The following is a 69,930-nucleotide window of genomic DNA, read 5'->3' as shown; positions in this document are numbered from 1 at the left end:
ACAAAGTACAAATCAAAGGTGGAGTCATTAACAAAACTTGTAAAAAGAGGTGATTTGCTTTACAAATCTAATATTAGTGGGTGCATAAAACATTTTGCTGATAAGTTCTTACTCCTAATTGAAGATCTAGTAAACTAATAGAAGAATTATTCTTATTGTTCTTATTATGGTCACTTAAAATGGAAGAATGTGATGGAGGGGTAGACCTTCCCTTTATTGTTCACTGCTAAAGAGAATGTATATATATGTGAATGGAGTAATATACTAATGTTCCATGATAACAGTTGAATAGTAAACCCAAAGATATGTAGATACAAATTTTATTACTCCCTCCCAAGTCTTTCTGGTGTATTACCTTGAGCACACCTATTAGCTGCTTATGCAGAACATATTTAGTTGATGATAGCAGCTATTCTTTTGTGACATCCTAATGATGGATCTCTGATTGATTAATAAGTAAGCTATGCTGGTTCGGGTTGGCCAATAACTTCGCTATTTGGCGGACGTGACAATCATACATCACCTAAAGAGAGCTCAACCAGCAAACCAATTAATGAACCTGTTCAAAGCATGGAACCGAGAATGTCAATGATCCATTTGAGAGAGGTACACAGTATTATTTCCAGCAAATTTAAATTATCAATATCTTTAGTAAGATTTCTAATGTGTCCTACTCTGTCTTTTTAAATTTGTGAAAGCCCCCTAGTGTGTTGAGGTCGTCAGAATTTGACTCAGACGAAAAGGCCATCGAGATTACTGCTACAAAGTTGTTACTGAGGTCTTATTATGATATTGTGCGGAAGAACATTCAGGATTATGTACCAAAAGCCATTATGCATTTTCTGGTAATTGCTTTTCATTTCTGGGGTTTGTTTTCATCTGTTTGGAGAAATACTATCAAACATAGTTGACTATTTCATAGTGTGAAAAAGGCTTACTACTTTTTTAGTATCAGTTATCTATTCCTTTGTTTTCCCCACTCAATTAAATTTATATGCTTTTATGATATCGACCATTTAGGACTTTTGATATGAAGCGGTTACTCTGTTTGGAATGTTAGGAACCAACTTTTGTACTCGTGGCTTATAGCTATTGTTTTAATCCCATATTTTTATTTAGGTTTCCTCTTTGATGCACTGTTTGCTTATCTCTTTATCTCCTAGCAGTCTGAAATTCCGTTGTCCTGGTTGCCATCCCTTAATGAATATGTTTGTTATCCTTTTCTGTTTGAATCTTACAGGTCAACCACACAAAGCGAGAGCTTCATAATGAATTCATAAAAAGATTGTACAGGTATGTTCCGTGTCGTAAATGATCCTTCCTAATGTGATGAATAAGACCCCGGATGTATATGAAGAAGAGTAAAATTTGGACCTCTATGTTGTAAATGAAAGAAAAGACATCTAACTCAACATGTTATAGAAGCTAGGTTGAGTATCCAGGATGATAGTGTTAATGTTATCCATTTTAAATTCACTGGGTAGGCTTTGAGGATTATTTAGTTCTTTGTAAGTTCATAAATTATAATGCTGTGTTTTGTAAATTTGTAAGCAGAGATAACTTGATTGAAGAATTGTTGCGCGAGCCTAATGAGGTTGCCACAAAGAGGAAGCGCATCCATGATACACTGAAGGTCCTTGAGCAAGCTTTCCGGGTTAGTGCTTTTTATCTTTTGAGTTCATGGAAGTTAAGTATTATGCCTTTTAATTGACACTACCTCAACTCAGCTCGTCTTATTTGGACGAATTAATAATTTACTTGAACTTAATTGATTATGCAGACAATTGACGAACTGCCGCTTGAAGTCGAGGCTGCTGAGAGAGGCTACTCCTCGACCTCGAGTAGTGATCCAACTGGCCTGCCAAGAATCAACGGTCTCTTAAGATCATCATTGTTCAGCAATGGTTCAACGGAATCATACAGCCCTTCTTCCAAAAACTCAAGATCACGCAAGTCTGGCGAGCCTCACTCACCAATATACTCTGATACTCATTATGGTGGTTGACATGGTTCTGGAGCCGGCATATATCCAGCCATTGATATAATTTTTCAGTAATGCTTTAGGACATATTCTATCACGAGGCGCATGCGCATCAATACTTTTGCGGATCAAGTGCGGTGGACGGAGTACATGTTAGATTGACTATTGAAGTTAACCATTTTTTGTCCAAATCGTGTAGGATAGAATATATAGTCTGATTCCCTTGGTATAGATGGGTTTCTTATAAGAGAGGTAAGAGAGGCAGACAAATAGAGAAAGAAGTTATTACTATTTGATATACTAGAAAATAATGTTTGCAGATTTTTTTTATCTATCATTTCTCAGTATAGCTCAACTGCTAGGCTAATGCATATTCTGTTAGAATATGCTCCTTGGTTCATTTTTGTCATTTTAGTTTGTCCACCAAAAATAGTCATTATAATTGTACTATTATCCTTTCTTTTTTGTGACTCGCAATATATTTTTTAGACCAAAGTCTATTTTTAACTCTCAGAAAATCTCAAACATTTGGGTAAAAGAGAATTTTCGTTCAACACATTATATGTGGTACTTACATACATCTCTACCATTTACACTAAACTCAAATCCATTTTTTATGTACGTTCCAAATTACAGTACTAGTGTATAATATATGAAGGAACACTAAATAACTTGACTGCCCATTGCAGGTCCTCTTCTCTTCCATTACCAATTTACCATTCCCCTTCTTTGGTTTCACCAAAAATTTACACATTAATCACCCTAACCAGACACATTTACCGAATCTGATATGAGTTTAATATACTCCATAATTAAGAGTGTCAAACAGTGCATATGTTTTTGTCTGAATTTATTTTGGCACCAAAATGTTGAGATTTGGAAGTGAGGTTCATATTTGTACAAAAAAGGAAAACATTAACGTTGGTCTTCCTGCCAAAACCCACCATGCAACTTATAAATAAATTTGAATCCTTTTGTTTTTTTTGTGTGAAGTTGAATAATACATATATACTAGTAGTACACTAGTACTTACTAGCATGGAGCAAGAGGAGGCTGAGTACGGCGGATGGGGGGCTGGGTCGGTGGTGGCGATGCTGCTTATAGTAATGCTTCTACTACTTGTGCGGTTGTGCCACTAGGGATGGCGCCCGGCCCAGTCCAGCCACCCTCAACATCGCTGCTCTTCGTCTTCCCCCTCTCCATGGCTTTCCTTCTCATTTTCCTCTTCCAAGCCTCCAAGATTGATTAGGCTGGATTTTTCATTTTTCAGTTTATGCTATTTTAGTTTAATTAGTACTCCTATATTTTATATATGTAGACATGATTGTAAGCAAAAAACACACACCAACCTAAATCTTTGAATTCGTTGCCCATTAAATAAGAGGAGTACCGTATTTGTGAATCATCTTCGAACAATCTTTACTTACACCATTCTTATGCATATTGACATTAACATGATCTTGTTCGAAATTGTAAAAAAAAGAATGGAGTTTGCAGCAGCATCCATTTCAATGTGGAATCGTCACATGACTCACTAAAGTCAAGCCGACGAGAGTCGTGTGTCATTTAATTTTATTTTTGGATTGTTCGCGCCGCGGAGGACTTGAACCTGAGACATTTGACTTCAGGCATTATTAACCTCTCTACCGCTTGGCCAACTCACACACACAACAAGAGTCGTGTTTCTAGTAGTAAGGGAAAGCGTATGAACATTCCAATTTTGGAAATTCTCTTCTCGGTGGGACCCATTCTCCACTAACAATACTTAAAATTTTCTCTTTCTATCTCTCTCTCACTTTACCAATAATGTATTAGAACCCGTACCGAACCCAAAGTTCATACTTTTTGGGGACGGAGAGAGTATTATTTTACTAAAATTGTAGTCTATTATTAGCTAAATTATATATTATGACACGTGACATTAATTTAATCGTCAGATCACAATATCCAATAGACTAACAAGTGTTTTGTTTTGAACAATATTTACCATACGAATATGAATGCTATATATATGTATTCATCTAATCCAAGATTTACATACTTATTCGGAAGAAGCGAGATACTAATAATTAACATTCTTTCCTAAAATACATTAAGACATATAAAGTCATAATAACGTTGCAAACATTAGCAGAAGTAGCAAAAGTAAATTAGGACTTTGACATTATTTTTGTAGGGATGGGAATATGGATATTGGATATTAGGTTTATCTATTTTTCCAATCCGATACAGTCCGGTATTGGATATCCAATATGGCGATATCCAATAAAATATGATTGGGTATGAGATCGGGTAATGAAATTTAAGATAAATCGGGTATTAGGTAATCCAATCGGGTATCAGGTATTACTCAAATACCCGATTTACTGTTTAGGATATTTTTTAATTAGGTTTAACCATTTAGGGTTGTTGCCTATGAGATAAATTTTTACTTAATTATAATTAATTAGGTTATTTTTCTCTAACATTTATAAATAAGTCAATCATCCGGCTCTCCATTAACATGGCTATACTCTCATTCCATCTCTTTCTTTCTTTAAGTCTATGTATCTATTACGTTGGCGCCTATATATTCTCTCTGCCGTTGCCCCTCGTTTAGTCACTGGCCTCACTCGGCTAGAGGTGGACCGGGTTTGGGGATCCCAGAGTCCCATGAAACCCCCAACAATTTCACTATTTATACTACATATAGTCTTACATTACTAAAATTTGTCACTAGCTCAAGTGGCTAATCACTAGGCATAGCAGTTTCCTCACCTGAGCTCAATTCCCTTTTAGCCCTTTTATATTTTTATGTCTTTGTGCTATTTTTGTATTGCTTTTAATATTTTTTATAGCTATTAGGCACAGAAAAGTTTATGCTATTTTTTGTATTGCTTTTTATATTTTTTATAGCTATTAGACACAGAAAAGTTTATGTTTTGGTACCTCCTTCCTGACTAACTTATTTAAAAAATTATTCACAATTAAGAATAATAAATGCATAAATTTCTTCGGTGTTCATATCATTTAATTATTTTTATCTTATTATTCACCTCCTTCGCATCTTTATATTTTTTTATCTTATTATTCACCTCCTTCGCATCTTTATATTGTCAAAACTTTTGGTGGCAACACCGACATTTAAAAAATGTCTTAGAGTTGGACCCCTCAACGTCAAAATCCTGCGTCCGCCACTGCCCCCGTCGATACAGTTGACATTTTTCGGTTCATAAAGAGATATTAGCATACAAAACAAAAATAAAATAAAATAAAATGTTCATAATGAATAAAGAGAATTTTAGCTTTAAAAATTTTAATACATTTTCATTCTTAGTTTTATTTATTAATTATTAATATATGTAAATGGTTGGGCATTTGGGTACCCAATTAAGGTTTGGATACCCATGACATTAGCGGGTATTTGGGTATCCGAAAAAACATATTGGGTCGGATATTGGATTATGGATATGCATTTAGACGATTTTTGGGTTCGGGTACCTTATTTTTTCGGGATGAATACCCTTGGATATCCGAATTTCCACCCCTATTCTTTGCTTAGATAATGTGCGTTCAAATTTGAATTTTACCACAAATCAAATCAGATAATTAATATACGTTTTATACATTTAATTTGGTTTACAATTTAATAAATACAATTTAATTTATTTTTAATAAACATATGGCTTGCGGTTCGAATCTAATTTTATACTGAAAATAATAATTAATTTATTATGATCATTATTGCTATTGTTTGTGATAGATGTATATTCTTTGCTTAGATAACGTGCGTTCAAATTTGAATTTTACCACAAATCAAATCAGATAATTAATATACGTTTTTACAATTTAATAAATACAATTTAATTTATTTTTAATAAACATATGGCTTGCGGTTCGAATCTAATTTTATACTGAAAATAATAATTAATTTATTATGATCATTATTGCTATTGTTTGTGATAGATGTACGCTCTAAATAAATAAATAAATTTGGTAGACTGACAAGTTGGCAACGCAAAGCCAAACACACGTTGATCAAACTTAAACTTAAAAAACAAATCAATACATTAATTAATCTCAAATAAGATATGATAAGCATCACTTTCATATTTCATAGAGTACATTTTTCTAATCACTCCATATTTCACATACACTTTTTTATTATACTTCACGTACATTTTTTTTAATTATGTTTCACATATCAATGAAAATATCCATCACAATCTTACGATAATTAGAGCATCCGCAATGGCGGCGTGCCGGCCGGCTAGCGGATCGGCGAGCGCTAGCCGGTCGGCTCGCCGACCATTGCGTCCGGCGAGCTCACGCCGGTTCGCGCGCGCTGGCCGATGTGCTAGCCGTCATTGCAAGCTCGATATCGGCGAGCACACCGACCAGTGTATTCTTTTTTAAACTCGAAATTGGCGAGCACACTGGCCAGCGTATTTTTTTTAATATCCGAAACTCTATATATATACTGATAATTGCACTTCGTTTTCATTTGCACCAATTGTTTTTACGAGTTTCTCTCTCTCTTAATTTCTGTACAAGATCAATATCGCGAAATGGGTGATGCAGGTGGCAGTGATATGGGTGGTAGTGGTGGAGATGCTGATGATTTCGGCCAGCAATTTAACGAAGAGTTGGCGGCCTATACGTCCGCCGAGATAAATCGGTTGATACAAAGGGCCTTGCAGCCGAAGCAGCCGCCGGTCTTGATAGGTCTGAAGCTGAGCTGCACAGTTTGTATCAATTAATGCATAATTCTCAGGTCAAGGAGATTTACTAGACTGCAAGATCTAGGAACTCAATAACCGGAAAATCACGGTCGTTGGACTCACCTTCAGCCCGCTATCAAAGAAAATAATACCTCAACCCACTACACTGTAACAAGCATAGAGAAGTAAGGGTCGAACCCACAAAGACAGATAGGACGCGAGTGAGAGTTAAGAAGACTTTGGACTGGTTTGGCTGCTGCCACGCAAATTTGGGTTGAGAATTTAACTACTAGACTCGAGAAATGCAAATGATCTATTCTAACAGCTAGACCTAGGAAAACGAAAACATAACGGAAGCATGCATGACGAAAACAAAGATTTAAACAGAGTAACACTTCAGCTACGAAATTTACCAGACCTAGTGAAGAACTTTCCTAAACTGACTAGACATACGAGGATCAAACCGTGGGGACCATTTCCAAAAACAGCAAGGGTACGAATGAAAAGCTGCAAATAACTAACTAGGAATTTAACTAACATCCATCTTCATATCTTCAACCGATTCAAGTGTAAACACAGAGAAAACAGAGCAACAACCCAGATTAGAAACAAACATGACGATTCGAACGTCGAAAAAACACCGATCACCGGAAAATGCTCAGATCTACAATAGCTAGACAAAGTAAACAAGAAGCAGTAATTAAAAACCCATAACCATGCAGAATTCAACAGATCTAACACCGGATGCTTCATCCGCTCCGGATCCAAGCCATCCACAACAAACCATGACAAATTACATCTCCGATCACTCTGATTTAACCAAATCCACTCGATCAACTACAATTCCAACACAATCCAACTTCGACAAAATAAAATCAAGTGCGAAAAGCATCCAAAGTAAAGCAACAATCAACGTAACATAAAATGAAAACAGAAAATAAGCTTCCATAGCTAAACGATTAAGAATTCGACAAGGGTTCAACAAAACAACGCCGAGCTTCGAACAACGAAGACTCGGGGAAATTCAAAGCAGAAATTAAAACTTAAAGCAGTAAATTGTTTCTTCGCCTCACGTAGAGACGGTAGTGCACAACGGTAACTCAAACTATGAACCCGACCCCATGAATTTCTGGTATCCCCCAAGTGTGTGTAGAGTGTGTGAAAATGAGCTAAGAGCAAAAGTGAGATGATGTGTATTTCGTACTCTTTATTTATAGACGTGGAGGTGATCTTCTAGAATCTTCTTGAATTTCCTTCTTTGCCCTCTATCCAGTAATCTCCTCCGTCTGGGAAATTCTTCCTTTTCTGCTCATTTTCTCGCCAAACTCCTTCACCAGGTGATTTCTTTCTTCCTTCCTGGATCTGGCGATTTCCTCTACACACCTGACTTAAAAGCTTTGTTAGACTCAGAAATTCGGTGAATTTAACCTCATAACCAATGCATGAAATTAGCCTCATCAGGTACCTCGACCTATTTTTCACCGAGGTTTGGTTGATCGGGATCACGTCGGGTGCACATGAGCGGCTATATAAAGACTACTTCGCTCCGGAGTCGCGGTTTGGGGCTAACCTTTTCAGGCGGCGTTTTAGGATGCGTAGGGATCTTTTTATGCGTATTGTTAACGCTTTAGAGCGTCGATATTTGTATTTCCGGTTCAGGCAAGATGCAGCTGGCAGACCCGGCCACACACCTATACAAAAGTGCACTGCGGCAATCAGGCAGTTGGCCTACGGAGGCGCGACAGACATGTGGGACGAGTACCTCCACATCGGTGAGAAGACTGCCCGCGAGTGTCTGCAGTATTTCTGTCAGGGCGTCATTCAAATATTCAGTGAGCAGTATCTTCGGAAGCCTACCCCCGAAGACTGCCAGGATCTGATGCAGATGCATGGGGATGTGCATGGGTTCCCGGGGATGTTGGGAAGCATAGATTGTATGCATTGGGAGTGGAAGAATTGTCCCGCCGCCTGGAAAGGGTTCTACACGACCAGCTACAAGGGAAAGAATCCCACGATGATCCTCGAGGCCGAAGTTGATTACCGGCTGTGGATTTGGCATGCGTATTTTGGGTTAGCCGGGTCAAACAACGACCTCAACGTCCTCCAGTCGTCGCCCCTTTTCAACGAGTAGTGCATGGGCGTTGGTCCGGCCATCAGTTTCGTCGCCAACGGCAACTAGCACGATATGAGCTACTATTTGGCGGATGGGATATACCCTAGGTGGCCCGTCTTTGTGAAGACGATCAGATGCGCATCAGATCCAAGGAAAGCCTACTTTGCGGAACGGCATGAGTCGGCGCACAATGACGTGGAGCGGGCATTTGGTGTGCTCTAGGCTCGATGGGTGGCAGTTAAGGGTCCAACGCGTTTGTGGCATGTCGACTGCATTGCTGATATAATGTACGCATGTATTATCATGCACAACATGATAGTCGAAGATGAAGGTGCAGAACTAACTAATTGGGCCAATGACGATGCTGATGAAGCCGGTCCAAGCCACGGCATGGCCACCTCCAACATACAAATGGGGTACCTCACGATGAAGCCCAGCGCCTCTAGGTACAGGCCGACATGCACCAAGTGGATGCTCATGTTCGACTCCAGAAGGATTTAATTGAAGAGTTATGGGCGCGGAGGATTGCACGGCGATAGAATTTTTTTATGTAATTTTTTTAGGATGTACTTTTTTTTAATTTTTTTAATTTACATAAAATGATTGCATTTTTCCCGTATTTGTGTCATAAATTTAATTCCGTATTTGCGTGAATGTAGTTTATAATATGAATTTGTTAATTTTGTTTATTGTGGCTAGTCCTAGTGTTAGTCCAGTTTCTAGTCCACTGTTGTGCAGTTGGGTGTCCTTGTGATTTGACTAGGCCTGAAAATTTAATCTGCGGGTTTCGGATATTCCCGATCCAATTCCAATACCCGACGGGTTTTGGGTACCCGAAACCCGAAATTATGGGTTCGGGTATGTGTTTAGGTAGTTAATGTTAGAATTTTTTGGGTTTAGGGTACCTGAAACCCGTATAAGGGTACCCGACCAATACCCGATTAATTATGTATTTGTGATAAATATTTTTATTTAGTATAGGGCCTATGGCCCGTAGGGTAAATCGAGGGTAATTTTATTTAATCACATGTAGATTTAATACTTCTTTACATTTGTGTTCGGTTCATGTTGCATTATTTATGTTCTTACTTGTTATCTTTTGAAAATAGTATATATTTAATTAGTTATTCTTTCTCCATTTTATTTACATGTTCATTTAATGTCTTAAAAAATTATTTTAATCTCTTTTATATTTCAAACTATACCCAAAAAAAATTATTTTAAAACTAAGTAGTGTCTATTTGTCTAATGTCTATGTGTATTTTATATAATATAGAATTATTGTCAATAAATAGTAAGTATTGTGTTATTTTTAATCATTTCTATTCTCATCACAATTTAATTTATATAAAAGAATAAAATTTAAATATAATAATTCCGGGTTTATGGGTAACCGATTAGTTGGGTTCGGGTACCCGTATCGGGTATTAGGGTACCCGAATTCACATACGGGTCGGGTATTGGGTATGATATTTTTTAGATTTCGGGTTCGGGTACCTGAAATTTTCGGGTTTGGGTACCCGCGGGTACCCGAATTTACACCCCTAGATGTGACAGTTTCTAGACCTGATGATGTGGCAGGAGGTGTCCAGTTTCTAGTCCAGGAGCCATTGTAGATGCTCTTAAGATGCATATACAGGCAGCTCTTATTGTTCCTCCCAAACCAATAAAACAAGGCACATTATAAATGACACGGATTTTATTAGTAAAGTAAGACAGAAGGAAAAAGTAGGAGAGAAGTAGTGTTAACTTAACGGAATGTGAGGTCTATATTATTAGTAAGAGAGAAAGGAAAAAAATAAGAAAGAAGTAGTGTTATTGGAATGTGAGCCCATATTATTAGTAAGAGAGATGGGAAAAAAAGTAGTAAGAGAAAAGTTGTCGAAAACTTTCCTTTTTTAAATGTGTTTCATTTTTTGTGGAGAACTAAAAATGACAAATGTGCTCTATTTTTTCGTGGACAACTAAAAATGATAAATTTGCTCTATTTTTCGTGAACGGAGATAGTATTATATATGTATTTAATTTATTTTATTTTCTTGTAAGGAACAGAAGGGCTGCTGTGGATTGCACAGCAGAGGTTCCACAAAAAACTTTACTGCCCATCACATGGTCGTCTCCATTTCTATTTCCCTTTGGTTTCACCAATTCTTGTATTACGAGGGGAATTTAAAAATTATGTACTACTAATCTATACTAATATAAAAGGCGAGTTTTGGACTTATTTTCAAATATTCATAAGTTGTGGGATGAATTTAGATATTTATAATTTTTAAGAAATAGAATTAAAATGGAGGTTACAAATCTTTATGATTATAAGTTATTGAGAATAATAAATGTAAACATAATATAAAAATAGTGGCATGTTTAATTTTTTTAATATATTTATAACATGAGAATTATTCAACTCTACATAGTAGTATTAATTATTAATATGGCTCCATATACGGTTTTCATACATGCTCTCTTATAATCATAAAAATTTATAACCTTCATTTTAATCTTATTTCTTAAAAATTATAAATATCAATTCATCCCACTAAAGAAAGTAACGTAAAGGTAATAAAAATGGCATTTAAACAAATCAATCAATTTTCAATGTAAATTTAAGGCAGTCAATCATGTTATGATTCCATCAATTTATGATTGTTTCTTCATACTTTTTACCTATAAATAGGTATCATTGGTTAGATAAAATTCATTTCTCTTTATCTTTTTTCATTGCATCACGAATTCTCTGCAAAAAGATATTTTTACTTCCAATATGATTATTACTCTTTATCGATAGTAGTACATTCCTCTTTATTATTATTATTATTATTATTATTATTATTATTATTATTATTATTATTATTATTATTATTATTATTACTAACATTGTCTCCGCTTTTATTTTTTTGATGCCATTGGTGTTATCATTGACCCTGGCAAGGTTATTATATAATCTAATTTTCGGCTCATTGAGATTAAAATTGTGATTCGCAGTGAGTGTTGATCGTCATTTTGTTTTTATTTTCTACTCCAATTTAACGTTTAAGACATTTGAATATATCAAGCTGATTGATAATGTAGTTGAGGAGACACTATTTGGCATTTTTACATATTACTCTCAACTATAATATTGTTATTTGTTTTTTTAACATTGTTGCTATTCTATTTTTTTAGATATTATTGGTGCAATTGTTGACCCTAACAAGATTATTAAACGTGATAATTGTTGATTTATGGTGAGTGTTGACTCATTTTTTTTTTTTCAACATTGTTTTGTTTTTGTTGATTCGTCTAAAGTTGTGTCAATATAGTTTGTGTATAATATTTTGCAGAATATCAACATATTGGTGATGCTTCATGGATAAGTTCTTATTGTTCCTATTGGGATGCATTTTTTTGGCATGAAGAACCGTTGGGGAAATCATCTAAAACCAAAAAATCAAAATTTTCAAATTGTTGTATGAGTGGAGTATTAAGCTTCCTATGATGTATGCTTCTCATGTTGTCATTCAAGATTTAATATTCTATAATGATTTTTAATGTTTTTGTTATTTAAAAAATATTATATTTCATATAGTTGAGTTCACCTCGATGGAAGATTGGATTGATAAAAGATTGAACACCGGTCAATCACTATATGTGTACAATTGCATAGTCAATAAACTCTATTATGTTGTATCACTATTTAATTTTTATTTCATAAATATTATATATTTTATAAAGTTGTATAATTTTATTTGGGATCTATAAACCATGTATAATTTTATATTTTCTCATTTCATTTATTTAATTGACTATTTAATTTAAAATCTAATAGGTCGTGCAACGCACGGGATGATACTAGTACTACATTAATTACCCACTCTGAACTACCAATCCCGGTGCATCGTTTTTTGCTTTCGTTTGAATTTATTTTGGCACCGAAATGTTGCGTCTCTTGAGATTTGGAAGTGGACTTCATATTTCTACAAAAAGCTTAAAAAGGAAAACATCAACGTTGTATACATGCGTCTTCCCACGAACAGGTGCGCCCGTTGCCAAAAAGCCACCATGTAACTTATAAATAATTTTGATATTTTTTTTAATGTCCGAAGCAGTCAAGAAGATTAATTTGAAGAGGTTGTTATACTCATAGACTACCATGCCGCAGGAGGAGGCTGAATACGGCGGATGGGGGGTGGGGTCGGTGGTGGCAATGCTGCTTATAGTAATGCTTCTACTACTTCTGCCACTAGCGATGGCACCTGGCCCAGTTCAGCCACCCTCGATGTCATTGCTCTTTGTCTTCCCCCTCTCCATGGCTGTCCTTCTCATTTTCCTATTCCAAGCCTCCAAGACTGATTAGACTTGTTTTTTCAATGTTTCTTGTACATGGGAGTTGCTATGTAATGAATTTTATGGTTTTTAACTGAATCTGTGTTTGAAATATGTCTCTGGACATTCTGTAACCAAAACACACACCAACCTAAATCTTTCAAGTCATTGACCATTAAAAATATACTACTACTACTTTCTTAATTACTTCAAACAATCTTTACTTTCACCATTCCTATGGATATTGACATTTACATCTCTTGTTCAAAATTTTAAAAAAGAATGGAGATCCATTGCACGGAACAATAATCAATGTCGAATCAGGCAGCGTGGCATATTCCAGATTAGCAGCATTACATGCCTATCCACTGGGCCAGTATATGTACAATATATCTCAAGTTGGGACTTATCTTACAGGTGAATCGAGCTTACCACCACAGCCGATGTAGGAACTGCAACTGGCCTTCTTATTTGCAGTCAATCCTCAAGGATTAGTTGTCGCCACTAGAAGATGTGATCACGTTGGGAGGGGGTACGCCTGTCACCTCTCCATTTGTTTCCCCGCCAAGCTGTGTCAAGGAGAAGAGCGAAAACAAGGCATGAAAACTCAGCCCAGCTCTACAGTTTTAATACTATTGGAGCCACTAACCTTCATAGGATGCTGCTGCATGATAATTGGAACTTTTGTCAGGTCCCTCAAGACTCCCTGCAAAACAGGCATTCAATTAAAATTGGAAAAGAGAATTTCACTATCGGGACAGGGACAAAACTGTCCAAAATCTCGGTTCTTTAGAAAATTACTACTATCAGTAGATACCAGAAACAATTTTGTACAGATTTAGTTCATCTGTCCCAAGTAATTTCCAAGACAAAGAATAGTCGCCAAGATATAAAGATGTTACAAAGCTGACTATACGATTCCATATAAGCATGCATATGAGAAAAGTTACATTTTTCAAATGACACAAACGTACCTTGCTGGCCCACTTGAGACCACATGCGTTACACAAAGTTTTTGGCCCATCTGGTCCACGTCGCATCATAGGGGTGGACTTTGAGCTGATGCCACAATGTATACATCTGTTGAAATCAAGAAGAGGAAGTGTTGAATAGAAAGTCATCAAAGTGTAACAAATTGAAGAAGTAACCTCTTAAATTTAAAGGCAGCTCAAATCATTAAAATAATGACCATGAAGCAAATAAGACATTCAGATTCACCAGCAAAAAAAAAAAAAAAGACAAAATATATTCCATATAGAAACACTCACGAGGTTTCCTGCTCTTCCGGGCCACAATTACCATTCCAATCCGCAGAAGATGAGCCTGGTTCGTCAAGCACTGATTTTGATGACATAAACTGACCTTTCTTGCGCTGCATCCTGGGAGATGGAGACGCATGAGATAGAGATTACATATTTACATATTGATATGAGTTGGTCCAAACTTTAAAATACATAAATAAATCTCTTTCAAGCACATCTTTACACCAGACATGACAATGCATATATGAAACATATAGATAAGTCTCTTTCAGCACATTTCTAACACCATTTCAGAACCATAACTCCTTTTTAACACAGTTCTGAAATTCATTCCACTATACAAAGTATTAAGATAACAAAACGACGGCTTGACAAAAACCTTCATTGTTTTGAAAGACACTTATAATTTACAACATATTACGACACAATGTGCTCAAACCTCAAACAAAAGGAACAAATTAAAAGAAGAGCAACCACAATTTACAGTGATAAAGGGAAGCAGGTAATACATATGTCCAATGAAATCAGATCCCACTAATCTCATAAAATTAGAATGACTAGAACTCCTAAGCATATCTACTTGAAACAGTTAAAGTAAGAAACTGCAATTGGAAAATTTCACTAAATATTTCAAAATGTTTCAATGCTTATTATACTGCTATACTGAACATAATCATAAAAAGGCTCAACCAGAGTCACCACAAACTCATTACAACCTGAGGGCAACTTCCTTGCGAACTGTATAACGGATCTTCTTTTCAAAACATCGTTCTTTCCTCTTCTCTCTGAACCGGTTTAAAGAGGCAGCCCTCTGAGGCTGACTTGACCTTCCAGGATAATCACCCAAGTTCTGTTTAAGTACATGCCAAGGAAGAAACAACAGATAACACAGATACCAAGTTTAGAAATCCTTGTTTTTGAAAGTTACACCAATCATACCCTGTGGTTCTGAGGTGTCACCCCTGGAGTAGGAATACCGGTGGGCACTTCGTACCCACCCAACAACAACAAAACTGCCTGAACCTGAAGCATAAATAAAAAAAAACAATTACAATCCTTGCAGAACACATCACAAGCCTACCAATATACAGAAATCCAATTTCTGCAATTGAAATAGAATCAATAAATTCCCCAAATCTCAACTAAGTGTACATCAAGAACTATACTCCACGAAAAAGATATCTAAAAAAAATGAAAGAATCAGTAGCCATCCAACCATAATTCAATATGCTTCACACCAATCACAATCATAATCCACACTAACTTCAAAAATATAAAACTTGAGTAACACAAAGTTGCAATCTTGGATTGGTAAAATAAAGGACTGAAGGCAACCACAGCCCAATAGTTCACGCAATTAAGAGCTAAGCTGAATTAAAATCGTAAACACAAAATCCCACACACTACTAAATTCTAAATAACATAACAAAAAATGAAATTTTGAGGCGAATTAATTAAAAAAAAAAAGAGGGCAGGGGAAACCTTTTCAGGGGAAACAGAGTCGAAAACAAAAACTTCGCCCTGAAAGGAAAGGGTGAGCTGATCGGCGGGAGGCATATCGGAGGCATAGAGGGCGTGAGAGTCGAGGACGGCGAGGGCGTGGGGCGAGTGCGCGGCGTTGGAAGGGTCATAGCTGATCTGAGAAGAAGGGTTGTTGTTGGTGTTGTCGTTATCGTTGTCGTCGTCATCATCATCGAGGTGAGGTGTGGGGTGATCGTTGGTGGTGTCATTCATGGTGGAGGCGTGTGGTTCTAGTCCGTACATGGGAGCTCCCTCAACTCACCCTTTTCCATTTTCTTTTTTCTTTTCTTTTCTTTCTTCTTTTTTTCTTCTTTGTTTTCATTTTTATACAAATAAATACAGAAGACATTTTATGGGATGGATTTATTGATTATATTGGTAGAATTGTAAATGCATCCACAATGATGCAATCAAAATTTAGTGTAATTTTCAGCCCCATTTTTCCAATTGTAAATGTATCCATAATAATGTCCATGAAAATTCTATTTTCAGCCACGGCTTATGTTACTACTCCTTACATCCGGCATTAGGAGTCCCGATTGAGTTGGTTGCAGATTTTAAGAAATGTTTGAGTGTGTAATAATTGAAGTGTGTGATAATGGAAAGTGGGACCCATTTGTATTATTTGCTTTATTCTTTAGATGTATTTTTATTTGTGCTTTTTAGTATTTTATTTTATAATATTTTTATTTCACTTTTTATGGAAATGTCTAACCGGGACTCCTAATGCCGGACGAATGAAAATGGTCAACCGGGACTCCTAATGCTGGAGGGAGGGAGTATATTTTTTTTGATACTCCTATATTTTCAGTTTTAATTTTCAATTTAAAAAATAAATTTACATAATTAAAAAAACTAACACAATTTAAAAAATCATTAAACAAAAAATAACATAACTTAATTAAAATTCTTACATTAAACATTAATAATTATTATGCTTCCAAATTTTTTCGACCAGATCTCCGCGTTCCTTGTGTATTGAAGTCCAAAACGAGTCCTAAACGTATCATCTTTTTACGAATTTATTCCAGAATATTTATGTTTGAAATCTTCATATCCCTAGCTTATCAATTTGGTTCATTTTTGCCATTTATTAACAAAAAAATTGTTATATTAACAGTCAACCCGTGTTTAACTTCATTGATATACCATTCAATCTAATTAAGAACTTAAACATGATTAATTAATATTTTTATTATTTTATTTGGGAAATAATTTTTTTTAATCTTTTTATCTCGTTTCATAGGTAACATGCATTATGTATTTTGAAATAATCCTGGACATTTTCAGCAATATCAACATTTTGGCAAAATAATCAATACTGATTTAAACATTCTTATCTTTCATAAAAAAAAAAAAAAAGAATGTAGGCCAGACATAAGCGTATCGTGATGCCCTAATTACACAAGAAAAGTGTTTCCTTAGCTATTAATGATTTCATTCTTTCATTTTACAATAATTAAATGAGGAATGTGGTCATCAAGCATAGTTATCACCCATAACAGAAGAAGTTGAATCTTCATACATATCAGCAACAACACTTGACACATTTCATTATTGTGACTAGTTTGGTGACACAAAGAATATTTCTGTTACACTGCATCACGCTTGCACTTCCTCTTCATCTCTTTCATAGTTCCATACCACTCCCAAACCAAGTCTCATCTTCATAAAATAGTTTGCCTAGCTACGTTTTCTCATCTAGGATTATGGACATGCTCTTGGGTTAGTTGGCTGACAAGCACCTCATATGCATCCTCTATCACCACACACATCCACCACAGATTCATCCCCTTTGAGAACTTAAAAATATATAGATACACCATTTATTATATGAAAAGTTTGTGCACATTCTAGGTATAATAAATACACTATACATATAGGTCCATCATTTCATGTATTTAAAATTATTAAATCATTTTTTTCACTAAGTCATCCTACACGTAACTTAATATAAAAAATTAATACATCACTATTTTAGATTTTTAGGAAATACAAAAAATGTAGACAAATAAAAAGTGTAACTATAACTTCAACTTTGTTGGCATTGCATACTACTCCATATAAATTAAATTAATTGTACAAATGATTATGTAGTGTATAAATTAAACTAAATATATGGATAATTATATAGTGTAGACATTAACTATATAAATGTTATACATTTAATTAAATTATAAAAATAGTTAATAATACTCCTTCCGTCCTTAATAATTCTTCACCATTTGACCCGGAATGAGTTTTAAGAAATGTAATAAAAAATGGGTTGAAAAAGTTGATGTTATATGAGTGTAAATGAGTTAGTGGAATGTAGGGTTCACTACCAAAAATGGTAAAAGTGAATAGTGACAAATTTTAAGGGATGGACGAAAAAGGAAATATGTGACAAATTTTCAGAGATGGGGGGAGTAAAAAGATAATCTAAAAAACTAATTTTATTAATAATAATAATTAGATGATCTAAAAAACTAATTTTATTACATTAATCATTTTCAACGTAGCATGAAAACTTTCATAAATAAAATAAGACAAATCGCTGTTGCATGATAAAACAATTAAATTTAAAAAATTTTAAACGAAAACTACTACTACTACTATTAAGAAAAAGTGATTGTCATCCCAATTAATATTATATTAAGTGGGGATTGTTATATTGTTAACTTAATACTTAATTGCTAACAACAATTAAATAATAACTCTTAGATATTCAAATCAAGGGCCTAGATTATCAGTCCTGAAGTATCAATACGATCAACAAAAAACATCAATAAGGGTAACTATCTTTTAAAAAATATCACATAACTTAAAAACGCATATAACTTTCTCGATTTAAATTATTTTTTCGCACCACATACATCAAATTAAAGATAATTTCATATGGATTCTAATGAGATCTCGCTTGCATATGTTCCGATGTCAAATTTTGAAAAAAATTTCAATTTTTTCGTACAACAACAAATGTCAACATATTATATAAAATATGTAAATATAATACATTTAGAATGTCATTCTTAAAGAAATGTAATGACATTCTCAAAACATTATGTTGATATTTTCAAAACACTATATTGACATTTTCATCTAAAACCCTAAATTTTGTAGTTTTATTTATTTATTTTTATTTAATTAATAAAAATAAAAATTACACATGACAAACTTTAGATCACTAAATTTTTAAAATTACATGGTCTTAAATTAGTTGTAATTAACAAACTAGAGACTAAGTTAACAATTGATCACTCCCCTATATATATTATTTAGTGTTTTATGTACAGTGCATCTATTACAAACAGAATATGCATAAACTTTTCATATGGGATTATAGAATTGCCATGTTAATATTCCTTTGACTAGGGATTTTTTCTAAAAATACAAATCAAATTTGTAAATTAGGGATACGGAACGGTCTCAATTGGTAAAATACGGTCCAATTTCGGATAATCTTCCTTAGGAGGATAACACAGTCACCAACATAATCCGTGACATCCAATTTTTTATATTATCCAATTCTCTGAAGTTTCTGTTCGTTTTTTTGGGTATGTTGTTAAGGTTTGATTTTTGTGCAATTCCCGAGTTCAGTTTTGAGGGAATTTCATTTTTTTGAGCAGCTGATTCGATGTTGTTGCCAGAGTCTGTGAGCAAGCTATCGAGGTTTAGGTCAATCCGATACAGAAAGTATTTTTCCTTGTTCGCCCTTGGTGATGAAATGGATAGTAAAGTTGCTGGAATAGGAGATCGCTGTTTCTGGAAGCATGCTGAGTTTAGGTATGTGAATTGTGTGTTCTTTTTAGTTTGTGTGATTTGATGACTTGGAGACTGTTTACTTATTTGTTGCCATGCTTTGAGGTATATGCTCAATCATGAAATGCATTAAGGGGAAAAGGATGTGTTGGTTGGTGATTTATCAAGTTTGATTTTTTGTGTTTGGTTGTACTTGGATTGGAGGAAACATTTGGTAGAGATGTTGATCTGTTGTTGCAGTGAACTCTTTTTCCTTTTTTGACATCTGGGTATTTTACATGGGTTATGCTTTCTCCCCACTTTTTCCTTTAATCTTCTAATTAGTAATGTTTCTGTGTAGAAATGAAAAAGAAGCATCTTTATCAAATGAAACAAAGAGATCCCTCTTCAATCGAGATCTTGCATTTCTTGAACTTGCTGCTTACCAGAACCTGAATCGTCATAACAGCTCCCAGTACCATACTGGGGAGATTAAACACAAGGTGCATCTCTGTGTATGACTGTGACAAATTATGCTCATTTGACATTCAATAGGAAGTATTTTAAAGCGGAGGATTTGGAATTGGCCTGCAAACTTGATAAACTTAAACATTTAACCAAAAAATGTGAAATTTATCTATGTATCTTTCCTACCCTTATTCCAAAGAGGAGTTTTGGTATTGCTACTCTTCGTTGAATTACAAAGCATTAATGTTTTCAGCAGACCTCAAATTTTGTGCCCTTGTTGATTTGAAAAGTGTTAACTGTGTTGACACCATTATTATTTTTTGTTTTTACCTTGCAGCTGTTGGGTTCTATGCCGAAGTTTGTGAAGATAGTGGAAGTTGGTCCTAGAGATGGACTGCAAAATGAGAAGGAGATTGTGCCAACATCTGTAAAAGTGGAACTAATAAAGATGCTAGTTTCTTCAGGGTTGCCTGTTGTTGAGGCCACTAGTTTTGTCTCACCAAAATGGGTACCTCAGGTAAAAAAAAAGTTGTATTGGTCTTCTTGAAATTTAGTATGTCAGCTCGTTTTCCTGAACTTCTCTTGAAGAGACCTTTTCTTTTGTTTCCCTAAAGCTTATAAGTAGATACTTTTTTTTGAGGACCGAATTTACTATGTGACTTGGCTGATTATCATATCACCCAGTGATATTAGTTGTGACTATCACATTGACTTTTTATGCATTCCTATGCCATCTAGTTTATCAGCATCATTTTGTTATGTTCTTATACATGGTACACTCTTTTCCTAGTAATCTACTTAAGTGTTACTGTGCTCGCTATTAAAGTATGTCTTGCACATAATTCAGAGTGTTCATGATGGCTTTAACTGGAATTGATATTTCATGTGGTACTGGTGCTAGAGTCATTTTAGTGCTAGATTATTATGCTTTATGAATATTTTCGATTTGTTGATATGGTTAAATTTAACTACAGCTAGCCGATGCAAAGGATGTAATGTCAGCCATTCAGGGATTTGGGCATTCTAGATTTCCTGTTTTGACCCCAAATCTCAAAGTAAGATACATTTTCTAATGATACTAACATCCTTCATCCAATGTATTATGTGGCACAAAATTCTTTCTAAATCCTCATTCCCTTGTTGAAGGGTTTTGAGGCCGCTATGGCAGCTGGGGCAAAAGAAGTAGCAGTGTTTGCTGCTGCGTCCGAGTCATTTTCCCGTTCAAATTTAAATTGCAGCATTGAAGATAGTCTTGCTCGGTACCGTGATGTTGCCCTTGCTGCTAAAAACCACAAAGTTCCTGTTCGTGGGTACGTCGTGATGCCTTTCACTTTAAACATCATGTTTGCTCGTAATTATTGTGCAAAAGCTGGCTTCTAGGGGTTGTCTCTCTTGCTATTTCTAAGTTTGAAGAATCTTGAAATTCTGTGTTTAAGATGTATATGTTCTGCTTGTACTTATTTTATTTCGATAGGAAGTTGTTGGATAATCAAATTACCTTAAGATGTATAACAGCTAGATATTTCTCTACAAGACAGTTCTAAATGCTGATAACTTACATTTGGGAATTGCAGAACCCGCTATTATTCATTATCCGAGTTTTATTTGATTTGTGATTGATTTAGTTCGAACTAATAGAACAATTTTCTTTTGTTTAAAGACATTATGCTTAATTTTGTCAGATATATATCATGTGTTGTGGGTTGTCCTATGGAAGGAGCAGTACCTCCATCAAAAGTAGCATATGTTGCTGAAGAACTTATAAATATGGGCTGTACTGAAATATCCCTTGGTGATACGATCGGTGTTGGCACTCCTGGTATAATTTTAATCTTCCTTTTGATCATAGAAGTTCAAACTGCCCCAGTGTTTCTTGTAGTCTATGTAGCTTCTTGTCTTGTAACTGTAGTGCTAGAACTTACCCTGCTACTTAAGAAATGTGAATGGATTTAGGGCTCTTTTATTATGAAGCTGCTAGAAGTATTAACTTGCCAGCTTAACTAAAATATTTTGTAAATGAGTATGTTTCTTGTCCATCATCTAGGTACTGTCATTCCGATGCTTGAAGCTGTGCTTAATGTTGTTCCTATCGAGAAACTTGCAGTGCACTTTCACGACACTTACGGGCAAGCCCTTTCAAACATTTTGTTATCACTCCAAGTGAGCTATCTTCCCCTCGAGATTCGAAGAACAAATTGTTTGTAATTGTGTGGCTTTGGTTTGATTATATTATTATTTAGATGAGTGTATTATCTTGCAGATGGGCATCAGCACGGTGGACTCCTCCATTTCGGGGCTTGGTGGATGCCCATATGCTAAAGGTGCTACCGGAAATGTGGCTACTGAAGATGTGGTTTATATGCTCAACGGCGTGGGAGTGAAAACAAACGTGGATCTCGGAAAACTCATTTTGGCTGGAGATTATATTTCGAAATATTTGGGTCGACCCTCGGGTTCTAAAGCTGGCATCGCGTTGAGCAGAACCTTGAGTAATGCTTCTAAGCTTTAAGTTGAAGGAAGCAACATCTCGTCTCTTACCAATAGGCATCTCGATTCCAGAAGATGCGTATTTGATTAACTAAATGTGTATATAGTTAATCTATCAGCAGTGTACTTTCGTATTTATATTGTTTTTAAATAATAGGAAACACATTTATTTTGGATTGATTCACAAAGTAATCCATGCTTCTTAATTTTAATTTTCTAATCATATTTTTTAGGCAGAAAAATTAAAATGTCCTAATCTATATATTCTATGTTAAAATGTACAATCTCATAAAAATATATTTATTTCATCCCACAAAATACTGTATATTAAGCTCTAGCACGTGTTATAATAAATTTCCAAGATAATTGTTTCATGAAATGGATACTTATAGAATGGAGCAAATCTCCCACGCCACTTTTTCTACTCCTTTCTTAATCCACCTCTCATAACTTAATAAAATAATCCTCCCACAACAAAAATAGTGCTATTAAAATGAAACGTAGTTTGGTTATAAATTTTTGGGATATTGACATCTACTATCACGAAACTTTCAAAAAGTTGGGTTTTTCTCACGAACTTTAAAATTGGCAAATAATATCACGAACTTTACCATGTGTTTGTTTTTTCCCATGAATGAAAAAATTCCCACAAATAATACTATGATACCGATTTTTTTTTCGTAATTTCTCGACAACAATTTCGAAAGTTTCAAGTTTTTCAATATTTGAAGATAGTTTTTCTTGAAGCACACCCTCAAAAATTGTTCTTCAATCTATTAAAATAATATGAATTTTTTCATTCGTGGGAAAAAACAAACCCAAGGTAAAGTTCGTGATATTATTTGCCAATTTTAAAGTTCGTGGGAAAAACCCAACTTTTTGAGTTTCGTGATATTAGATGCCAATATCTCTAAATTTTTTAATACTGTCGTTTTCACGGACAATTACTTTCTAGATCAGCCATTGCAAATGAATATCAAGATTTAATGTCAGATTCTTACTCTGTACTTTGGTAATTGAGACACTTCTTTTGGGTATGGAGATTAATAATAATGTGTTTAAATGGATGATGAATAAAGTAAAAGAGATTACGAAAGAGTGAAGAGAAAATAAAGCAGTGTTATTTTTTTACCAAAAATAAATATGACTCAATTATCTTAGAAGATTTCAATATAAAAAAATAGCTCAATTAACGAGGAATGAAGGGATATTATATAGATAAGTATGAAAATGGTTGGATGATGAAGAGGTGAGAAAGAGGAAAGTGATAGATATGATGGAGTGGTCCATGGCCATGGGAATACCATCATGTCATGTATACACGAGAGAGATCCTATTTCTATATTTGCGTATTTATGTGTGTCAAAACTATGCTGCAGATTACCCACTAATATTTTATGTGTATGCTAATGGAGACGCAACATGCCGTAATTTTAGGGCTACAAACTAGAGTATTTATTTCTTCCCCATATTAAAAACAGGAATCTTATGAAAATCCATTATTCGAGTATATATTCAGAAAGGGATTAGCAAAAAAAAAGAGGTTTTGTTTGTGCAGATTGTACGTGCAAAATCAGGTGTGGATAAAGTTGAGCGGGTTACAAGCAATTCTCTCCGTCCTAATTAAGTCGAGACAAATTTTTGAACACAAAGATTAAAAAAATGTGTTGAAAAATAAAAGAGAGGAACAAAGTAAGAAATATAAAGAGAAAGAATAGTAGACGTAATCTAAAATAAGAGTTATTGGATGTTTTATTTTTCATTAAAAAAATAGTAAATGCCAAAATTGGTCCTGAACATATGATTGTTTTATCTTTTTGGTTCTAAACATTATCTTTTGGATATTTTGGTCCTGAACATATGAAAATTTGATCATTTTGGTCCTTGACTAACTATTCCATTAAAAACTTAACGGTTAACGGATTTAATCCAGATTTTGACCAAATTAGACTTTCAATTCTAATTTTTAACTCCCTAATTATTTCCTAATTAATATCAACCCTCCCCAACACCCTCCATCGTCTCCATCCACGTCGACTCCGACGTCATGTCCCTCGACGGTTGCCACCCCCTCGTGACGGAGGCCGAAGTCAAAGAAGACAGAAACTCCACGTCACCATCTGAAAATCCAACGCCTCCAGATCCGACATCTTCTCCGGACGCTCCATGGGATTCTCCTCCAACACACCCCCGCCCCTCCAATCTCACCAACGCCGAGATCTACTCCCTCCAATCCTCCCGAAACCCCACCCCGAGAGGCTCCAGCTTCAACCACACCGTTTCTACTCCATGATGGCCCACCGCAACTCCAACTTCGGCGCCGGAGAGGCTTTACCTTCCCGTGGCCCCACCCCTCGCCCTTCCAATTTTGACGAGGAGACTGCTAATAATATTATTAAAAACAACAATAGCAAAACTAGATTCCATCACGGAGCAGCTGCTGTGCATTATCCAACAATAGCAAAACTAGACTGTTAAATGAACTAGTATCACGCATGTGCTATGCACAGATTAATATATTTTTAAAATATTAATTTTTCATTTTAAATTAATGAAATAAATTAGAATCAATATTAACAATGAATAATATGAGTAAAAATTTTAGTTATATGAATCAAAAATCTATACAAAACAAAAGCATAATAAATTTGAAACAAACCACATAATATAATATTTAAACAATAAATCATGGAGTAGGAAGATAAAAATCTATCACAATAAAGAATTAAATACAATGGATAATTACTCATCATTTTTAAAACTTCTTTATACACTACATTAACTTTAAAATTAAATCAAATTAATATGAACTAAAACCTTCAATTCTTCACAATTTTTCACTCTTCAACAGAACTCGTAGGTAAAGCCGTCTGTCTCGCCTAAAACTACAATAAAATAAAGAACAAAATCAATTTGCAATGCACAAAATCAATAATCAATATGTATTAAAATGATCATCCGTAGAGCAAAGCATAAGATGTATGAGACCCATGAAAGTACACTATCGAAAAATTCACACCACATAATTTTGTGAAAGCTTCCCTAGCCATCCAAATCAAGAAGATAAAGCTACAGTGACTATAAATTAACATCAATCAAAGTGACAAATAGAGAATAAGATTATTTATTTACCTGGGAATTGGAGTGGGATGTGAATATGTCTACTAGGTGAGAATATATATATATATATATATATATATATATATATATATATATATATCATAAATGATTCCATGAATGTAACCCAAATAAGCGTCAATAAGAAGCAAATCCAAAACTCAACCTGTTAATTTCACCAAAATTAAATATAAATATAGTAGTAATTGTATACTATCAAATTAAAGAAAAGAATATTAATTAGAAAGAGAAATAGAAGTACCCCATAGCCAAACTTGAGGAAAACACCAGTGGAGGAAGAAGAAAGTCACGATTGCTTGATATGTCAAACTCCAAATAAGTGCAAGAACGATCTAATGCTGGAGTGTAGAGTTTCTCTCTTTACAGCAACATTTGCCCTTCGACAATCAAGATGCAAAACTACTTAGAAGAAAAATCCTTCAAATTACAATACAATTTTTTTAATGGAAAACAGAAGCAAGCATAATATACCTGCAGGGATGTTGAGCATCAATAACAGTATTACCATTGGCACGACCATTTGGAGTGAATGTTTGGAGATAGAAAGATTGCGCATGGTAAAATTTATTTCTATATTGTTTTTTCTACTCTAAAATCCAGATTGATAAAAGTTGTTGCTTTGATGCTAACATTAATCTAGTATTTGTGTTAAAATCCAAAGTAGCGCATGATGACCCCCATGATCTATTTTGTTAACCTCCCACTCACTCAAACTAATCTCCACTAATAACATAAAACGTGGGAAACTAACTAAGTAGATTATATATTTATTAGAATTAATTTTTTAATTTTATTAATTGCATTTACATCCCTCAGCATAAAATGATTATTTAAAACCTCTCAAAACTCCCCTTTTATATATTGTATAGATATCTACTAATTTTAATTAGGAAATTAATTAAGGAGTAAAAAATTAGAATTAAAAGTCTAATTTAGTCAAAATATGGATTAAATCCGTTGATCATTAAGTTTTTAACGGAATAGTTAGTTCAGGACCAAAATGATCAAATGTTCATATATTCAGAATCAGAAAATCCAAAAGGTAATATTTAAGACCAAAAAGGTAAAACGGTCATATGTTTAGAATTATTTTTAGCCTTTACTCTTAAAAAAAATGATTCAATTTAGTTGAAAGATCCCATGATGAATACGAATAGAAAAGTCGTGGTATCTAATGAATATCTTATGCATGTCCAAATATTTAACTCAAGATTTTGGCATCTTCTCTGTCAGTCCGAGTCATGAGATCATCATCAACATCACAATTTTGACTAAATAGTAATTCATGATTGGTTACCCCAACTACTCAAATCTAGTCCTCAAATATCATATTGTTACTTCATCAATCAAGAAAGAAAGGCAGAAAGAAAGATGGAGATGTTGAAAAATGAGATTCCAACTGAGGAGGAAACAGTGTTGATATCTGAGGATGCAAAGGCTGGTTTGGTTCTTGTAGACATCATCAATGGCTTCTGCACCGTTGGAGCCGGCAACCTAGTCAGACAAATCTCTCTCTGCCTCTCCTTCCATCTCTCTCTCTACTTTTCTGTGTGTGTGTGTTTAAATTAATTGATATTGCAGGCGCCAAGGGAAGAGAACAGGCAGATATTGGAGATGATTGAAGAATCAGCAAAAGTTGCCAAAGTGTTTTGTGAGAAAAAGTGGCCTGTGCTTGCTTTCCTGGACTCACACCAACCTGGGAAACTAGAGCACCCTTACCCTCCACACTGCATCAACGGCACCGATGAGTCCAACCTCGTCCCTTGTAATTTGCTCTCCATTCCCCTCTTCATATGCAATCCCAACTACTTGCTTTCTGGGGTGATGGAACTGTTTCTGTTTTGCAGCTCTGAGATGGATTGAAGAAGAGCCGAACGTGACGATTAGGCGCAAAGATTGCTACGATGGCTTCGTGGGTTCGATCCAGGAGGATGGTTCCAATACCTTTGTTGATTGGGTCAAGAAGAACAAGATACAACTTGTCAGTGTTTTCCCTTTAAAAATCTTTATCATATGTTGAGAGACTGCACACACAAATGTTTCGATACACAACTTGTTAAATCAGATATCAGACTTTTGTTTAAAACAAGTCTTTCTGTGCAGTTGGTGGTGGTAGGGATCTGCACAGACATATGTGTGTTGGACTTTGTTTGCTCCACCATATCGGCCAAAAACCACGGCCTCCTCCACCCACTAAACGACGTCGTCGTCTACTCCAAAGCATGTGCTACTTTCGATTTTCCAGCGTCAGAGGCAGCAGGCTCCAAACACCTACAAGCTCACCCCCAAGTAAGTACTCATCATCATCAACAGTACCTGTTTAATTCACGTTAGTATTGTTTGTTTTGTTTTATCCGTTCATAAATGAACATAGATTAAGCGAAATATAATGCTTCTCTACGTGCATATACCAAATTTGCTGATATATACGGTTTTGCAATGGTAGGAGCTCATGCATCACATAGGCCTTTACATGGCTAAGGGAAGAGGGGCCAAGATCGCCACACAACTCACCTTTCATCACTGAAATCCGTCTTACTATTATGTATGTGGTGACCTAAACAAAACACATGTATCCTCTATTACATAAACAAGCTCATGTATATGCAGCAGCCATTTCTGAATACAAATGCCTACTCAAGGACACAGTTCCTTCCTTCAATCATAAAGAAACATATCAATATTATGAAAATAACTTAACTGTTTACACAGATTACACAATAAAACTGCCATCAGTGAAACATGAACCAATTGGGAAAACCCAAAGCATCATAATTAACATTCAACATTGGATGTTGAATTTGTTATCAACTGACTACAGATATATATGTATATATATACAAAACGGAGCCAGGTGATATATACACCCCGAGGAGAAAGCAGCCAGCAGGACACGCTATGCATTAGTTAGATGAGCCTGTTATCAAGTAAATGTTACACCTCAAGATTCCACGGTTAATGTCACGTCGACTGTGATGGTTCATGTAGCTACCCGGGAAGGGGTCAGATACAAGGATTTGGCCTGGTTACTCAGTCTCTGATTTCCCCACAAGTATGATGAGAGAGGACTCGGCCATAAATGCCAGCTCAACTACAGAAGCATAGAAAAAGTATTATTGCAGGCACCAAGCCACCAATACTTGTTTAATATACAAGGTGACAAAAATCAATTTGAAAGGTGGTTTAAGTCGAACAATTTGCTCGACTAGATACCAGAAACTGACATTTCCTTTCCCCAAATCTCAATTGGAGACCAGAATAGTTCATCTGAGCAAACAACACAATTGTCTTTACTGTTACCTTTGAAGTAGGGATCACCATATTAGGTCTTCCACTTGCAAATCGAACAGTCTGTTATAGAATGTTTAGTATGTAATATATTATATATACTTGTTCAGTTAAAGCTTAAAACCCATTCTCTAAAAGCAAGAGCTTAAAATCACATGTTTCAGGCCATTTTATACGCAAAGGGAACAAACACAAAGAAAATTGGACAAAATTGAAACAGTGACATCTAAGTTTTGGTGTGACAAGTACTCAATCCAGCAGCCTGAGTCGATTGAAGAATACCAAGTGAGATTCAGGAGCCCAGTAAACAAAACCAAAAACAGGGCCTCCTTTGATATGCTGCACAAATTGCATAAGAAAGAATAGGGATCAGTACCAAGCAGTTTGGAAACCTCCAAAAAGAGTAATATCCAGAGTTCAAACAATGCAAGTGAGCTAGAATATTAACCTTTCCATCCAATATAACAAGTTCACCATCAACCCATTGAGGATTTTGAACTCCAGGCTCGGCCAATTTTCCTTGACCTCTATATCTAGCAATCTGCAGGTTGATTTAACTCAAGAGTCATAACAAGAAGATTATGGATATTAACTGAATACGAACAGTATACAACATACCACCCCAAATTCTTCAGGGATAATCCCTTTAAGAGGAAGCTGATACTTTTTTCCTACTTTTGCACGAAACGCAACCTGCAAGAGAAAACATCATTTACTTTATTGATACATGGTAATAAGCTATTTGGTACTAGAAGGCCACTTATTATTAATCGACATATTACAGAGTGATGAACATAGTCTCTAGCAGGTCATAGAGCATAATACATAATTACATACTACTCCCGTTTCATTTTTACTACAAATGGTAATAGACCCACATTCCTCTAACTCATTCCCCTCACATATCATTCAAAACTAATATATGCAAGTGGGATCCATATACCACTAACTTTTCCCACCCACTTTTCTTAACATTTCTTAAAATCTGTGCCAGAGAGAATGAGACTCCTATTCACGGACGGAGAGAGTATATACCAAGCTCTAAGACGTAAACATGGAGCTTCAGCAAAAGACTGTAACTCCAGAACCCAGATATGGTTGTTGAAATTCATGATATATGTACATCATACTCTCAATTTTATACATGCAAGTATGACAAACTAATTGAACACTCCAGATCTTTGCTAATTAGTCACTCACCATCATGACATGACCCAATCAATGACCTCAACTGATACAAGTAGGTGTAGCATGCATGTGATACAAAGAAGTATTTGTGACCTAACAGCACAAGTAACAAAGTGAATGGACTACCTGGCCAGCTGGAATATAAGCATCTCCAGTTAACTTAACAGCTTCGACATACTCATAAAATTCAATTTTCGAAGGTTTCTTCGTGCTCCCATCCTCATTCCACTGGCCAAATCTCCGCCTCATATGAATAACTTCTGAAGTGTAGAGCCCATGTGCACCAAGGTACAAACCTGATAAACAGATATATTTATCGTAAAGTTACAGAAACCGCAGGAAAGCAACAACAGATATGTTGGAAATCAAAATTAATCACCATTTAGTGGATCTGAAGATGAAGAAACCTCAATGCGTCTAAACGTGGTGGATCCAGAGAGTGGTTGACTGTTTCGAGCTTGATTGAGTGTTAGCTTTATTAGTTCACCTACATTTTGAAGAACCTGCAAATTGACAAAAGTATGCCTGGATTAGACAGACTATGGACAAACCCACCTAGGCAATAGTAAAAGAATCCCCACAACTACAGAACTTAAACCAACCTTCATAGGAATCTTCCCTTTTCCAATAGATTTAACAAAATCAAGCATAAGATTGTCTACGCTACGTTGGTCTGGATGCTTAGAATTTTTGTTTTCTGCAGACTGTCCATCCTTGCCAGGTTGGAGCTCATTGGCATCTTCCTCAACTGTAAATGTGAATGTCATCCGACCCTTTTTCTCTAGCGGCGCTGGAACACGAAGCAAGTCTCGAGCATGGGCACCATGAGACAATTTATGGAGGAAACCATCACCAAGAACGAGTTCAAGTGCAATTTGATTTTGCTCATCTTCCTCAGCCATGTCACTACCAGAATCCAGATCAGTGTCACTGTGCTCGTCCTCGTTTTCACTTTTAATGTTGACGTCAGCATCTACACTTTCTATGTCATAGTCCTTTTCTTCCACCTCTTCATCTATTATTTGTTCAATCACCTTAGATACTATATCCCTGTCCACCTCCTCTGGTGATGTTACTTTCATAACTTTGACTTTCACACCAGGAATCATGTTTTGCAGAATATTATCAAAACCAATATCGTCATCCCTATCTTCACCATCCTCTTTATCTTCAGAACTTCTTTCATATAGCTTGCCTTTGTTATCTCTTGCATCCAGGCTTCTAGAATCTCCTGATGACTTGAACAATGGAACATTAACATCTTCCGGAGCTCCTTTGCACTTTAAGTAAACGGCCTAGAAATCAAGCAATGAATTATTTTCATACTCAGGGCACATATGTTTGCATGTTGCATATAGCATGTAATCTCAGTTAAAGAATTTAAGCAGGTCTTCCCAATGCATATGCTGCCTACTTAGTAATGTAAAAAGAAAAGAAGCAGCAGTTTTGTCCAGAATTTTACAATTCCTACAGGTAAAACAGCAACAGTAGCATATGATATATTATCCAAATTCATATATCCATAAATACATCCACATAAGCTGCACTCAAAAGAATCTATACATTAACCAAATGGTCCTAATCAGAGTAATACTGTAATAGCATCAGATAAGCAGTACAAGGGCATAATTTTATTGATAGTCACAGAATGTGTAAATGTACAAGTGCACTTACAACAAAATAGTCATGAAGCACATACAGATAACTAGTGAACCTTAAGGAACAAGAGAAGATACCTGCTGCTTATAATCACCTGCTTTATCGTCTCTTAGGTACACCTCAAACACGGGAGCACCTATCGAAGCTGTTGCCAACTGCCTGCCAAGAAGTTCAAATTGAAAACATAGGACGAAAAGAACTTGATCATCCGAAAGGTAACTGTACAACTTGAAGCAATGACCAGACTCCTTAAGAAAGATCTAGCTATCTTTTCGGGCACAAATTAAAAGCATTTTGAGGAAAGAACTACCCAAAAAGAGAGATCGTATGTATTTAACAACTTATGCCCATCATGTTTACATACAAATATACACATCAAAAAGAATGAAGGGGATGTCCTATCTGGTTTTAGGTGACTTTGAAATGCATGGAAAGAAAACAAGCAAAGCAAACACCATATAGCCTTTTGATACATGTTTTAGAGCAAGAAGAAAACCACTAGAAATTATACCAGTAAAATGATTGCAAGTAGTTTCCTTTTCATCTACTCCATTTCATTGCCTAAACAGCTTTCTCAGGGTTAAAGAATAGCTTTTTTTAGATACAGTAATACAAGTAATCTATGTCCTGATACCGAAACTCCACAGAGATGAAATATGGATATTTTTATTGAGCATACAAAACTTTAAAGTCGTGCAGAAGTTGTGCAAGCCACAGCTATGAATAAAACAAGAATATGACGAGTATATAGTGTGATTCTAAGTTTGTAACCATAAATGAATAGTAACTTCAAAACACTGAGAAGAAATTTTACCTAGGACTGTAACTTCTAGCAATGTATCTTCCATGCTCAGCGCTTATATGAATAATGCGACCATAAGGATCATTGGCATCTTCTGAGGTTCCAGCCCACCATCCAACCTGAATGGCAGGAAAAATGTTATATAACTCAATACTTCAGGAGAGAAATTTGTGAGTGCAGTTTGGTAATATTTTTTTTCCTTCTTAACAGCAAAATGATATGGTAGATGTCAGAATTCAAGTACTTAAACATACACAATGCAATTACATACTATAATAAATTAAACATTGATGATGATGATATCTTGCACAAAGATTCCTATTGACAGGACTAGGTTGTAATCAGACTATCGCCTGAAGTATAGAAATATTTGATGCTGCAAGTTATTTTCATTTTGCACAATCTTTATTGAAAGAAAGTAAAAGACCAGTAAAAACAGAAAGATGGCATTTCAAAACAGTAAACCACATTTATTTACGAAATAAAGGTTCAATGTGCATTTGCATCATGCTCTATATAATAAGTATATATGATGCTAATTGCTAACTCACCAAACCAGCCCCTGCATGATCACGTATAAGAGCTGCATCTCCGTATCGCTCTTCCTCCAAAGATTTCTGCGATTGATTGAGAGATACCATAGCAGTTAAATATTATGTAGTTTTACAAAGACATTGCATGCAATAATGATAAAACATAAAATACTTATCCAATAAAGATGGATAGGTAATGGACGTAAATACATATGGAAACAATTACATGCAGCACACAACCTTTAGATGTGACATCACCCTGCCAACAGTGTCGCTCCTAGCAGCAGCTGCGATTGCCACCTTTATCCTAGCAGCCTCTTCATAATCCTCTCTTTCAATCGCATTAGCCAACTGAGACTGTTAGAAATGAAGATTATGAAGTCAACAATGTCAGTAGAAGTCCACAACCACAACCCACAACACCCCCCCCCCCCCCCACACACACACCAAAAAAAAATACTAGAAAAGGGAATTAACAAAGATGCTGCTGTGTGCAAGATCCTTAATTTGTATAGGGGGGAGACAATTTGTGCCTCTATCACAAATTAGCAGCATATTTGTTGACTTAACTATTAGTACTATGAATTATGCCTATTTCTTACTTGTATACTGATATTCTCACTTTCAGTTCAAATGTTCTAATTTCTTGAATTCGATGAATGATAATCTACATATCTATCCTCCGTAGAGAATACGCATACTAGAAACACTTGGCATTATAAAAATCAAAATCCAACTGTATAAAAGCTTCCAGCATCATATTTCAAGAATTCAACAAAAACCAATGAATATAAAACACCTTCAAAATCGATACAACGCGCTCCTGCTCATCAACCTCGAGGAAATGATTCATCCACCTCTCCCAATCCCACTCTTCCCCCCCCCCCCTCCTCTTCATCTCCCCACTTCTCCGCCACAACCAGAGTTCCACCCGTCCTCTGATCCCTTAACGAACCTAAGTAGTCATCAAAACGTTTAATTGCATTCCTAAAAGTCTCCTGAACACCGAAGCCCCACCGCCACTCCTCCTCGGCACCTGAATCGGAGCTATCACCGCCGCCACTCCCCCTTGGGTTGCAACGGCAGCAGAAATCAGAATCAGGAACCCTAGACAGAGAAACTCTCGATTGCAATCTTCGCCTGAACTTGGAGGAGATGAATCTCGAATGCACAAAGTTAAAATTCAGAGGTTTCAGATTCGTACGCGGCGACGGGAACGTCGGCGGGAAAATGGACGCCATTGACGAAAACCTCGCTCAGCTCTGAAATAAGCAAATTGCAAACAGACCTAGAAATGTACTACTATACCGTGTTTATCGAAATCCGCCGAAAATTGAACACCGTGCTGTTATTACTTATTACTAATGTGAATTGACAGAGAGAAGGTGAGAAAGTGCAGAAGAACGACGGAGAAAAAGAAGGTCGAAGGATAACGATGACATTTCATGCTGACGTTGGATATATTTACCATTTTCACTTTTATTTAAGACAGTCGTCCTCAAAATTCAGTCCTTTAGAGCACTCCCAATGGAGTTCCCTAAAAACTCCCTTATTTCTCCCTAACTCCTGCCACATCAGCGCCACATCAGCACCAAAATTTATCCCCAGTTTTTAGCCAAGTGCTACATTGGTTTCTCCCTTATTTCTCCCTTATTTCTCCCTAACTCAACATTTCATTTTTACATCATTATTTTTTATATTATTTAATTTTCCCTACAAATGTATTTAATAAATAGACTAATAATGAACAATTCATCGTTGTATTAATCATTGGAAAATATAATACAACGAGAAAAAAAAAACTACAAATAAAAAACGCAAATAAACAAAGATTTAAAAAAAAAAAATCTAAGACGGAGGGGCCGGAGGGGCGTCGGGATCGAGCCCCAGCGTACTCTGCAGGTGTTGGATGCATTTCCAGAGGGCCGCCTTTTCTTCAGGGGTCCCGCCGCCGGTGAAGTACAGCGTGTACATCTGGGTCAGATTGGCGACATTGCTCGAATAAGTGGCTTTTTCTAAGTCGATGACGGATTCCGACGCGACTTCCGACGTTGCGCCCTTCCCCTTCCGCCTCCCCTTCGCCTTCTTCACTCCCTCCGGGCGCTCGTGCGGACCATCCCCACTCAAGTCGATGTGGGCCGCGCTCCCCTCGCTCTCCGAAACGCTAAGTCGCGAGCGCACCGATTTCCCGTGCAGCGCGTCGTGCATTCCCGTCCGGAATTTGGGGAGATCCTTCAGCTTATCGTAGATGTTCCAATACTTGAAGCCCTTCGTCGACAAGTACTGGCTACTATACATCCGGATGGCCTCATCTCGGACCATGTGCTCGTTCTGGCCACTCGTCATGTGAGTCATCAAGTTAGAATAAATACCGTTGAAGTGCCCGCAGTCCCTCATGAGGCGCTCCCAATGCCGACGGATCGCCTCGCTGCCATGGTCCTTCATTGAGGCAGTCTTGTGGCTCCTGTACTTCGCGGCAATCCGCTCCCAGAATATGATCTCAGTCTGGTAGTTGCTGCGCTCCGCGTCCTGTGACGTGTCCGCCCAGCAGTCGGCTATCAGCTCGGACTCTTGCAGAGTGTAAGTAGTCCTTACCCGCTTCGGCCTCTCATCGGAACCCGTATCAGTCGCAGCCGACGACGCCGGCGCCTTCCCCCTCCCGCTCCTAGAAGGCGGCTCGGTGGGCGTTTCTTCCACCTCGAAGTCCTCCGCGCTCAGTGTCGCGGCCTGAGATTCTTGGTCGCCTGGGGTTGATCCGGGGGTGTCGAACTGGGGCCGATACACATCGTCGGCTGGAAAGGGCATTCTGCCGGCAGAGTTGAAGTACGGAGAAAGTCTCCGCGCCGGAGGAGTCTGCAAAGGAGACGGACCCCCGTATGGAAGTTGGCCGGGAGGAGAACCCATCGCCAACAACGACTGCATCCACTGCTCGTTTGCTTCATCCGTGTTGGGAATTTGTGAACTCGACTCTTTCCCCTTACCCTTATCCTTACCCGATCGGGAACTTTTCTTCCAAAAGCTCATAATTTTGATGAAAATTGAAGATTGGGAGAAGAGATTGAAAATGGAGAGAATGAAGATTGTGGGTGATGAATGGAGGAAGTGGAGGAAATATTTATAGGGGTGGAATGTAAAATAGCCGTTGGGTTCAAAAAAAAAAAAAAAAAATTTTAATTATCGCCGATTATCGCCGAGCGTCGCCACAGTGGCCGGCGATCGCTCGGCGATAATCCGGCGTTAGAACGCCACTCGGCGAAGCAACGGCAACATTATCGCCGAATTATCGCCGACTTCGCCACAATGGCCGGCGATAATTCGGCGATAACCGGCGATTTATCGCCGAGAATTCGCCACCTCCATTGGGAATGCTCTTAGAGTATTACTTCTCGGTTTTAATATTTTATGAGAAGAGCACACGAGTTTGAAAATAAATTCACAAAATTAATTTTCTTACAAATATTGTGAAATCAAAACTAAGCTGAAAGCCCTAAAATACTAGACGTTATTTTACCAGTATGACAAGCCCTTAGTCCTCCAACATCCTCTAAGAATGGATAATTTTGAAGATAGACATAAATGTAAATATGAGATTAGATAAGTATAAGAAAAAGAAATGAAATAGTATCAGTGGATGGATAACATGACCTAGTACATTATTAGTAGTGTAATGTGATAAAAAAAAATTCCATAATAAAAAAAAAGTCAACCAATTTTGATAAACGAATCAAAATGAAAAAAAAAAAAAAAACAAATTTTGTGTGGATGGTTGAGTATTAGTTATCCGCATCATCACTTTAGCTGCAACTCAGTCACAACTGTTTTTCATGTAATTTGCTCATGAAAAATTGAGTGAGAATTGAATGTCGCCAAGAGAGAGAAGCCAAAGGATCTGTTTAAGGTTCTTCAATGAATTCAGAAAAACAAATGTTTTAACTTACACTAGAATTGTTAGGGAGATTTTGAATATTGAACAGAAACGAATAATCTGAAAGTCGTGATAAATCACTTTCAGATCAAATCAATTTCGGTGGTTCTATCAAAATATTTGATTGGATACAATTCAGAGAAATCAGAGCTTCTGTATGTTGATGTTCGAGAAGTATATGGAACCAAAAGAATCGATCAGATTAAGAAGAAGAAGAACCAGTGCATCTGTAGATGAACCATTGCATCTGTTGGGGGGAAAACCAAAAATAACTAATTTTCAAAAGATTTCCGAAATTGCAAATTAATCCTTTGACTTTCAGAAATTACATTTCCGGATGAATTTCTTACACAACTCGACCCCAGCCAGGGGCTCTGCCCCTTGGACCCCGCTACCGGGGGACGCTGCCCCCGGACTCCCGTCCATCATAATGAATTCAAATAAGCGTGCACTCCGCACTTCCATAATTATATGATGTATCATTATGATAATACTGATCAATCAAGTAACCCAATTACACTAAAATATTCAACAAGAATTATTCATGTAAGCTTTACAAATCCGACAATTACCACACATGAATCAAATTATTACTCCACCAGCATTAAAGTTGAGTAAAAGCAAAACTATTCACAGTCAGAACACTGTCCAGAATTTTGGAATCTCTCCATGGCGAAAGCGCACTCCAATTCCAGCAACCAATTCTCAGTTCCTTAAAGGGTTTTCTTGTTCAACAGTGGATCAGAAATGACTTGGGGTTCGAAATCGGGCTTCACATAACGAGCAAACAGATCTGCATAAATCTCATATCGGGCAGTCATGCGGAATCCCCATTTGTCCTTCAGTTGCCGGCAGAGGTTGAGATCCATGTCCGATATCAGCAAGCCATCCTTGTGGCGGGATAGAGATGGCGTGCAGGAGGAATCAGGTGCTGATATGTAGCTGGAACCATAGAAGTGTCCAAAATCTGTATGTTGTGGTTTTCCATCTCCTGAGGTGAATGGATTCGGGAAATGTTCAGTCCCAACACGATTGATTGAGCATACAAAGTAACTGTTTGCTATGGCTGCATTACGTGCCTGCAAAAGTAGACATCCATGCAAGAATTTAACCGATCATAAACTTTCAAGAATAGCAAAAGTGTGTTAGTACAAACTAAACAAACTCAAAAAACAAAAAGTGGGAGGGCGAAAGAGTACCTCGATGGGCCACATTGGTTCACTAAGTTCACCCACAGTTGCTGATGGGTTAAAAACTATCTCCGCACCATTTAAGCCGAAAGCTAACCAATTAAGAGGATGATGTCTTCCATAACATATATTGACAGCAATCTTTCCATAAACCGTCTCAAACACAGGATGCCCGGTATTTCCTTCCATATAGTATGTGCTTTCATTGAAGTCCCCGACTCTAGGTATATGATTCTGCAACAATTACATTCAGAGAAACATTCATGTGAAAACAATACATAGAACAGATATGTGACGCATCGGTTTACCTTCCTGTGCTTCCCGATTATGTTCCCATTATTTCCAATTATTACAGCAGTGTTCCAGAGTGTCTCCCCATGGTTCACATCCCTTTCAAGGATAGGGCTCACTATAACCATGTTGTACCTCCGAGCAAACTCCTGAAGAAATTTTGTCGATTCTCCATCTATTGGCTCTGCAAACTCACACCATTTCTTCTCACGAGTGCAGAATGCAAATGGCATCGTCCAAGCCTCCTGCATTGACGGTCCACAGTTAAATCCCCTACAGCCAGCGAGAGCTTGTGATTTTTATGGACAAAATACCTGCAAACATAATATGTTGACTCCAGAAGCCCCTGCAGCTTCAATGATCGGTGTCAATTTCTGAAAGATGCCCCGTTTCTGATCAAGAAATGGTTCTGTAGTTGGAAGAGCTATAGAGTTCTGAATCAGACCCACCCTCACACAGCGAGGTTCCCTCAGTGATTCGCTATCAGCACGAAACGAAAATGCCTGCATATTGTTAGGAAGGCAGCTATCTTAATAGCAAAACATATAATATGAGGAAAATAATAGGCACCAAACTGATGTTATAATTACAGTGACACAAATGCAAGAACTCATAGTTTCCTTGATAACATCCCAATTAAATAAATATTTCATAAACATCTATTGACACAAGAAAAACAGTAGCATCTCAATAACTGACATATGTATTTTGGCAGCCAATCAAGTGGAAGAAGACACTCCATGTTGTGATTTAGAGGCACAATTTGCTGCATCCACCCTAATTAAATCCTAATTGTGATTAAGTAGAATGAATTGTGTGCATTGGAAAAGTAGAATGAATTGTTATGAACACAAATGGAATGAAAAGAGTGAAAATAGTGCTTCAAGGTTGATGAGGTAAGACACACATAATAACCTGAAGATCAAAATGATGGTTTAGAGAAAGAGATTTGGCGGGATCGGGAAGAGCAACAGAATCAAGCGTTTTTCCACAGTTCAGCCCAATCAGCAATCGGCTAGCTTCCTGTAAATTCCAAAGAGAAGTTTAGCATCATATTCAACTCAACATCCAACGGAATTGAAGCTCAGAAAGAAAAAGTTAGTGTAATAAATTGTGGTGTTGGTCTGACCTGAAAAAGGTGGGGAGGAAGGGAAGATTGAAGGAGGCGGTGCAAAGAATCGAATCCAGCGACGGAACCATCTTCTGCTAAATCAGTTTTGCCGTTTTCTGCACCCATTTTCGCTTCTTGTTTCGAGTGGGATCACAGTGGAGATGAATGCATTTGTGCGTTCGAATTATTTGTTTGTAACAAATCCAAGATTGGTGTTGGAATTTGCTGTCGAATTGTGGACTAATTTTGGACTCTTGTTGTCATCATCTTCGATTAGGAGTAGTGGAGTAATTATTTAGACTTTTTTATGGAAGCTATAAATTTATACTTGAACTTTGATCACGGCTTGCACCTGTTATATACTCCCTCCATCCACCATTAACGGTCTAATTTATGAGCGGCACAAATTTTAAGAAATGTTAAAAAAAAGAGTGAAAAAATGTTAATGAAATATATTAGTTTTAATAAATATATGAGTAGAATGAGTTAGTAGAATGTGACATCCTATTATTATTTATGATAAAAATAAACTGGAACTCTTATTTGTGGACGGATTAAACTAATAAAACGGAACTCTTAATCGCGGACGGAAGAAGTACTAATAATCAATTATAAATTAGACTCCTTTCATTATAAGATATAGACGTTTTCCTCATAATAAATTGGTAGTATCATTTTAATAGCAATGAAAATTGAAAGAACAATTAAATAAAAGACGAATTTAATAACAAAAATGAAATATAATAACTTTTGCTAAATAGTTAAAAAAATGACTCATATATCGGAATGTTAATTTTAAAATTAAAACAAAAAATTTAAATGATAAAAATAGTTAGTGGTTTATTTTCAGATTCTTATTATTATGGATGTTCTGGTAATTTTTTTAGAAATAATATTGATATTATTATTATGGATGTTCTGGTAATTTTCAGATTCTTATTATTATGGATGTTCTGGTAATTTTCAATAACTTAGTTTTTTCCCACAAATTTTAAAATTGGCAAATAATATCACGAGCTTACCCCGAGTTTATTACTCCTTCCGTCCCATTGAAGATGACCCACTTTCCTTTTTAGTTTGTCCCAACCAAGATGACCCATTATCAAAAATGAAAACCCCTTTATCTTTACTTTATCTCTCTCTCTTACTTTACTCTCTCCACTCAACACACAAAATAAAGTTGCATAAAATCCTGTGTCGCCCAAGAAAGGGGTCATCTTCCGGGACGGAGGGAGTAATTCATATTATTTTAATAGATTGAAGAACAATTTTAGAGGGCGTGCTTTAAGAAAAACTATCTTCAAAGATTGAAAAACTTGAAGCTCTCAAAATTATTGTCAAAAAATTCCGAAAAAAATGAAAATTTTCATTTATGGGAAAAAAACAAACCCGGGGTAAAGTTTGTGATATTATTTGTCAATTTTAAAGTTTGTGAGAAAATTTTTTTGAAAGTTTCCTAATATTAAATGTCAATATTGTTTTTTTTAATGATAAAATTACGTAGTACTCCCTCTGTCTGCGAATAGGAGTCCCGTTTTTCCATTTTAGTCCGTCCGCGAATAGAAGTCCCGGTTCACTTATGCCATAAATGGTAATAGGGTCTCATCTTATACTCACATTTCATTTAAAATTAATATAAATAAGTGGCACCCCTATTCCAATAACTTTTTTCCACGCACTTTTCTTAACATTTCTTAAAACCCGTGTCATCCATGAATAGGACTTCTAATGGCGGACGGAGGGAGTAATTGTGAAAAAGAAATGGAGATTTGAAGTAAAATTATTGTTGAACAGCAGAAGAAGCATAAAACTTGAAAAAGCAGAGGTCAAAGCATCGATTTTGGGGTATTCCTTTAGTTTAGCGTGTGTAGCAGGTGCAGGAATCGCCACGGCGGCGGCAGTTGCATCTTTCATCTCAGCTCAAAATGGAGGCGCAGACTTCTCGAGAACCTGACCCGCCCCCCCTCACCACCCGGCTCCGTTCGAGGCCCGATCCCTTCCTCATCACCTGCCGCTGCTTCAGCGTCATCACTGCTCTCGCCGCCATTCTCTGCATCGCCGTCAACATCCTCTCCGCCGTTCAATCTTTCAAAAACGGATCTGATGTATGCTATTTCATGCTGAGTTAATTGGTTGGGCACATTTTAAATTCGTTTGAATTAGTGCAGATATTCGATGGGATATTTCGATGCTACACGGTGGTCATTGCCTTATTTGTGGTTGTCGCCGAGACTGAGTGGGAATTCATCATCAAGTTCTCCAAGGTTCCCTCTCTTTTTTATTCACTGCCCATGGAATTGAACTTTTTTTTTCCGTTTTAGGGCTTAATGCTTTTCTTGTAGCTTAAACTCGGATATTAAGCTGTAAGCATGTTCTTTAGTTCAAGCTCCAAATAAAAGAATTCTCCCTTTTTTAAAAGGTCATAATCTTCACATCATTACTAGAAAATGCTTCTTTGTATGCTGAACTGGTTTGAGCTGGTGGGTAGAGAGTGGTAACTGTGCTGATTTGGAAGTTTTAGGCTGTGCTTTGATCATAATATAGCTGCGAAAAATTGAAATTAGTGTGATCTGGTGCTGCATTGTATTGAATTGATTTGTACGAACCAACAAGTATACACAAGAATTTTAATCATAAAATGGTTCTCTTCTAATGGAAAAGGCTTAATTTATTAAACTAAGCTTGCAAAAGCTCACATAGGAGTCTTCTGCCAACAATGATGCATTACCAACTGGATAGAAATGGAGAAATATAAAGGTGAGTATTGTGATGTGCCTGACTGTGTCTGTAACAACTAACAAATCCTCCCTTCTAAAGGGCCTAAACCTCAAGCTGGAAATTCAAAAATTTCCCCTGCTACTTCCCCACCCATGCCTCCCCTCTGAATCATTAGGTGGATGCAAGTTGTCATCTGGTTCAACAATAATCAACACTTGCAATGATTTTTTTAACGCCGCCGCCTCAGAGTGTACTTCTCATCACATTGAAAACACTCTCTTGCGGCCCACTTGCCAAATACTAATATACAGACACCCAAAGTACCCACAAAATCAATCACTATCAACTAAAACAGCAATTAACTCCATTGATCAAAATGATGCTCAGCAATTAACTCCATTGATCAAAATGATGCCGGGCTGTATAACTTTTCAACTCCTGTAATAAACTTAGAAAAGAATAGTTATAGTTCCCTCATAGTTGAAGAAAATTGCATCCTAGTCATCCTAACTAAATGAAATTGCAAACAACATAAAACAAGTGAGTTAGAAAATAAAACCCAACTATTCATTAGCAGTTAAAAAACTAGGCATCTTTGGTAACTGACACGATCAATCTGCTCCATGTAAGCAAGTGCAATTTGAAGCACATCAAATACTCTGTGAGTCTGGTCTGAAGAGTTGAAAGAATCTGAAACAGAAATTGTCTGCTTCTAGCAGTGGTGGATCAGTTCTCAATTTTTTAAGCACATATGTTTCTCAGACATTGGAGGTACAGATTGCCTTTAGATTAATTTGTTACTCATGGTATCTAAGCTTAAGTCAGGGAATGAGTTCTTGCTTAAAAGTGTAATGAGTTAATAGAGCATGGGAGTGGAGTTTGTTATAGGATTCCCTACCAGTTACTGACCTGTTGATTGTTTTTTATGTTTTCTGCTTGCCCTTCGGAAGGACTGTGTATCTAAACTTCCCAAGGGAAATTTTTCAGGGTATCCTTTGTCTCAGAAATGAGGAAGTTATTATAGCCTTTTTCTTGATATATTTGGAAAACACTCCAGCTGTTATTTGTTGTGTTCAAATCCATATGTTTCTATATTAAGTGTTCAATATGTTGCAGATCCTGGAGTACTGGGCAGGCAGAGGGATGCTGCAGATCTTGTATGTCCAACTTTTGCTGTATATTATTTCCTCAGCAACTGATTTAATTGAAATCCTACTTAGCTATCCTTGTGTGTAGTGTCAGATGACTGTATCTAGTTATGTTGGTTATATTCATCTCCCAGATTTAGATTTCTACTTAATATCCAAAATCTCCTAAAGTTTTCCTGTCTTTTCGTGTTGGGTGACTAAACAAAGCTCTCTACTGCTTAATTGTTTATATCCTTACGGGATAATGACTGCTGATTAGCAAGAAATCCGTAGCATTCAACCGGTGATTACACTGACAAGCCCTATTGCCTGTTCTCTCCGTACAATCCAGAAATGCTTATAGGTTGCATATGAAGCTTGCGCTCATCTATTTTCTCCCAGTGTTGCAGTGATGACCCGAGCTTACCCTGAGTATTTAAAGGACCATGCAGAGCTTTTTCTTCTTCAAAGCATCTCTAGCTACCTGCTTCTTGCATGTGGTGTGGTTTACATTATATCAGTAAGTTTATGATTACATTGCACATATTGTTTTCTGGCCAGTAGTACATATCTCTGGATTTTGTGTTCTCATGCGGTTTATAGTTTACACTGTGCCATAACGAGCAATTCCTCTCTACATAGAATGTGGCCTGTTAATTCTGAGTTTTACGATGAATTTTTTAGGTACATTAAGCTCTAACATAGAGTGAACTTAAAATGCCTCTGTAGGGAATGTGCTGCATTGGCATGGTGAAACGTGCTCGCCAGAAAAAAGAAATCTCCAGGGAGCAAGCAATAAAGGATCTTGAGGTAATGTCTTTTCGCAGTAGGTGAAAAAGCATAATAGACCTATTGAGATGTTTGATTGAGCAATTAAATAGAGTATCCTCGCTCCTATAAGGTTTTAGCAGCTCATTATTGAGCTGTATACTTGTATGTTTGTTTTTTTACGTCTATGTGTTGTGGTTCAAATGAAAACCATCTCATAGTCAGAACTGTGAGAACTTTGCACTGAATTTATAATGTAACCACGCTGAATCTATATGCTAACTGCACTGGATCTATAAGTAATTCGTGTGATTTGCTAAGGGTAGAGTTCAATGGAGTTACTTTATAGGTTCAGTGCTGACTTTTCACAATATAGAGTTTTTATTTGTCTCTCTCCTAAGTAAAGTATAATATCTCGTGCTGACCGTCCCTTGACCAGTACTGAAATGATATTGCTGTTCCACTTGAAGTTATTTTGACAATTGATAAAAAGGAAGTAGGAATTACCCTCATATGTTCTAAACCCTCATTATATTGTAAAAGAAGCTCGAAATCTCACCATATGGGAAATCATTTTTGCTGCTTTAATCTGACTTTTTACACTTTAAATGCAAAATTCACACTGGCAGTCCCCTACTCCATTTCCCTTGTTGAGTTTCTGTCTTTTGTTACGTTTGTTTGTATAATGCACTTTATGAGGATTAAATGTTGCACCAAATAACAATTGCAGGAGCTTGAGCAGCGCCGAGAAGAACTTGAGTCGTTGTTGGTCCCTGAAGCTTGACTCGGAGCTCGGAGCTCAAACTCAGCAGAGAAATGCAGTACAGGTCAACCTGTATTGAACCACACTCACCCTGCTGTTTAAAATTAGTGAGGCTTAAAAGGATTGTTTTCAGAGATTGGATTCTGTTGTACAGTTGCGTAGATTTGAATTTAGCTATATGCTACCCTCTTGTCTATTTCTCTCATTCTGTTGGAAGAACAATACTGAGTCAGTGAGTTGTAGTTGTTTGTTGCTTCTTTATGGAGTATTAGCTTTCCTGAACTATTCTTTGATTTTGGAGATTTCCAGTTATCACAAGCTTTCAGCATGATTCTAGGATATATTCGAGTTTGGACATCATATATGTTCGATAAAAATGTCAAAACATTTTCAAGATTAATCCTTCTCAAAATGTTGCAGAAAACTGTATGTTACATGAATTTCTTACCCCACTGTAACTCAAATTCTCAGAATTCGTCATCAAAGTCTAAATGATTCCATTCTTAAAACTTAAAAACTCGATATTGATTCTGAGCATTTCTGTCTGATTTTGTTGGACATTATACCTTCGACCTATCCCAATTTAACTTATATTTGTCATCGAGAATGGTTAAGAGGCTCGTGGGATTGACGTGAGGGGCAAAGATGGCTATATTTCTAGGAGCGAACTCCGGGCTCAAGGGGTTATTAACCATGTGATCATTCATAAATTAACTAATTCATTAACCAATCACAATTAGGGGTAGGGAAAAATTATCAAAATACAAAACTTATCGTACTAAAAAATATATTAAAAAAAAAACCAAATTTTTATTTATAAATTAATCTAGGCTATCAAACATCTCAATATTTTTTTTATCTTATCTACACAGACACGCTTCTCTTGGTTTGGTGAAGCTTTAGAGTGAGTTTCGATCGGCCATTGCTTGTGTAAGAGTGAGGCTGCCATTATTGAGGTACCCGAGGCACGCTCCAAAATGAAAGAGAGTCAAGATAGAAATGATCACTTCGTTCAAAATCGAACTTACTCATTATACAACTATGTTAAATGCATGCCCTCTACATATTTACAATCCCCCTTCAAAAAACACAAGTACTTGCTTTACAGTTTCGCATTAACTGTCTCCTTGTTCGGATGCTTACCACCTCCACTTCATCCTCGGAATCCTCGACCACACAATCTGCAAGATCCTTGCTCATCGTGCAAGACGTCTCTTCCTTGGAATCCTTGACCACACAAGCTGCAAGATTCTTGCTCGTCATCCAAGAGGTCTCATCCTCGGAATCCTTGACCACACAAGCTGCAAGATCCTTGCTCTTTGTCCAAGACTTCTCATTGGAACTAACTTCACATAGGGACTGATTGAGCTGACAATGTAGAGGCTTCATCTCATCCGTTTCATAACTACTTCCTATGTCTCTTTGTGGAACGGTTGTTTGCTCTGTGAGTGCCTCCTGTTTCCAGAAAACACATTTTATTTTGATAGCATAACAGAATTTAAATGGTTTCCAAACCAATGTGTATGTATTAAGCATGTGATTACTAAACACGCTGGAAACATAGTAGGGAATAACTGTCATCTAGTAGGAACCGAGAAACAGCAATTTGAGTCGAGGAAGATAACATGTTTGTCAAGGTATTACCTCCAAAGGTAAACTCGAGTTATTGAATTGGTTTATTGGAACCCGCTGCTTACGAGGTTGATGACATTCTTTGAGAGATGACTTTCCTGTTTGCTTCAACATGGGTGCAAAACACTGCTGCCCCGGAGTATCCAAGTCATCTTCCAAGTTCAAATTTGTACCACAACATAAGTCTTCCCCACCATTTGTAAGTACAGATCTTGCACTGCTCTCTCTCACACCCCTACCGAGATATTTATTATTACTAGAAGCTGCATCCTTCTGTGCCTTATCTTGAATTAGTTTATGGATCAGTTTCCTAATATGATCACGCTTTTTCAGAGAAACCTCAGCAGGAAGGAACCAATCCTCATCAAGCTGCAGAGATAGTTAAAAATATAAATGTATCAAGAAAATCAGAGGATAGCTCATTAACACATAATTCATGATTAAATAAAGGAACAAGCACAGATCTTAATTCTGAAAAAGAAATACTAGTAATAACACTTCATTTATTTTGAACTGGTTCCAAAAAAAAATCCTGAATGTGGTTGATGAGAATTGGCATACAAACTCTAATACATATATGCTCCCCACAAAACCCAATGATCAAGAATTCAAGATGCATCAAATTCACATGATACATAGAAAAACTACATCAAAATAATTCTGAAAGTGATCATCCCAGAGTTCAATACATATCCTAACTTGATTTCAGCCTAAAAATTCCCCGAATAACGATATAAAGCATCAATAGGAACAAACATTACTTCCTTGTGAAGGCATACAAAATGACCACATTTCATATAACAACTTACAAAGTCAATATATTCAGTTGTGCAGCCGTTTGAAACCAGCTCCAGGAAAAGTTCTGCATAGTGAAGCAAGAAAAGGCCACAATCGCACAAGTTATCCTGCTGTGGTAGCTGAAAGACCATATGCAGAAAAGAAATGAACTCAGAAATGCTAAGGTAGTACATATAAATCAGGTAGTGAGTGCATAGACGATCATCACAGGCAAATAGATACAGCATTAACAAAAACAGGTTGCCTTTTAAGTAGTACTAGGAAATAAAATTAGTGTAGTTGCTGTATGTTTATCACTTAGTACCTCCACCCAGTACTTCCCCAACTATATTCACGTAACTGCTTTAAAGTTTAAAGTTATTACCAAGCAATAGCATACAAGAGAAAATCCAAGATGTGGCTGAATGAATTAAGATGATCAAATGTGAAACAACTTTGACAAAGGTAGTAAAGATGTATTTAATGAGATTATGAGAACCTTAAGTGAAACAAAGTCCAACTGCCTAAAATTCACTGCAATTTCTTCTTGCCATTTATTCTCTCGCTCTTTCCATTCTTCTGACAAGTAACTGCCATTTTAAGATAAGAAAGGTTCGATATGTCCAGATATAAAAACCATCAATATACTCTAAATGCAAACATTACACAGAAAATAGGAAAGTCTCTTTTTTTAAGACACATAATATTAAACACACAAGTACATAGTATTTAAATTCCTCTAATATAATACTTCAGATTTTGTAGGAAATCCCCACTACTTGAAACAATAATTGATTGCTTGAGCACCAAATATACAGTAGTTGATATCAATCAAAATTACCAAGGAGCCGTGGCATGTTTATCTTCTTGCTTAAAGGATATGTTCATCTTTAATAGCAGTTCAGTTAGCGTATATCATTTATTTTAGTAAGAGCCATGTTTATCATTAGGATTCCTATTGTGATTAGGTTTAGGAGTATTTTAAATTAGGTCTATATATATTGTTCCTGAAGGTTCGAAAGGGGCATCCAGAATATTAGTCAAGTCCAGCAAGTAGCTGTGAAGGCCCCCAGTGGAGGTGTGGCCCTCTCTGGAGGTAGTGTTATGTTTGTTTTTATTTCCTGTTTGATTATTTAAGAAGTTAATTTATTCTTGTAATTCGCGTTCTCTTTCTGTTCCATTAAAGTTCCAGCAGTCCAGCTTTTACTTCTAACAGTAGTTTACCTTTTAATCAATTTTTCTAACCCTCCGTGGCTTCCTCTGATTGAGTCCATGTGTAGAATGCGCGGGACTTTAGATGCCTGATCCATATTTTTTCCTAAAACAAGGATATTTAAAGTTGAAGTAAATAAAGTAAAACAATTTTAAAAAATAACAAACAAACTGCAAGAGATGATAAGAGATGATACTTTTCAAATGAGCTGCTTCCCCAAGATGGCAGATAATAATCAAACTCCAATGCAGGCTAACAGAACACGAAACAGCCTTAGACAACCAACTAGAAAATCAGTGTATATATAAGCTCCACAACAGAACTAATTACCTGAAGTTTATAGGTATAAATATATAATCTTTTTCAAATAGGTTCACATTTCTTGTCCATTTATGAACACTTAGAAAGGCATTTCTTCCTCCACGGCCTCCAGCAACAAGCTTCTGAAAGAAAAATGTGTTGAAGAAGTGGAACCTGTGCTCATCCGCCTTGATTTTAGTTTGAAGATATCTGTCATTCAACCAAATGCTCTATGTTAAATTTCACATGTTAGTATTCATTGGTAGAGGAAGCAATGTCCCCAGTAAACAGATCTGTAACACACACGTCCCACTAAAAATTAATACATCTTAAAATCATTGTAGCTTTATGTAGGAAGTTACCATTAAAGGTGTAAGAGCATACACCTTGGCAAAGATCACACAATATACATAGTTACTGCAAGTGTATTGGATTTTCCTAGTAACCACAGTGGAGACTGAGAGAACTGAGAAAGTGTTATCATTGTTCTGTATTTAGTGGGTCAAAAAGGTTCTCACATGGTTGGTGCTAAAATGTATTTTTACAAAAACATCCTGAAATAAATAAATAAATAAAGAAAGAAGAAATGAAATAAAATTTGGATTGGAAGAATAACCCTTTTCTGAAAGCCACATTATGAAAGAATTTCAGAAGTGTAAATGCAAAAATATCAAGGAAACTGAGAAAACATACTAGCAAAGATAAATATTACCAACATCCAATATGAGATATAGGAAAAAGACGAGCATATACCGAAACTTGTTGTGTATGAATTGTGAAAGTGATGACACAACGATTTACCAATAAACTTACCTAAAATAGAAGTCAATGATGGTGTCATTGATGAAAGTCCGAGGCTTTAATAGCTCAATGTCCCTTCTACTTATGATGACTGCATCACGATCCCCATCTGGGTACACAACTTCTTCGAAAGACTCTTCAATACAACATTCACTGAGATTCGAAATGAGAGATATTTCAGTGTACTTTAAATTGATGAAGAAAATTATAAAAAGTATAAATAGTGGGATAAGATAGTTATATTTTTGTACTAACGTATAAACTTAACTGTGAATTGAATAGTCTTGCATAAGAATGACAGAAAAAATAAACCTAACAAATAGATGTTAATGTGTGATGTAGACACAAAAAGCTAAAATATGAAGGTCACAAAAGAAATATGCATATTGCTGGAAAGTACAGAGGGCCAGCAGATGTTTAGGCAATGGCACCGTCAGACAAAGAAACAGAGACAGAATGCCTTTTTGCTCGCAAACCAAATCCTGCATTAGAAGTAATTACAAACCAAAAATGTCATCCCTCCCAACATTTCATTGTGATCTAGTAATAATTTATTTAAAAGAATTTGTAAATTTTATCAAAAAGACAGTGAATAGGAATACAATTCGACTGATCAGCCAAAGAAGAAAGAAATAACACTAGAAGAAAGAGGAAACAGAATGGAGCAGAGAACATCACGACATACTTTGCAAAACTGCCTTTCAGGGTTCTAGTTTGGACAGAAACTTCTTTTTTCCATGAATACCAGATAAAATAGTGATCCCCAATGGTGGAAATCAATTGTGCAGTATTAATGTATTATACAAAAATTGTTTGACATACCAAACTTACAAAAGAGAAAAAAATGAGATGAGACTAAGACTGCTGTTTGTTTAGAATCTTTAGATATATATAATAAATATGATGAAACAGTCTTTCATTGTGATCATAAAATGAAACTCTCTTCAGTATGCATAACATATTGAGCACTCATACATATATAATACAATAAGCTCCACTCGATTACTCGAGAATGAAAATTTTCTAAGAAACCAACTATATATCAGCAGAAATAATTGTTCTTTTGGTTGCGTATAACAACCAAGCATAATATGTTTAACTTCTCCCCGTGTGAACCCATTGACATTTTATTAAAGGAACAACCAACAACAACACTATTAGAATTAGAATTAGACCATTTCAAGATTTCTTTAAAAATAACATATATCATAGTATGAAATATGCCATCAATTCAATCTTAGCTTTATGTATTGATTGCAAGAATACAATGATGAATATAAAATAGAATAAACACTAATACAAAATGATGAAATTTATGAAATGAATTCTGTTTAAAATACAACTTACGTTACACTTGTTTTCCAGGAAACGTCATAGTTCAAATCCAATGATTTTATTTCTTCTTGTTTCTCAGGCCACTGAGGATCATCGAGAACGACAAACTCCAGCTGCAAATGACCTGCACCATGGAGGTTAGCTTGTAACAATACAAAAAAAAAAAAATCAAACTTGTGGCATGATTACTATAGCATCTTCTACCCTTTTTTAATTTATGAATTTATTTACCCATTAAAAGAAAGGAACATCCTTATGGGAAAACTGACCCCAATGAGAACATAGTTTTTTGCCACTCATAACCAACCATCACAAAAAACAGATAAAAAAAAGAATCAGACAGCACATAGCAACAAAAGAAAAATAATTTCTTTAATTGAACATCATATTGACAGAATAATTTAAATATCATTTGACCCTTTAGTACGAAATGCAACCAACTGCATAAACACAGACATATAATAAACTGGATAACAAATAACAAAGGGGAATCCTTTGAAATAATCAATGGTATAACAGGTAAGCTAAAGTTGAATTACTAGTTTCATCACCATTTGCATCCTTGTACCTCATCTGTAAGTTGATGACTTCACCTTTATCCTAAACTCAGCAACGGGAGAAAAGTCAGTATACTTTTGTAATCTACGTGGAACCCACAAAGCGTATTTCAAGAGGCTGGATACAAATACTTACATAATGCTGATGCTCAATATTTAAAATATCAGAGGTTGGCCATTCAACACAACGAGTCCCCTTTCTATCACAAAATGGCAAACCCTCCAATCTGATGCATCTCTGTGAAAACGTAAAGACACATCTTCTATGATATTTTTTCTCAAGTTTAACATAATAGGGAGCAACAACCACCACTGCCTCCTGCAGAGGAAACAAAAGGGGAAAAGCTTTACATAAATGAAGATCTGACTTAAAAAGTGTGGGTGGAGAAGGGACACGAGATTCAGATTCTTAAAAACATAAAAAAGAAGAAATCAATGCACTAACTTCTAGAATGTATGAAGTAAGCAGTTTTCTCAGCAGACATACTACATAGTGGAAACAAAACATAGGGCATAAAAGTAAGAACAATAAGAAACAAATGTTTCCACATCTATCTAAGTTGTATCCAACTGATCAGTAAAGACAAGGATAGGTTAGTCAATTGATTCAACTATCATAGAACAAGCTAAAAACTCAAATCCATGCTTCAACAAATAGTAGAACAGTGTATGAACTGTTTACATGCTTCTTGCTAGCTGAATGCCGTCCTGATTTCCTCCTTCTTCTTGGGCAGGATTTTACCCCAGAAGTACTTACTGGGCTTTGGCACTCTAGAGGAGAAAGAGTTCGCGGTTCATGGTTTGAAGAACCAAGTGATATTTCACCATCAGTAGCAGCAACCCCCAACTCATCATCATTCACAAGATGTTTTTGTTTACTTTGGATTCCTTGTGTAACTGCAAAATTTAGTAACTAAGAATGCCATCTTAATATGATTACTTCAGGTAATGGCTATGGATGGCATAAGGCACAGATGAATTACATTAATCAAAAACATAATAGCACATCAACGTAGTCGATTGAGTCACAAAATGTTGCTGAAATAAATGAAGCTCGTTATAATCTTTGAGTTTACTAATACTTATACAGTTTTCACCAGTGAAGAACGAAGCAATAGCCTCTAACAATGAGATCAGATTTTTAAAAGTAATCGCGCGGGTTTTTGACTTACAGCACATAAGGAAATCGTATTTGTCAATGGATTTACGGCGGCGTACGGATTTTTTGCTAGGGCTTTGAATTCCGAATTTGGCAACGGCTTCGCGGGCATGGGCCTCAACCTGTAACTCTTCATCATTACAAAAATCAAACGCTGAGAACATGTTGTTATTGCTCCGGCCACCACCATTGTTCATGCTGCTGGCGGCGCTACCTTGAGCGGCAACGGAAGATTTTTTTGAGGCGTTTCGTCTCTTTCCCATTGTTGATTAGAAATGTACATAGACGGCGAAATCGCTCCGGAAAGTTGGACAGTTGACAACAGAAAATATGCAGTGTGTTTGAGAGGGAAAATGTTTACAATTTCAATTTATAATAGTCGCGTACTCTACAATCCAGACCATTATAATAATATTACTCTATTTCACTGAAAATAGAACACATTTGTTAATTTTTTATTGTTGTGAAAAATAGAACTCATTTGAATAATATTACTTTTTTTGTCCTTTTCTCGTACTAATAATATGGATTCCACGTTCTACTAAAATTACTTATCTTTTACTTTTTTTTTTACTTCTCTCTTACTTTATCAATTCCATGTTAAAACTCGTGCCATTTACCATGTATCTTATTTTTCGTGGATGAGGAAGTATTATTACTCCCTCCGTCCCATCCCAGATGTCACACTTATGGGATGACACGAGATTTTAGGAGGTTTTGTTTTGTGTTTTAAATGGGAGAAAAAATATAATTTTTTTATTAATGTGAGAGAGAACTTTTTCCCGAAAATGGAAATATAACATCTTTTATGCGACAAAATAAAAAGAAAAATGCGATATTTTTTTTTTGGAATGAGTATTATTTTGTTGAAAATTGAAATTGTTTTACCAAATACATATCGGGATAAGGGTATGCTTTAATGCTCACTAAATAGGTAAAGTTTTACATGTTCTTCATTCTCTCACAAATTTGCAAAATCCAAACATTGAATCGATGGCCATAATGAGATAATTTTTTAAGTTTACAACGAAATTAAACTTGAAAAAAACCGTCATACTTGTCTTTTTCAAGATATTAGTTTTTTTTTTTGAGAAATTAGTTTTATAGTAGTACTAATAGTAATAATTGAATAGGCAGTATTAATTTTTAAAGCCATTAATAATTGAATGGCTAGAATATGAAAAATAAAAGATTGCAAGAATCTTTGTACGTATTATATAGGCTAGAATGACTACAACTTTTAATCGAGTCCAATTCTAGCCATTCATAAAAGATTTAATCTAATTCCAATAGTAACTATTTTCGTGATTTGATTCTTATTAATCATTTGTTGATTCTTATCTATCTTTTATTGAGATTTCTTCCAACACATGTATAGTAGTTTTTCTCTATCCTATTGCGAGGCCATGTACTTCGGAAAATATTTAATCATTTAAGTGATTTAAATTTTATGAATGTTGTCTTTTAGAATTGATAATAGAATTTTTTTTTTTTTTTAAAAAAAATCATGCCTGAAAAGATAAAATTCAAGAATTTTTTTTATCGTATGCATAAGAGCATCTCCAATAGCGGCTAGCCCACCGGTTAGCCGATTCGCATCGCTAGCCGGTCGGCTAGCCGAACCATTGGAACCGGCCAGCGGCATTTCGGCTAGCCGATCGGTGAGCTCTAGCCGATTTGCGGGCGCTAGCCGCCCGCTGGCCGATCCCGCTAGCCGCCATTGTAGGCTCAATTTCGGCTAGCCGGTTGAATTTTTTTTAATGTATTTTTTATGCATTTTTTTTATTTATTGCATTTAATTAATGCATTTTTTATGCATTTTTTTTATTGCATTTTTAATGTATTTTTTATGATTTTTTTAATTATGTAATTTTTTTAGGATGGACCTTTTTTAATTTATATAAAATTATTGCATTTTCAATGTATTTTTTTAATAAATTAGTGAGGAGTAGAGTGGGGCGGTGGCTCGTGTGGAAGCCCGGATTTTTTTTTATTATGTAATTTTTTTTATTTTTAGTAAATGTAATTTTTTTTATTTAAATAAAATTAACGAATTTTTTCCGTATATGTGTCGAAAATTTAATTCTGTATTTTGTGTTTAATTCTGTAAATGTAGTTGTTTTTGAATTATTTTTATTGCGGTTAGTCTGTGGCTAGCCTATTTGATTAAAATGATGATGTGGCAGATGGATTTTTAGTGCTGATGACGTGGCAGGGAGAGAGAGTGGCTAGCCTGTGGCTGGCCTAAAGCCATTGGAGATGCTGTAAAATATATTTAATCAAAGGGGGTACTATATTTTTCCAAATAAAGATAATCGATTATAATAATTATTTATAGTTAGATATGTGTCAAATTAAATCAATGACCTACTTTTGAATAGGTACAATTTTTTTTTTTTAATCTTAGGATCGAGTTAGCATTTGATTTAGAATACCTATAAATTATAATTATTCTTTCAAGTATCTACTAATCTATACATATATACTAATCGGATCCTATTGTAATGCTTATAGCACCATAATTCAAAATCAAAACTAAATCTCCACCCTTGGATTTTAAAATAGTGGATAAGATTAAAGCTCACAAATCTCAATAAACAGTAGACAAAATATCAACAAAAGGGTAATATCGTCATTATGTTATCATATGATAATTTTCGTGAGTGTTTTTTTTTATTATATCAACATTGTGTATTACAAATATCAACAATATGACATTAGAATATCAACACAAGGACAAGAAAATATCAACACATTTTTATTGAGATTGGACATGCATAATATTGAGAATTTGCCTACAATATATTGAGATTTTTTGTTGCATTTGTTGATAAAAGCTGCTTATCAACATGTACGAAAATTGAAATATAATTTATCAAATTTCATCAATCGAACATCGTCGGAACATATGCAATTGAGATCTCGTTGGAATCCTTATTAAATTATCTTTAATTTGATATATTTTTTGCGAAAAAATAATTTAAATTGAGAGAGTTACGTAAATTTAAAGATTTGAGATGATTTTGAGGAGAGAGAAAGTAGTTAGTCATAATTACTACATATAGGATTTGACATTAATACATTTTTAATTTAATTAATAATTATTTAAATTTTAAATATATTACACTTGACATTATATCAACCACAAAATCTTCTAATCTAATGGTTAAAAATTAGTCTCAATTTTGGATTGATAATTAGTTAGCAATTGATCATATCCCTATACTAATCTATACATATATAAAAAGCGAGTTTTAACCTTTTTTAAAAATATTTATAAATTTTGGGTATAATTTGAATATATATAAATTTAGGGTATGACTTTGAATATTTGATATCTATAACTATATTTAAACATAATCACCGTTACAACTTTATTTATAATTACAGTTTAACATAACAAGGATTTATGACTAATTTGAAATTAAGTTAATAAAACGTAAAGTAACGGCCAATGATCACTCCCTTTTAATATAAAAATGTCATACAGTCAATGAAACGCAAATATATACACTATTTATCCTGCCAATAAAAAAAAATAAAGGCCAGTTGATAAATCCAAAAAAGTAACCGCTAATAAATTACAATATACTGTGTTCATAAGTATAATTTTGAATCATTACATTACTATAAAATAAAAGATAATTAATGTATTTTTTCAAGATTTCATTCCACATGCTACGACCCATGCATATTAAAAAGTGTTTTAATACTACTAAATGATACCGAGTAATCATATTGGAATATGCATTTCAAAGGCAGTTAGTACCGTTACAAACTTCAATTTATATGAATATTTATTATTGTAATAATTTCGATAATTATGTGAAACATCATTATTTCTTATTTGTTTCCCTAATAGGACTCATCTATGTCTATAAATATGTGATATATGCAAGATTATAATGCTCTTCTTCATTATGTTTCCTTATTGTATTCCAAATTACAAATTTTCTGAAAAAAGAATTTGTTATAACCATGCATGGATTTCACCTTTCTTAACGATCTAGAGTCTAGTAATACGTAGTCAGTCATTTGAGTTTTGTGTTTATTTATGAATTCATTAAACGTGGAGACAAATCCAATGTAATCTCCTTAGAATGTATTGTATTTTCCACTACTGTGTGGTATGAGTATCGTTTCTTACCTTATTACGTTTTTTGTTATTTTTTTATCTAAAACCATTAATTGTTTATTTTTCCATGTAGGGCACTAGGATTCAAGACACTTTTCCCCCCAATTTACAAAATAAGTTTCGTGACCAAATTAAGAAATGTCCAATTGTTACTATTTGCCATTTTGTTGTAAAAAAATCGAGATTATACTCCTACGTATCATGAATTTGCAATTACTATGTGCTCCAAAATAAGAATATCTGAAGTCAACGATTCCAAATTTTCAAGATTTATGTATTCATTTAAGATAGTTGATCTAATCAAGCAGACCAAATAATTGATAAAGAGCTACTCTTTGGTACTTTTTGAACTACTTTTTGCAATTATATTATTATTATTATTATTATTATTATTATTATTATTATTATTTTTTGTGTATTAACATTCACTGTTTGAAAAATATTTTATATGTTTGGATTTACCTTGATGGGAGGTAAGATTGATTGATAGTAGTAATTTGAACATTGGTCGTTCACCTCCTATTTTCGTTTGCATGGCCAGAATTTCCATCTACTTGGTAGTAGTTTATTGCCGCTGCATGGCTGTCCACCAAAATTTGGTCAATTATATGAATATGATATTGAGAATGAAGTTAATACTCCCTCCGTCCTGAATAATTCGGGTTACTTTGATCGGGCACGAGTTTTAAGAATTGTAATGAAAAGTGGGTTGACAAAGTTAGTGGAATGTGGGTCCTACATTTATATATTAGTTTTATAATAAAATGTGAGTAGGAATGAGTTAGTGGAATATGAGGTCCACTACCAAAAATGGTAAAAGTGAAATAGGACAAATTATGTGGGACGGACAGAAATAGAAAACTGGGACGAATTATCCGGGACGGAGGGAGTAATAGATTACTATCGGGAAGGTGTATGATTTAAATTAGAATACATATTAGTACAATGTTTTATTCTAATATTTTTTTTCTATATTTAAGGACACTAGGACAACAATGTTTACTGTGAAGAATCTTCACTCAGAAATAGCTGTGAAAATAAAAAAAAATGTTGGATGAATATAATGTTTCGGCAAAAACGTTTGGTATGGCCAAACAGATGATTTTTATTTTTATTATTTATAATTGTATGATGTATATATGTAGTTTTATTTTGATGAATATTACATTGTCGCTGCCTACATAATTAATATAATTAATTAGTTATTTTTGTTTCGTGAAATATAAATATTTCTTTATTTTTATAAACTTGAATAAATGTAAAGTAAATTAATTATACGTGCATCGCACATGGGACGATACTAGTTTAGAATTAAATTCTAGATTTTGGTTTGCTTTTAATCCATGTTACGCAATTAATCTTTATTCAAAAGACATTACACAATTAAGCGGATGATTACAATAGAGCCGAGAGAAGCACAATAAAAATTATTCTTCAGGTGAGAATTCATGAGATATTTTTGTGAAAAAGTTACAGCTAAAGAGTGAGTTGATTTTGTTACCAAATCTTCAATTCAACTTTGACTTCTCAGCAAATTGAATTTACTGGTCTAGTTAGCAACAGTGTCAATCCCACTCAACTAACTTTTTCAATGGTAAAAAAATTATGAATCTACAAGTATGAATGATGTCATTTTCATAAATTGTAGTATTTGAAAAATATATATCCATAGTGATTATTAGTAGTATTATATATTTATATACACTTAAGATATAAAATTTATAGTTAATAGAATAAAGTTCAAAATTATATTGGTCCTAATCATATGCTTATAGGTCGAGAACATTATGTTGTAGATTATGTATAAACAAAGTGCAAACTCGTTGAATAATTATTTTCATAAATGTAACTAGAATCAAATCAACATTACAAAAGTAATAGTAAGAAGTTGGAAGTCAGCCAAGTTCATATAAATTAAGTAACTAAACGCAGCTCAAATTAATGAGTACACATTTTCTGGTTATATAACTATACTAACAGTCGCCGCCGGCAAAAGGTAAGCTGCATAATGAATAAGCACATCATCAGCTTAGCATTTAACAACACACACATACTCATACCACCACCATCTCTGTGTACCAAAACACACCTGATTTTGGTAAATCATGAACTTAATTGAAAAGATTTGGCAAGTAACAAATTAAAAGCCCTAATCAAATCAAACCCTAGCTAGCTAGTAGTATATTCATATATGCAAGACGTACCCCAGCTTGAGAGCAGTGTCAGAGACGCTCTTGTCGTCGTCCAGACTGCGGCCGCCAAGGCCATCAGAGTTGGTGATGGACTCAACTGAACTTCCTAGCTCCACTGTGTTTCTTGTGTTCTGCACACACTTCACTATACTCAACAACTACCATATTGTAAAGTCTCACAGACGAGATCCTCTATTCCAAACTCGTGCTTGTATTAATTAGTCCCTAATTCCATTCGTTAAATTGCCTCGATCGAAATCCATACATGGAGACAATATTTAACGATTGGAATATGAGATATATACAAACACGATTGTGCAACAAAGAATTTTGTCTATCGGAGAAAACTAAAACAAAGTAGCTATTTTTATAGTACCTCAGCTAGCTGTTTCAGCATTGCATTTTCTTCTTCCAATTGTATCTCCTGCATTCTCAAATAATTACTAGAATTCATCTATTTTTGGGATATATGAAAAAAACGTATAGGTTTAATTCGGAACATGCCCTCGTCTTCATCTTGTTGATCTCGCTCATAAGCATGTCATTCTGCAATATACGACATCACTCAGCATCATCAGCAACAATAAGCATTTGAATAACCGAATTTGGTCAAAATATGAGATTGACTAAACTTCGTGATTTAAGTAAATATTTGCCTAAAAAAGAAAATAGACAAACTAAATAGCACGAAAACTGCACCTTTTTTTTCACAACACGGCCCAATGCCGACTCAACCACTCTCTCCAGCCTGGCCAGTTCAGACATGCCGAGCCCTTGGAGCTCTTCTCCATTAAGTTGCCTACACAAAAAGGCTTTTCGATCAGTTTTCAACACGATAATAATGGAAGTACGTGATCACCGTATGTGGATACGAGTTAATACTTGAGCTCGAGAGTCAAGGACGTGAGTTCCTTGCTGGCCGCACCATTGTAGTCGCCTCCCTCCTAAAAATGTAAGAGAAAACAAAGACTTAAATTGAAAGATCTCGAATGATCAAATAATTATGTATGTTGGAAATAACTAACGGCATAGTTTAATAAGTAGAAAGGAGTGCAATAATTGAATATCCTATAATTAACTGTGTATGAACCAAAATTAAGTTTAGTTAATCACCTGATTATGGAGAATTTGCCGGAATCGGTTGCTACCCTCTGAATGCATCTTAAGCCTTTGGATGATTTGCATCATGCTTCAAAATCGACAAAGCCAATCATGAAATACCTTGCATGTTATATATACATATATAAGTAGAGAGTCCGGTTAGGATGCTAATTATCTTAGATTCTACTCCCTCTGTTCCATAGTAGTGGAGACATTTCTTTTAGGCATGCGATTTCAGAAAAATTGTGTTAAATAAGTTAAGTAAAGGAAGAATAAAGTATGAAATGAAAAAGGTAGATAGATGAAGAGAGAATAACGTAAGAGAGAGTAAAATAAGTGAGAATAAATATGTTGACTTTTACTAAAAAGGAAAATGACTTCAATACTATGGAACGCACCAATATGGTAAAATGACTCCACTAGTATGAAATAGAAGTAGTAATTGCTAACTATGTCAACGGTCTATGCTATAGATTTCAACAAAATTTAGTTAACATACAAATGCATTTATGTTGACATAGTTAGTAGTTAACAATTAACAACTGATCACGTCCCTATAAGTATATTATAATTTAATATTTGCTCAAATATCACCAATATGGTTTATACCTACAACAATATTTGACAATAAAACTTGAAAGTAGTACTCCCTCCGTTTTATAATAGTGGAAACATTTGTTTCGGCATGAAGATTAAGAAAAAAGGTGTGTAATCTATTAAATAAAAAGAGTACTGATAAAGTAGAAGAAAGGAAAAAGTAGAGAAAATAAAGTATAAGAGAGAAAAAGTAAGAGTGAGAAAATGTACTTTTTACTAAAAAGAAAATGACTTTACTATCATGGAATGCACAAGATGGAAAAATAACTCTATTATTATAAAACAGGAAGACTAGTATTATACAAGTTAGAGTGAATCGTATTCCTTAGTTCAGATTTCTCATCATATAGAAAATAATCTTCTAACACCAATCTAAAAAGGAATTAAATAATTAAAGAATAAATAGTACTCCCTTCATTTATTTCTTTATAGCTGAGACACTTCTTTTTGACACGCAATTTTAAGAAATAGTGTGTAATATGTAAAGCGATTAGGTAATAAAGTAGATAAATTAAGTAAGAGTTAAAAAATTAGAAAAATAAATAAAGTAGAGAGAGTGAAGTAGGAAAGAAAAAGTGAGCTAATTATTATCATATACTCCCTCCGTCCCAAGGAAGATAACCCCTTCCATGGGCGGCATGGGATTTTATGCAGCTTTATTTTGTGTGTAAGAGGAGAGAGTAAAGTAAGAGAGATAGAATAAAGTAGAGATAACAAGTATTTTTATTTTAAGTAATGAGTTATCTTGGTTGGGACAAACCAAAAAGAAAAGTGGATCATCTTCAATGGGACGGAGAGAGTATAAAATAACTCAATTATAAAGGAACTTCTTGAAATGAAAAAATAACACCTATAAGAGCATTCCCAATGCTCTCCCTAAAAACTCTCTTATTTCTCCCTAACTCCTGCTACATCAGTGCCACATCAGCACCAAAATTTATCCCCAGTTTTTAGCCAACTTTTAGCCAACTGCTCCAATGGTTTCTCCATTATTTCTCCCTTATTTTTCCCTAACTCAACATTTCATTTTTACATCATCACTAATATTGTTTAATTTTCCCTACAAATGTGTTTAATAAATAGATTTATAATGAACAATTCATCGTTGTATTAATCATTGGAAAATATAATACAACAAGAAAAAAAAAACTACAAATAAAAACCATAAAAAACACATTTGTAGGGAAAATTAAACACATTTGGGAAAAAAAAAAACGCCGAAAAATCGCCGAATCGCGCCTACAGTGGGCGCCGATGATTCGGCGATAAATCGGCGATGAAACGGGAGTTGGCGTTAATTCTACCGAATTAACGCCGAAGAAACGCCGAAACACTCCCAACGGTCGGCGATTTTCGGCGAAAAATCGCCGAATGTTATCGCCGGACCATTGGGAATGCTCTAAAGGAACGGATGAAGTCGTTAATTAAATATCAAATTCCTGAACCATCAGTTATAGTCCAAACTATGGGAAATGCTGTTGGCGCTATCAACAACATGGAGACTTCCTAGTTTTGGCAACTGAAGATTTTCTTAATTAAGATATGTTTGATTGGTATATTCAAAAATATGTTTCGAGCATTTTGTATGATTGAAATTGCGTGTATAAAATAAGTTCTACAATCCACTTTTATCCAAGACAAAAAGAATTATTTCATCATATTGTGTTTGATTATGCATTTATAAAATGTTTCTCAACAATTTAAATATATAAGAAACAAACAAGTCTAAGTCTTCAGCATAGTATATTGGTTGTGAATGACGTTCACAATAAGTAACACAGTCAGTTCTTTGCAAAAGTAAAAAGTACCCATCTCATAAGGAAACACTTCATTAACTCTAATAGTTTAATAAAACAATAGTTTAATAAAACAATCTAATTCTTACTTAAAATAAATAAGTGCATTTGGGGCGGGCCGAAACAAAGAAAAGCGCGAGTCGCATAGGATGCAGAGAGATTTCACAACCTAGATAGGTCTTGACTATTTAATCATGAAATATTGCAGTGTCAATCAGCAAGTTTCCCTTCCTTAGGAAACTAACGGTGTTGTTTAGCACTAATGGATCAAACACTAGAGATAAGTATTTTTTGGCTATTTATTGAAAAATGAGGTCTCAATGATTGTTAGTATTCCTTAATACTTGTGGACATAACATTGATCATACAATATTGGTTATGCGCTACATTATCCACAAGTTTCCCTACCTTAGGAAACTAACGGTGTTGTTTAGCACTAAATGGATCAGACAGTAGAGATGAAGTCTTTCTTAGCTATTTATTGAAAAATGAGATCTCGGTGATTGTTACTCCCTCCGTTCCTTGTTAATAGATGCATTTCTTTTCGGCACGAAATTTAAGAATAGTGTGTTAAATGGTTGGTGGAAAAAGTAAGAGAGAATAAAGTAAGAGAAATGAAGAGAGAATAAAGTAGAAGGGAGAATTACTTTCTGTCAAAAATAGAAATGACTCAATTAACTTGTAACTTCCCAAAATAGAAAAATGACTCTATTAACATAAAACAAAGAGAGTATTTCTTAATCCTTTTGGACATAACATTGATTATACAATATTGATTATGAGCTACATTATTATCTTTCTTACTTTACTCTCTCAATTTGACTATTTATTACTTTCTCTGTTCCGTCATAGTTGAGGCATTTCTTTTCGGCACGGAGTTAAGAAAAAAATGTTTAGTGTGAAATGGAGGGGAATGAAGTTAAAAGGTGAATAAAGTAAAGAGAATAAAATAAGAGAGATAATGAAATAGAAAAAGAAAAGTGAGTTAATATTACCATATAGATAAATAACTCAATTATAAAGGAACTTCCCAAAATAGAAAAATGATTCAACTATGGTTAAACGAAGGGAATATATTTTTTCATTGCCCTAAAGTAATAAGACACACTGAAAAAGAAACTAGAGAAAGTAATATTGGATAAAGTAAGTAATTAAACATGCATAAATACGTTAAATTGTATGCGTAAATTCGCAAATCAGCCATGAGGTTGAATTCCATTGGTGGCGAATTATTCACGAATTTCTTATGCAAGGAATTTACTATGCTTATTTATGCATGCGTGGTTCGTATGTACGCGTCGTTCTCAGTTAATCTCATGTTAAAATTCTTTCTATATCACGCCCTTATATATGTGTGATCACTTCTCTTTGCTCATAATTAAAAATTTTAAACTTAGTTTATTTTCATATAAATATTTTCTTGTAAATGATTATGGTTAAATTAAATATAAACCATAATATATTACTACTCCCTATGTGTTAGAAGAAACACCCTGGAACTCATTTCACTGTATATCAAGAGAAATAAAAGGTTTTATGAAATCATTAGCTCCATTTGCATCCAACACCCCTAGCCACCACTATACATTTCTAGAACGACTTAACAATTTTAGTAACCTTTGGTCATTTTTATTTGGATCATAGGTTGGTTTTGATGTAGCTTCACAGGTAAAAAACATGAAATAAACATATGAAAATAAATAAATTTCCATCCTTAGAAATTAGAACAAGTAGCCCTATAGGGGGGTGCATTAAGGTCCTAATACCTCCTTAGTGTTAAGCATCAAATAGATCATAGCCCTTGGATCCTTGGATTGGGTAATTGTGATAAACTACATTATCAGTCAAGCTACATTATTAGATTAAATTGCTACATTATTTTACTAAAATAGTATAAGTACATTATTAGATGACACGTGGCATTAATTTAACAGTTAGATCATAAGATCTAATGGACTACAAGTGTTTTGTTTTGAACAATATTTATCATATGAATATGAATACATCCCTGTCGGTGTATATAGTAAAGGTATGCCAAAAAAGTTACTAAGAACATGCACTGCTTTCATTTTGATTGGGGGAGGAAAGACATTGTTATGATAATAAGATACTAAGATACTGAAGATTGTTACATATCTTGATATACAGCAGCTGTAGTTTCATGGAATATCACACTTAAGCTGATTTTCAGATGGCAAAATATCTTGTTTTCCATCCCCATATTAGGATAAGTTACTAATGGAGTATTGAATCTAGAATAGCTAGCTCATATATAGGCATGCTTGATATCATCTTTTCACCTTGACTTATGAAAGCACTTGCCAATTGCCATACGCACAAATAATTTTCCATCATTGACTGAGACCATAGTAATGATTAATGTGAGACTTAACTACGTAAATTCATTTTCTTTAGACGAGCCTACTATACATTATGGAGTACTACTACAAAATAAGTACATTCCGTTTTCAAAAAAAGTTCCTCCTTTACTTAGAAAGGAGTATATTTTTCAAGTAAAAATTAATCACATAAAAAGCACTTCAATGATAACCTCAGACTAATTGTGAAGAGAAACATATACTCTTTATATGTAGACGACAAGAAGTCGTACGAAGATGCAGTAAATTTTTAATGGTGAAGAGTCATACATACCATAAAATCATTTAAGATGTGAGATCTAATTAATCCTCTCAAAAGTAGGATTACTATTGGAGAGGAATATAAATGATGAAAAGCAGCATCAGTAGGACTATTCAAAATGAGAACATATGATGATATATTCAAGAGAGAGAGAGAGAGAGAGAGAGAGAACCTGGAGGTGGAGTAGTCGTAGAGCCTGCCGGTGGCCGAGAAAACGATGAGAGCAATCTCAGCATCGCAGAGAGTGGCGAGTTCTTGAGCCTTCTTGAAAAGCCCTCTTCTCCTCTTGGAAAAAGTCACCTGCCTCGATGTCAAGTTATCGATCTTTTTTATCTGAATCTTTTGCCTCACCATCTCCCTACAAACCCATTGCATTTGCACTTCATCAATTTTATAATTCCATTTTCCAATATAATTCTAAACTCTAGAGAGAGAGAGAACTCCCATTGCCAGGCCGGCGTGGGGTTTGTTTTTTGATAAAACAATGCATAAAATCTTCAAGTACAATACCAAATCTGAAAGCCAGAAACCCTTCTTACCAATAACAGCAAAAAGTAATACAAATTCAGATATATTATTTAAAAATAGGGAGAGAAAGAGAAGCAACGGAATATTTCTAAATTAGCATAGAAAAAAAATGGAAACTTTGAAATTAGTTGTAGTTTGCTAATTCGGGGAAGAAATGACATCACCAGCAGAAGAGGAAGCCCAAACTGCAAAAGCCACCAACCCTAGAGAGAGAGAGAGAGGAGAGAGGGAAAAGCAAGGCAAATCTGAATATCTGATTATGAATTTTCGAAGAGCTTATAAAAGATAGATAGTGGGGTAGGGGCAGTGGGCTGGAGCTGGAACCAAACGACCATCACTTGCAAGGTCAATCATACATTTTAATTCAACTTTTATTGACATGTCTAATTTTCGAGGATCATATCGCTCTCTATTTCTTTTTATTTACATATGCACAAGGAAAAAATACACCATACGAGCAATGGATACAAATACTCCCTCCGTCCCATAATTGATCGAGCATCAATTTGTCAAATTAATGGAGTATTTAACTAAGAATAGATTGAACATCGTCATACATGAGAGTGTGTGATAATGATACTAAACAAGACTCTGAATCCATTATAGTGGTAGTATCTCGTTGTCTATTCAACTTTCTTTGACAATTGTAATTATTTGCGAGGTGTGCTAAGATCGATGGCAATTCCAGACAACTCCTTGATTACATATATCTACAACGAACATCAATCAACACTTGGTTGCGTAAAATTTAAAATAAAAAATAATTTATCAAGCCACATAAATTTTACGTTCATGAAAATCAAATTTTGAAAAACATTGTTAGTTTGATGATAAGTCCGGTAGTTATTATGTCTAACAATTCATAATATTTTAAGAATTTTAAAAAATTAGAAACTATTATGTGTAATTCAATAATCTTCTGTTACATAAAATTTTCAACAATTTGGTTATTAATTAACCTGGAAACTTTGTACTATGATATAATAACGTATATCAGTGTTTTATAATTTCGCCCAATAAATGACATGAAACATACATCATGGGTGTTTGTGAGGTCGATTAATTATTTAATTACAGATTGGGCTTTTTAAAAGTACTTCTCTCATGACTAATCTAATTTTTCTCGAAGCTAATGCTGGTATCTTTGTGTCAGTCAATCAGTGCAGTGCCTTACATTTATACTGTCTATTTTTGAATTACAGATAGCAATATGGAGTATCTGTTAGATATAAATATAACTCGAACTTCACTTATTATCTTAACATAATTTTATATATCTAATGTTTCAAAATAATTCCATATGAGTTCCCAAAATGATTTCTGAATTCTGACAATCGCAAAATGGCGAAGCACAATGTAAATTGTAGCATACGTAATGCGCATCAAATTTGCTATCGACGTTCTTAGTTTTTTTTTTTTATCTCAATATATTTGAGTGGAATTACAATTATATCCAAACGTATGTACTATCTAAATTAATAATCAAATGATTTATTGGTTTTTTAATTAAAATGAAACAAATAAAGAAATATAAACTTGGAGAGTTAATATTCCTAGATATGAAAGCCAGGTAAGAGAACCTTTTGTGATGATGCAACTACCTTTTACCATGTAAAGCAAAGTACTTGGACTAATTTGTTCTTTATAATTTGTGCACCTCTCAATTGCATCTCCTGAGTTTTGTATACGATCATAAAGTTTAATAACTATTCTAATACAAATTAATATTATTAATTAGTTTGAATATTAACTTGAAAAACTATAAAAGGAGAAATTATAGTAGTATAGTATTCTCAAAGGGGGGTTTTATTTTAGTTGGTAGTTCATTTGTCTGCAAATATATTTTACATCTACTTTCTTACTTTTGTACTACATAATAACATTTGCAGATTGCACATCCAAATCAAAAGTGGTAAAGAACTTACATTTATTTAGGTTTGCATATATAAAACAAAAGTAGTGGAGTTATATTATGAACTACAAGCGGACTGTAATAAATTATTTCGTAGTACTACATGTAGGTGTATATATGTGTAGGTTTAGGTAAGTGGTGGAGTAGTAATATATAAAATTTACTCCATTATATTTAACTATCCCAACTGATCTTTTGAGAGAGAATAACCAGGTAAATTAAATATAAAAATAATTAATTCATGCTAAAGGCAACTTTTGAAATTCAACAACTAAACAACCACTTATATGAAATGATTTCTTATCCAATAAATGTATACTTTTTGTGAAAATACATACCAATTGGAATAAGGATTTCTTCAAACAACAAATTAAAAATCTGAATCAACTATTAATGAACACGATATAAAAATTGATACAGTATAATATTAATTCGGCCACCAAACTTATACAAAACGAACATTGATTGGTTATAAAGTCAAGATTTAAAGCTATGAGAATTTAATTAGCAATTTGATGCAAGAAAAGTGAGATGGTGCATTGGATAGCAGTATGTGATGGAGGTTTGTGCCGTACGAAGAGGAGGGGCATAGGAAGCAGTCGATTATTTATAGCTGGATATGAACTTCGTACCCAACATGTTTCCCACTTCATAAATTTTATCCAGGCCACTTGCTTATTCATATCTGTACGGACTCTCCAATGCTTACTTAGTTTTAGAGGTGAGTATTCAAATTTGAGGATTGCGGGTTTCAACAACGAGGAAGATAGAATCAAATCAAAACAAAATACTCCCTCAGTTTCACTCAAGATGTCCACGTTCTTGAGTGATACGTAATTTTAGAAAGAGTTGTTAGATATAGTAAATAGGAAAAAAAAAGGAGTAGTTGAATATTGTAACGAGGAAAAAAGAGATTTTATTTTCAAATATAGAAAGTGAACATTTTGAGTGGGACAAACTTAAAAAAAATGAATATTTTAAATGAGAAAGACGGAGATGAGAGGTGATCAATTGCTAACTAATTAACAATCCAAAACTAAGACTAATTTTTTACCATTTGATTATGAGATCTAGTGGTTGATATAAGTGTATTATATTTTAAATTTAAATAATTATTAAATAAAATTAAAGGGTATTAATGTCAATCTCCTCTTATTAAAATTATCTTAAAACTTTAAATTTACGTAATTCTCTCAATTTAAATTATTTTTTTGCAAAAAATATATCAAATTAAAGATAATTTTATAAGGATTCTAACGGGATCTCAATTGCATATGTTCCGACGATGTTCAGATGATGAAATTTGATGGTTTTTATTTCAGTTTTCATATATGTTTATGATTTAACGAAATCTCAATATAATACATATAAAATCTCAATATAATGAATGTAAAATCTCATTATAATGCATATGAAATCTCAATAAAACTGGGTTGATATTTTCGTGTAATTGTGTTGAAATACTCATGTCATTGTGTTGATATTTGTAATACACTATGTTAATATAAAAAAAATACGAAAATTATGATAAGATGATGAAGTTTGATGATTTTTATTTCAGTTTTCGTATATGTTGATGGTTTGATGAAATCTCAATATAATGCATGTAAAATCTCAATATAATGCATGTGAAATCTCAATAAAATTGGGTTGATATTTTCGTGTACTTGTGTTGAAATACTCATGTCATTGTGTTGATATTTGTAATACAATATGTTAATATAAAAAAACATGAAAATTATGATATGATAACAAAATGACGATCTTACCCTTTTGTTGATATTTTGTCTACTATTTATTAAGATTCGTAAGATTTAATCTCATCCACTCATTTTAAAATCTAAGAGTGGAAATTTGATCTTGATTTTGGATTATGATGTTATAAACAATAGAAGAGTACTACCTTTTAGCTATTACCATATTCAAATCAATTCAAGATCTATATCTTAAATGATATGAAATATATGAAAATCTAAATTCGAAAATCCAATTTTTTTAAAGTGAAATCTAAATCAAACCAAAAAATCCCAAAATCAAACTTTGTTATATTACATTCAAACAAAATATTAATTGAATTAAAGATTTTATTTAAATAGAATCATACTCCATATAGTATATATGAAATATTACTCATACTAGTATTTTATTACCTAAACCCTAAAATCCGAAATTTTAAGAAAACAAATTCGATTAGATC

The 69,930-nt window shown here is 34.8% G+C and overlaps 7 protein-coding genes and 2 pseudogenes across 15 annotated transcripts in view; 4 read left to right on the top strand and 5 right to left on the bottom strand.

Moving 5' to 3' along the window:
- LOC125191619 (dynamin-related protein 3A-like) overlaps positions 1 to 2,447 on the top strand; it is a 9,271-nt pseudogene extending 6,824 nt beyond the window's left edge. Inside the window, exons 16-21 of the transcript XR_016129020.1 lie at positions 1 to 49; positions 458 to 606; positions 699 to 845; positions 1,241 to 1,293; positions 1,555 to 1,654; positions 1,781 to 2,447. The exon at positions 1 to 49 is cut by the window's left edge and continues 86 nt beyond it. The product of XR_016129020.1 is annotated as a dynamin-related protein 3A-like (transcript). The remainder of the gene's footprint in view (positions 50 to 457; positions 607 to 698; positions 846 to 1,240; positions 1,294 to 1,554; positions 1,655 to 1,780) is intronic.
- Positions 2,448 to 13,369: 10,922 nt separating this feature from the next.
- LOC125192461 (GATA transcription factor 24-like) lies at positions 13,370 to 16,206 on the bottom strand. The gene is made up of 7 exons (XM_048090038.2): positions 15,844 to 16,206; positions 15,301 to 15,384; positions 15,078 to 15,211; positions 14,368 to 14,478; positions 14,074 to 14,179; positions 13,749 to 13,805; positions 13,370 to 13,668 (listed from the first exon to the last, which is right to left on the bottom strand). The coding sequence occupies exons 1-7, from the start codon at positions 16,123 to 16,125 to the stop codon at positions 13,591 to 13,593; spliced, it is 852 nt and encodes a 283-aa protein (XP_047945995.1). The 5' UTR covers positions 16,126 to 16,206; the 3' UTR covers positions 13,370 to 13,590.
- A 3,008-nt stretch (positions 16,207 to 19,214) lies between these two features.
- On the top strand, positions 19,215 to 22,737 carry LOC125196656 (hydroxymethylglutaryl-CoA lyase, mitochondrial-like). 5 transcript variants are annotated; one of them, XM_048095258.2, is made up of 9 exons: positions 19,223 to 19,418; positions 19,491 to 19,647; positions 19,964 to 20,105; positions 20,408 to 20,587; positions 21,045 to 21,125; positions 21,217 to 21,380; positions 21,753 to 21,889; positions 22,115 to 22,230; positions 22,331 to 22,737. In XM_048095258.2, exons 2-9 carry the CDS (start codon positions 19,499 to 19,501, stop codon positions 22,577 to 22,579), a joined length of 1,218 nt encoding a protein of 405 aa, XP_047951215.1. In that variant the 5' UTR covers positions 19,223 to 19,418; positions 19,491 to 19,498; the 3' UTR covers positions 22,580 to 22,737. The 5 variants fall into 5 exon arrangements, with proteins under 5 accessions (XP_047951217.1, XP_047951215.1, XP_047951214.1 ...); XM_048095259.2 differs by having other exon boundaries at positions 19,224 to 19,418; positions 19,512 to 19,647; XM_089069521.1 differs by having other exon boundaries at positions 19,224 to 19,431; positions 19,512 to 19,647.
- Positions 22,738 to 26,995: 4,258 nt separating this feature from the next.
- LOC125196657 (nicotinamidase 1) lies at positions 26,996 to 28,357 on the top strand. The gene is made up of 5 exons (XM_048095261.2): positions 26,996 to 27,192; positions 27,277 to 27,460; positions 27,543 to 27,676; positions 27,799 to 27,984; positions 28,142 to 28,357. Exons 1-5 carry the CDS (start codon positions 27,067 to 27,069, stop codon positions 28,220 to 28,222), a joined length of 711 nt encoding a protein of 236 aa, XP_047951218.1. The 5' UTR covers positions 26,996 to 27,066; the 3' UTR covers positions 28,223 to 28,357.
- Positions 28,349 to 34,660, bottom strand: LOC125196655 (protein EXECUTER 1, chloroplastic-like; annotated as a pseudogene). Its single transcript, XR_016128665.1, has 12 exons — positions 33,965 to 34,660; positions 33,406 to 33,522; positions 33,184 to 33,249; positions 32,645 to 32,751; positions 31,908 to 31,989; positions 30,774 to 31,466; positions 30,551 to 30,674; positions 30,298 to 30,467; positions 29,602 to 29,676; positions 29,432 to 29,524; positions 29,233 to 29,322; positions 28,349 to 28,786 (listed from the first exon to the last, which is right to left on the bottom strand). The product of XR_016128665.1 is annotated as a protein EXECUTER 1, chloroplastic-like (transcript).
- Positions 34,661 to 37,591: 2,931 nt separating this feature from the next.
- On the bottom strand, positions 37,592 to 39,979 carry LOC125192136 (beta-ureidopropionase-like). The gene is made up of 6 exons (XM_048089611.2): positions 39,701 to 39,979; positions 39,487 to 39,594; positions 38,886 to 39,074; positions 38,589 to 38,816; positions 38,290 to 38,514; positions 37,592 to 38,169 (listed from the first exon to the last, which is right to left on the bottom strand). The coding sequence occupies exons 1-6, from the start codon at positions 39,806 to 39,808 to the stop codon at positions 37,804 to 37,806; spliced, it is 1,224 nt and encodes a 407-aa protein (XP_047945568.1). The 5' UTR covers positions 39,809 to 39,979; the 3' UTR covers positions 37,592 to 37,803.
- A 1,486-nt stretch (positions 39,980 to 41,465) lies between these two features.
- On the top strand, positions 41,466 to 45,343 carry LOC125197400 (uncharacterized). Of its 2 annotated transcripts, none has more exons than XM_048096139.2 (6): positions 41,466 to 41,787; positions 41,846 to 41,946; positions 43,517 to 43,557; positions 43,938 to 44,047; positions 44,257 to 44,337; positions 45,026 to 45,343. In XM_048096139.2, exons 1-6 carry the CDS (start codon positions 41,608 to 41,610, stop codon positions 45,077 to 45,079), a joined length of 567 nt encoding a protein of 188 aa, XP_047952096.1. In that variant the 5' UTR covers positions 41,466 to 41,607; the 3' UTR covers positions 45,080 to 45,343. The 2 variants fall into 2 exon arrangements, with proteins under 2 accessions (XP_047952096.1, XP_047952095.1); XM_048096138.2 differs by having other exon boundaries at positions 41,470 to 41,787; positions 41,851 to 41,946; positions 43,930 to 44,047.
- Positions 45,344 to 46,019: 676 nt separating this feature from the next.
- On the bottom strand, positions 46,020 to 53,144 carry LOC125194777 (putative ubiquitin-like-specific protease 2B). Its single transcript, XM_089056290.1, has 13 exons — positions 52,846 to 53,144; positions 52,356 to 52,570; positions 51,810 to 51,992; positions 51,656 to 51,716; positions 51,129 to 51,240; positions 49,794 to 49,934; positions 49,011 to 49,190; positions 48,877 to 48,932; positions 48,692 to 48,785; positions 47,967 to 48,057; positions 47,500 to 47,607; positions 46,703 to 47,059; positions 46,020 to 46,513 (listed from the first exon to the last, which is right to left on the bottom strand). Exons 1-13 carry the CDS (start codon positions 53,093 to 53,095, stop codon positions 46,139 to 46,141), a joined length of 2,223 nt encoding a protein of 740 aa, XP_088912416.1. The 5' UTR covers positions 53,096 to 53,144; the 3' UTR covers positions 46,020 to 46,138.
- Positions 53,145 to 58,787: 5,643 nt separating this feature from the next.
- Positions 58,788 to 66,132, bottom strand: LOC125192684 (MADS-box protein AGL24-like). 2 transcript variants are annotated; one of them, XM_048090312.1, is made up of 9 exons: positions 65,986 to 66,132; positions 65,466 to 65,651; positions 60,273 to 60,348; positions 60,042 to 60,103; positions 59,859 to 59,958; positions 59,664 to 59,705; positions 59,536 to 59,583; positions 59,172 to 59,299; positions 58,788 to 58,968 (listed from the first exon to the last, which is right to left on the bottom strand). In XM_048090312.1, exons 2-9 carry the CDS (start codon positions 65,645 to 65,647, stop codon positions 58,941 to 58,943), a joined length of 666 nt encoding a protein of 221 aa, XP_047946269.1. In that variant the 5' UTR covers positions 65,648 to 65,651; positions 65,986 to 66,132; the 3' UTR covers positions 58,788 to 58,940. The 2 variants fall into 2 exon arrangements, with proteins under 2 accessions (XP_047946269.1, XP_047946270.1); XM_048090313.1 differs by having other exon boundaries at positions 59,172 to 59,290; positions 65,986 to 66,131.
- Between the last annotated feature and the right edge of the window lie 3,798 nt (positions 66,133 to 69,930).

The sequence above is a fragment of the Salvia hispanica genome, chromosome 4 (assembly GCF_029641045.1).
Source record: "Salvia hispanica isolate PSC_SH4W2 chromosome 4, Shi_PSC_v1, whole genome shotgun sequence".
Lineage (NCBI taxonomy): Eukaryota > Viridiplantae > Streptophyta > Magnoliopsida > Lamiales > Lamiaceae > Salvia > Salvia hispanica.
This window is presented reverse-complemented; position numbering and strand designations above follow the sequence as displayed.

Bases quoted from the DNA above. Each gene is read 5' to 3' on its own strand.
- LOC125192461 (XM_048090038.2), bottom strand. From the start codon at position 16,125: ATGTACGGACTAGAACCACACGCCTCCACCATGAATGACACCACCAAC. The intron at 15,212-15,300 runs GTATGATTGGTG...GTACTTAAACAG, and splicing joins TGACACCTCAGAACCACAGG to AACTTGGGTGATTATCCTGG. The intron at 14,479-15,077 runs GTTGTAATGAGT...TCCATCTCCCAG, and splicing joins CGCAAGGAAGTTGCCCTCAG to GATGCAGCGCAAGAAAGGTC.
- LOC125196656 (XM_048095258.2), top strand. From the start codon at position 19,499: ATGTTGTTGCCAGAGTCTGTGAGCAAGCTATCGAGGTTTAGGTCAATC. The intron at 20,106-20,407 runs GTGCATCTCTGT...TTTACCTTGCAG, and splicing joins CTGGGGAGATTAAACACAAG to CTGTTGGGTTCTATGCCGAA. The intron at 21,890-22,114 runs GTATAATTTTAA...TCCATCATCTAG, and splicing joins GATCGGTGTTGGCACTCCTG to GTACTGTCATTCCGATGCTT.
- LOC125196657 (XM_048095261.2), top strand. From the start codon at position 27,067: ATGGAGATGTTGAAAAATGAGATTCCAACTGAGGAGGAAACAGTGTTG. The intron at 27,193-27,276 runs GTCAGACAAATC...TTGATATTGCAG, and splicing joins CCGTTGGAGCCGGCAACCTA to GCGCCAAGGGAAGAGAACAG. The intron at 27,985-28,141 runs GTAAGTACTCAT...TTGCAATGGTAG, and splicing joins ACCTACAAGCTCACCCCCAA to GAGCTCATGCATCACATAGG.
- LOC125192136 (XM_048089611.2), bottom strand. From the start codon at position 39,808: ATGGGTGCAGAAAACGGCAAAACTGATTTAGCAGAAGATGGTTCCGTC. The intron at 39,595-39,700 runs GTCAGACCAACA...TGGAATTTACAG, and splicing joins TTCCTCCCCACCTTTTTCAG to GAAGCTAGCCGATTGCTGAT. The intron at 38,817-38,885 runs GTATTTTGTCCA...CCGTCAATGCAG, and splicing joins TCAACATATTATGTTTGCAG to GAGGCTTGGACGATGCCATT.
- LOC125197400 (XM_048096138.2), top strand. From the start codon at position 41,608: ATGGAGGCGCAGACTTCTCGAGAACCTGACCCGCCCCCCCTCACCACC. The intron at 43,558-43,929 runs GTATGTCCAACT...ATTTTCTCCCAG, and splicing joins AGAGGGATGCTGCAGATCTT to TGTTGCAGTGATGACCCGAG. The intron at 44,048-44,256 runs GTAAGTTTATGA...ATGCCTCTGTAG, and splicing joins GTGTGGTTTACATTATATCA to GGAATGTGCTGCATTGGCAT.
- LOC125194777 (XM_089056290.1), bottom strand. From the start codon at position 53,095: ATGGGAAAGAGACGAAACGCCTCAAAAAAATCTTCCGTTGCCGCTCAA. The intron at 49,935-51,128 runs GTAAGTTGTATT...TTCGAATCTCAG, and splicing joins TCCTGGAAAACAAGTGTAAC to TGAATGTTGTATTGAAGAGT. The intron at 49,191-49,793 runs GTAAGTTTATTG...GTTGAATGACAG, and splicing joins ATCATTGACTTCTATTTTAG to ATATCTTCAAACTAAAATCA.
- LOC125192684 (XM_048090312.1), bottom strand. From the start codon at position 65,647: ATGGTGAGGCAAAAGATTCAGATAAAAAAGATCGATAACTTGACATCG. The intron at 59,584-59,663 runs GCATGTTCCGAA...TTGAGAATGCAG, and splicing joins TCAACAAGATGAAGACGAGG to GAGATACAATTGGAAGAAGA. The intron at 59,300-59,535 runs GTACTATAAAAA...AGTATAGTGAAG, and splicing joins TGCTGAAACAGCTAGCTGAG to TGTGTGCAGAACACAAGAAA.